The sequence below is a fragment of the Salvelinus fontinalis genome, chromosome 28 (assembly GCF_029448725.1).
Source record: "Salvelinus fontinalis isolate EN_2023a chromosome 28, ASM2944872v1, whole genome shotgun sequence".
Lineage (NCBI taxonomy): Eukaryota > Metazoa > Chordata > Actinopteri > Salmoniformes > Salmonidae > Salvelinus > Salvelinus fontinalis.
Genome location: NC_074692.1, coordinates 23348789 through 23420423, shown reverse-complemented (window position 1 = coordinate 23420423; position 71635 = coordinate 23348789). Strand labels below are relative to the sequence as shown.

The 71635-nt window shown below is 43.6% G+C and overlaps 3 protein-coding genes across 6 annotated transcripts; all 3 read right to left on the bottom strand.

Moving 5' to 3' along the window:
* Positions 1-11593: 11593 nt before the first annotated feature.
* On the bottom strand, positions 11594-37800 carry LOC129826444 (leucyl-cystinyl aminopeptidase-like). Its single transcript, XM_055887180.1, has 22 exons — positions 37343-37800; positions 32902-32996; positions 32585-32778; positions 32316-32427; positions 30050-30289; positions 29572-29762; positions 29106-29244; positions 28806-28940; positions 28542-28662; positions 28085-28236; positions 27794-27907; positions 27568-27705; positions 27309-27440; positions 26531-26691; positions 24042-24130; positions 21592-21775; positions 21047-21203; positions 20750-20934; positions 20418-20579; positions 15882-16022; positions 15012-15093; positions 11594-14913 (listed from the first exon to the last, which is right to left on the bottom strand). The coding sequence occupies exons 1-22, from the start codon at positions 37362-37364 to the stop codon at positions 14782-14784; spliced, it is 3078 nt and encodes a 1025-aa protein (XP_055743155.1). The 5' UTR covers positions 37365-37800; the 3' UTR covers positions 11594-14781.
* Positions 37801-38543: 743 nt separating this feature from the next.
* Positions 38544-59943, bottom strand: LOC129826445 (endoplasmic reticulum aminopeptidase 2-like). Of its 3 annotated transcripts, XM_055887184.1 has the most exons (22): positions 59890-59937; positions 59724-59743; positions 55660-55711; positions 55154-55534; positions 54875-55044; positions 54495-54633; positions 49976-50110; positions 49469-49589; positions 43974-44128; positions 43618-43731; positions 43357-43488; positions 43114-43245; positions 42955-43023; positions 42659-42834; positions 42484-42563; positions 42079-42262; positions 41818-41974; positions 41471-41655; positions 41157-41318; positions 40926-41066; positions 40598-40679; positions 38544-40447 (listed from the first exon to the last, which is right to left on the bottom strand). In XM_055887184.1, exons 4-22 carry the CDS (start codon positions 55505-55507, stop codon positions 40301-40303), a joined length of 2835 nt encoding a protein of 944 aa, XP_055743159.1. In that variant the 5' UTR covers positions 55508-55534; positions 55660-55711; positions 59724-59743; positions 59890-59937; the 3' UTR covers positions 38544-40300. The 3 variants fall into 3 exon arrangements, with proteins under 3 accessions (XP_055743159.1, XP_055743158.1, XP_055743156.1); XM_055887183.1 differs by lacking the exon at positions 59724-59743 and having other exon boundaries at positions 59890-59931; XM_055887181.1 differs by lacking the exon at positions 59724-59743 and having other exon boundaries at positions 55154-55711; positions 59890-59943.
* A 1036-nt stretch (positions 59944-60979) lies between these two features.
* On the bottom strand, positions 60980-62823 carry LOC129825823 (putative nuclease HARBI1). 2 transcript variants are annotated; one of them, XM_055885961.1, is made up of 3 exons: positions 62241-62326; positions 61848-61959; positions 60980-61753 (listed from the first exon to the last, which is right to left on the bottom strand). In XM_055885961.1, exons 1-3 carry the CDS (start codon positions 62307-62309, stop codon positions 61383-61385), a joined length of 552 nt encoding a protein of 183 aa, XP_055741936.1. In that variant the 5' UTR covers positions 62310-62326; the 3' UTR covers positions 60980-61382. The 2 variants fall into 2 exon arrangements, with proteins under 2 accessions (XP_055741936.1, XP_055741935.1); XM_055885960.1 differs by lacking the exons at positions 60980-61753; positions 61848-61959 and adding an exon at positions 62023-62171 and having other exon boundaries at positions 62241-62823.
* Between the last annotated feature and the right edge of the window lie 8812 nt (positions 62824-71635).

Sequence of the window (71635 nt, the reverse complement as noted above, 5' to 3'; positions counted from 1 at the left end):
AGTTCCTAGGAAACTATGCAGCATTTTTTTTTTTTATGTGTTATTTCTTATATTGGTACCCCAGGTAATCTTAGGTTTCATTACATACAGTCGGGAGGAACTACTGAATATAAGAGCAACGTCAACTCACCATCATTACAACCAGGAATATGACTCTCCCGAAGCAGATCCTGTGTTTTGCCTTCCACCCAGTACAATGGATCTGATCCCAGCCGGTGACCCTAAACAACGATGCAGTAAAAGGGGCAAACGAAGCGGTCTTCTGGTCAGGCTTTGGAGACGGGCACATCGCGCTCCACTCCCTAGCATACTACTCGCCAATGTCCAGTCTCTTGACAACAAGGTTGATGAAATCCGAGCACGGGTAACATTCCAGAGAGACATCAGAGACTGTAACGTTCTTTGCTTCACGGAAACATGGCTCACTCGAGGGACGCTAACGGAGTCGGTGCAGCCAGCTGGTTTCTTCACGCATTGCGCCGACAGAAACAAACATCTTTCTGGTAAGAAGAGGGGCGGGGGTGTATGCCTTATGATTAACGAGACGTGGTGTGATCATAACAACATACAGGAACTCAAGTCATTCTGTTCACCTGATTTAGAATTCCTCACAATCAAATGTCGACCGCATTATCTACCAAGGGAATTCTCTTCGATTATAATCACAGCCGTATATATTCCCCCCCAAGCAGACACATCGATGGCCCTGAACGAACTTTATTTGAATCTATGTAAACTGGAAACCACACACCCTGAGACTGCAATCATCGTAGCTGGGGATTTTAACAAGGCTAATCTGAAAACAAAACTCCCTAAATTCTATCAGCATATCGATTGTGCTACCAGGGCTGGTAAAACCTTGGATCATTGTTATACTAACTTCCGCGACGCATATAAAGCCCTCCCCCACCCTCCTTTCGGAAAAGCTGACCACAACTCCATTTTGTTGCTTCCAGCCTACAAACAGAAACTAAAACAGCAAGCTCCCGCGCTCAGGTCTGTTCAACGCTGGTCCGACCAATCTGATTCCACGCTTCAAGACTGCCTCGATCACGTGGATTGGGATATGTTCCGCATTGCGTCCAACAACAACATTGACGAATACGCTGTTTCGGTGAGCGAGTTCATTAGAAAGTGCATTGACGATGTCGTACCCACAGCAACGATTAAAACATTCCCAAACCAGAAACCGTGGATTGATGGCAGCATTCGCGTGACTGAAAGCGCGAACCACTGCTTTTAACCAGGGCAAGGTGACCGGAAACATGACCGAATACAAACAGTGTAGCTATTCCCTCCGCAAGGCAATCAAAGAAGCTAAGTGCCAGTATAGAGACAAAGTAGAGTCGCAATTCAACAGCTCAGACACAAGAGGTATGTGGAGGGGTCTACAGTCAATCACGGATTACAAAAAGAAAACCAGCCCTGTCGCGGACCAAGATGTCTTGCTCCCAGACAGACTAAATAACTTTGTTGCTCGCTTTGAGGACAATACAGTGCCACTGACACAGCCCGCTACCAAAACCTGCGGGCTCTCCTTCACTGCAGCCGAGGTGAGTAAAACATTTAAACCTGTTAACCCTCGCAAGGCTGCAGGCCTGCGTCCTCAGAGCATGCACAGACCAGCTGGCTGGTGTGTTTAAGGACATATTCAATCAATCCTTATCCCAGTCTGCTGTTCCCACATGCTTCAAGAGGGCCACCATTGTTCCTGTTCCCAAGAAAGCTAAGGTAACTGAGCTAAACGACTACCGCCCCGTAGCACTCACTTCCGTCATCATGAAGTGCTTTGAGAGACTAGTCAAGGACCATATCACCTCCACCCTACCTGACACCCTAGACCCACTCCAATTTGCTTACCGCCCAAATAGGTCCACAGACGACGCAATCGCAATCACACTGCCCTAACCCATCTGGACAAGAGGAATACCTATGTGAGAATGCTGTTCATCGACTACAGCTCAGCATTTAACACCATAGTACCCTCCAAACTCGTCATCAAGCTCGAGACCCTGGGTCTCGACCCCGCCCTGTGCAACTGGGTCCTGGACTTCCTGACGGGCCGCCACCAGGTGGTGAGGGTAGGTAACAACATCTCCACCCCGCTGATCCTCAACACTGGGGCCCCACAAGGGTGCGTTCTGAGCCCTCACCTGTACTCCCTGTTCACCCACGACTGCGTGGCCATGCACGCCTCCAACTCAATCATCAAGTCTGCGGACGACACTACATTGGTAGGCTTGATTATCAACAACGACGAGACGGCCTACAGGGAGGAGGTGAGGGCCCTCGGAGTGTGGTGTCAGGAAAATAACCTCACACTCAACGTCAACAAAACAAAGGAGATGATTGTGGACTTCAGGAAACAGCAGAGGGAGCACCCCCCTATCCACATTGACGGGACAGTAGTGGAGTAGGTGGAAGGTTTTAAGTTCCTCGGTGTACACATCACGGACAAACTGAATTTGTCCAGCCACACAGACAGCATTGTGAAGAAGGCGCAGCAGCGCCTCTTCAACCTCAGGAGGCTGAAGAAATTTGGCTTGTCACCAAAAGCACTCACAAACTTCTACAGATGCACAATCGAGAGCATCCTGTCGGGCTGTATCACCGCCTGGTACGGCAACTGCTCCGCCTACAACCGTAAGGCTCTCCAGAGGGTAGTGAGGTCTGCACAACGCATCACCGGGGGCAAACTACCAGCCCTCCAGGACACCTACACCATCCGATGTCACAGGAAGGCCATAAAGATCATCAAGGACAACAACCACCCAAGCCACTGCCTGTTCACCCCGCTATCATCCAGAAGGCGAGGTCAGTACAGGTGCATCAAAGCAGGGACCGAGAGACTGTAAAACAGCTTCTATCTCAAGGCCATCAGACTGTTAAACAGCCACCACGAACATTTAGTGGCCGCTGCCAACATACTGACTCAACTCCAGGCACTTTAATAATGGGAATTGATGGAAATTATGTAAAAATGTATCACTAGCCACTTTAAACAATGCCACTTAATATGTTTACATACCCTACATTACTCATCTCATATGTATATGTATATACTGTACTCTATAACATCTACTGCATCTTGCCATCTTTATGTAATACATGTATCACTAGCCACTTTATGTTTATATACCCTACATTACTCATCTCATATGTATATACTGTACTCAATACCATCTACTGCATCTTGCCTATGCCGTTCTGTACCATCACTCATTCATATATCTTTATGTACATATTCTTTATCCCTTTACACTTGTGTGTATAAGGTAGTAGTTGTGGAATTGTTAGGTTAGATTACTTGTTGGTTATTACTGCAATGTCGGAACTAGAAGCACAAGCATTTCGCTACACTCGCATTAACATCTGCTAACCATGTGTATGTGACAAATAAAATTAGATTTGATTTGATTTATGTTACTGCTAAAGATGTAAAAGTTGGGATTAAACCATATGAAAACTAAAAAACTAAATAGAAGAAACACTTTTTTTTAAACATCCACTGTCGCCGTCGGAGCATGTGCCAGTGTATGCGCTTTCCCCAATGATTGCCCCGATGCGCTGGTCCATTTGGGAGAGCTCCGGCGTGCCAGGCCCCCCTCCTGTTGCCTTAATGCTGAGGTTATGTATGGCTATTCTTTTTTTCCCTTGCAGTTTAAGGTCAGACCATTTCTTTTTCACATCATGCACAGTTGTGTCTTGCTGCCCCGCCTCGTTCACTGCAGCGGCAACACTCCCAAGCTACCTGTTTGGCTTTATTTGTCAACCCACTGTTTAGTCCACCGAATACGTGTTGCCTGTCTTCAATCTCCTCTACCATTGCCGTGATCTCGTCTTCCAATAAGTTTGCTTTTCTCTTTTGGTCCATGGATTTTCCATCACTCATCCATATATTTATATGTACATATTCTTATTCATTCCTTTACACTTGTATGTAAAAGGTAGTTGTGAAATTGTTAGATATTACTGCATGGTCGGAACTAGAAGCACAAGCATTTTGCTACACTCGCATTAACATCCGCTAACCATGTGTATGTGACCAATAAAATTTGATTTGTGCTAGCACTCTAGAAGGGGGAAATCTCTGATTGTAAGGCACGTTTAGGTGCCGTCAATTTGAAGTTAACTTGACATATATAGATTACAGGTGCGTAAATTAGAAATGGGCTTTTTAGAACCTGCGTAAGCTAGGTTTTTTATGCTCTGTATCTTATGAATCAAACGTTAGCACACGTCGGAAATGATCTTACAACCAAGTTCAAGTATAAATATACATTTTTTTTTAAATAAATGAGGCCCCCAGCAGTGCTCCCTGGTGGGTTACCACATTCTTGATCTGGGGAATCTCTGCTGGGTCCATGTTTAGGCAGAAGTTTGCTGTGACATGGTAAGGTTGGACCCAGGTGCAGAGAAGAGACCAGATGAGGAATCTGTGGTTAAGGATAAACATAACTCTTCTTTGAGATACGGTAGCCACAGGATCGCAGTACACTTAAAACCACAACAACAAACACTAAGTCTTGAAACCTCACTCAGGAAACAACCACACAGTAAACAATTCAAGCTTCTGCAAAGACAACAGAAAACACACCTCTTTTAACAGGGAAATCGTAATGAGTAAATTGGACACACCTGAGGGTCGTCAATGTCTCTCAGACAGTCTCTGGAATCCTCTAGTGACAGGTGGAGCCATGACAGTGTGTCCAAACTTTTGACTGGTACTGTATATTTCTCATGAGTTTGAAGTATACTGAAATGGTATTTAAATTATAATTCCTGCATTTTCTTTACAAATAAAGTGTATTTAGAATGTGTTTCAAGTATACTTTTACAGATAGACTTCTTCTCATTAACCACATTTGATATTGTAATTAGCCATGTAAAGGTTACCTTGATTGACCAAGGCATCTTCTCAGTCAATGTTAACATGCTATTTACCCAGCAGTTGTAGGGGCAATTTAAAAGTAACATTTTTGATAACTGTGCACGAGTGGCATTTCACACTTTTGTTGTTCACAATAAATACAGTGATAAATTAACATGTCAATAAAATGTGTAATGTGTAAATAAAAGCACAACATAATTCAGTTTGAATAAGCTAAATATAAGGAACAATATCATATTATAAATCAAAACTTCCGCTGCAGAAAAGGATGCATCTTCAAGCTATCAAGATGTTGAGGATCATGGATAGACAGCCATTTTCAAGTCTTGCCAAAGATATTCAAGCAGATAAGTCAAAACTGTAACTTGGCCACTCAGGAACATTCACTGTCTTCTTGGTAAGCAACCAGTGTAGATTTGGCCTTGTGTTGTAGGTTATTGTCCTGCTGGAAGGTAAATTCTTCTCCCAGTGTCTGGTGTAAAGCAGACGGAAGCAGGTTTTTCTCTATGATTTTGCCTGTGCTTACAGTAGCTCCATCGCATTTCTTTATACGGTTTGGCCTACAAACTATTACGACCCCTCTATGGAAAGATGAGACTCTCATGAACACGATGGTGTTCTCTGTTTTGCTCTACGACTGAAGTTGGTACAGCCGATCTGCCAACTTGTGTCTGCGCCGTTCGAACTGTTTGGGCTACATACTAATATGACGCTTACGAAACACATACATGTTTTGCTCACAGGCCTCACAAGACTTGTCTGAAGGTCCCACCAGCTGAAAAAATGTATGGAAGTATATATGGAGACTGTTTAGTGCCAAAAATAAGGGGTTAAATACATGTTTCCTGACCTTTCTTATACACTACATATACAAAAGTATGTGAACACCCGTTCAAATTAGTGGATTCGGCTATTTCAGCTACACCTGTTGCTGACAGGTGTATAAAATTGAACACACAGCCATACAATCTCCATAGACAAACATTGGCAGTAGAAAGGCCTTACTGAAGGTGCCACCTTTCCAACAAGTCAGTTCATCAAATTTCTGCCCTGCTAGAGCTCCCCCGGTCAAGTGTAAGTGCTGTTATTATGAAGTGGAAATGTGTAGGAGCAACAACGGCTCAGCCGCAAAGTGGTAGGCCACACAAGCTCCCAGAATGGAACCACTGAGTACTGAAGCATGTAAAAATCATCTGTTCTCGGTTGCAACAGTCACTACCGAGTTCCAAACTGCCTCTGGAAGCAACGTCAGGACAAGAACTGTTCGTCAGGAGCTTTGTGAAATGGTTTCCATGGCCAAGCAGCCTAAGATCACTACTTACAATGCCAAGCGTTGGCTGGAGTGCTGTAAAGCTTGCCACCATTGAACACTGGAGCAGAGGAAGCGCATTCTCTGTAGTGATGAATCAGGCTTCACCGTCTGGCAGTCCGACGGACGAATGTGGGTTTGGCGGATGCCAGGACAATGCATAGTGCCAACTGTAAAGTTTGGTGGAGGAGGAATAATGGTCTGGGGCTGTTTCTCATGGTTCGGGCTAGACCCGTAGTTCCAGCGAAGAGAAATCTTAGTGCTACAGCATACAATGACATTCTAGACGAGTCTGTACTTCCAACTTTGTGGCAACAGTTTGGGGAAGGCCCTTTCCTGCACAAAGCGAGGTCCATACAGAAATAGTTTGTCGAGATCGGTGTGGAGGAACTTGACTGGCCTGCACAGAGCCCTGACCTCAACCCCATCAAACACTTTGGGATTAATTGGAACACCGACTGCAAGCTAGGCCTAATCGCCCAACATCAGTGACCGACCTCACTAATGCTCGTGGCTGAATGGAAGCAAGTACCCGCAGAAATGTTCCAACATCTAGAGGAAAGCCTTCCCTGAAGAGTGGAGGCTGTTATAGCAGCAAAGGGGGGACCAATTCCATATTAATGCCCATGATTTTGGAATGAGATGTTTGACGAGCAGGTGTCAACATACTTTCGTCATGTAGTGTATAGTTCATATATAGGACAGACACTGCCTTCAGAATTTTGGGGTGACTATCTGTTGTTCCATGTAATGTAGTGAATCTGTTATTTGATGCGTTTGTATGGGCTAACAGCAGTAAGGCCCAAAATATATTTAAGCCCATAACCATGTGTGTGAAGTGTATACTTTTGTTTCAAAGTAGATTTGTTTAAGACTATCAAAAAACAAAGTGTGACCCTGATTTAGCCCACTGCAGTAAAATGTTAATACATCATCCACAGCATAATTATGAACTTCTACTTGGTCACAATCCCGGATCCGGGAGCACCCTCATCAGTAAAAAAGCTGACTAGCATAGCCTAGCATAGCGCCACAAGTAAATACTAGCATCTAAATATCATTAAATCACAAGTCCAAGACACCAGATGAAAGATACACATCTTGTGAATCCAGCCATCATTTCTGATTTTTTAAATGTTTTACAGGGAAGACACAATATGTATTTCTATTAGCTAACCACGATAGCAAAAGACACAACTTTTTTTTCTCCACCATTTTTTTCCTGCATAGGTAGTTATCACAAATTCGACCAAATAAAGATATAAATAGTCACTAACCAAGAAACAACTTCATCAGATGACAGTCTGATAACATATTTATTGTATAACATATGTTTTGTTAGAAAATGTGCATATTTCAGGTATAAATCATAGTTTTACATTGCAGCCACCATCACAACTCTCACCAAAGCAACTAGAATAACTACAGAGACCAACGTGAATTACCGAAATACTCATCATAAAACATTTATGAAAAATACACAGCGTACAGCAAATGAAAGACAAAGATCTTGTGAATCCAGACAATATTTCAGATTTTTTAAGTGTTTTACAGTGAAAACACAATATAGCATTATATTAGCTTACTACAATAGCCAACCACACAACAGCATTGATTCAAAGCAACAGTAGCGATAGCGACAAAACCAGCAAAAGACTTTAATTATTTCACTAACCTTCATAAACTTCATCAGATGACAGTCCTATAACATCATATTACACAATACATATATGGTTTATTCGAAAATGTGCATATTTAGAGCTGAAATCCGTGGTTATACATTGTGAAAATGTAGCAACTATTTTCCAGAATCTCCGGATATATTTCTGACACTCACCTATTCTGACCAAATAACTAATCATAAACGTTGCTAAAAAATACTTGTTGTACAGCAAATGATAGATACACTAGTTCTTAATGCAATCGCCGTGTTAGAATTCTAAAAATAACTTTAGTACGACATGCAGCGCCCAAAATCTGGGCGGAAACTAATAGAAAACATTTTTGACAGAAATATGAAATAACATCATAAATGGGTCCTACTTTTGTTGAGCTTCCATCAGAATCTTGCACAAGGGGTCCTTTGTCCAGAACAATCGTTTGTTTGGTTTTAGAATGTCCCTTTTCCCTCTCGAATTAGCAACCAAAACTTGCCAAGTGGCGCGAAGCTGTCCATCGTCACCAAACCAAATTTTTTAAGTGTTTTACAGCGAAAACACAATATAGCATTATATTAGCTTATTACAATAGCCAACCACACAACAGCATTGATTCAAGCCAACAATAGCGATAACGAATAAACCAGCAAAAGATATTAATTTTTTCATTAACCTTCTCAAACTTCTTCAGATGACAGTCCTATAACATCATATTACACAATACATATAGTTTGTTCGAAAATGTGCATATTTAGCGGCACAAATTGTGGTTATACAATGAGAATAGTAGCCAAGCTGCCAACAAAATGTCGGGAGAAATCTTGGGAGAGGCACCTAATCAGTAACTAATCATAAACTTGACTAAAAAATACAGGTTGGACAGCAAATGAAAGATACATTAGTTCTTAATAAAACCGCTGTGTTAGATTTTTAAAATTAACGTTACTACGACATACAGCGTGCGTTAAAGCGAGACCGCACCGAAATTAATGGCGGAATAATAGTTTCACATTTTTCAACAGAACAATGAATTAACATCATAAATAGTTCTTATTTTTTTAAATGACCTCCAGCAAGCCTCCGGTCATTTTGCAGGGCTCTGGCAGTGCTCCTCCTTGCACAAAGGCGGAGGTAGCGGTCCTGCTGCTGGGTTGTTGCCCTCCTACGGCCTCTTACGGTTGTTGCTCTTTGAAAATGCCACCATCATATCTCCACCACACTAGTCCTCATACACCATTGTCCCTGTTCCTAAGAACTCAAAGGTAACCTGCCTAAACGACATAGTCATGGTACACACAAACACCATCAACCTAGACACCCTGGACCCCAACAGATTTGCATACCGCCCCAACAGATCCACAGATGCTGAAATCTCTATTGCACTCCATACTGCTCTCTCCCACCTGGACAAGAGGAATACCCACAGTATGTGAGAATGCTGTTCATTGACTACAGCTCAGTGTTCAACACCATAGTGCTCTCCAAGCTCATCACCAAAAGCCCGGGACCCTGGGACTGAAAACCTCCCTCTGCAACTGGATCCTGGACTGTCTGACGGGCCGCCTCCAAGTTATGAGGGTAGATAACACATCTGCCACACTGACCTTCAACACAGTGGGCCCTCAGGGTGTGTGCTTAGTCCCCTCCTATACCTGTTCACCAGCAACTTGGTGGTCACACACAACACCAACACCATCATCAAGTTTGCTGACGACACGATGGCGATAGGCCTGCTCATTGACGACGATGAGACAGCTTACAGGGAGGTCGTCAGAGACCAGCAAAACAAAGGAGCTGATCGTGGACTACAGGAAAAGGAGGGGCAGGCACATCCCCATCCACATGGATAGGGCTGTAGTGGAGAGTCAAGAGCTTCAAGTTCCTCGTTGCCCACATCACCAAGGACTTAACATGGTCCTCTTACACTAGCACAGTTGTGAAGAAAGCGCTACAGCGCCTCTTTCCCCTCAGGAGGTTGAAAAGATATGGCATGGTAGGGGTGTGGATCAGAAAACCAGTCAGTATCTGGTGTGACCACCATTTACATAATGCAGCGCGACACATTTCCTTTGCATAGAGTTGATCAGGCCGTGCATTATCATGCTGAAACATGAGGTGATGGCGGCGGATGAATGGCACTACAATGGGCCTCAGGATCACGTCACGGTATCTCTGTGCATTCAAATTGCCATAGATAAAATACAAATTGTGTTCGTTGTCCGTAGCTTATGCCTACCCATATTATAACCCCACCGCCGCCACAGGGCACTCTGTTCACAACGTTGACATCAGCAGCCACTCGCCCACACGTGGTCTGCAGTTGTGAGATCAGTTGGACGTACTACAAAATTCTCTGGCAACAGCTCTGGTGGACATTCCTGCAGTCAGAATGCCAATTGCACGCTCCCTCAAAACTTGAGACATCTGTGGCATTGTGTTGTGTGACAAATTTTTTAGAGTGGCCTTTTATTGCCCCCCAGCACAAGGCGCACCTGTGTAATGATCATGCTTTTTAATCAGCTGTTTGATATGCCATACCCGTCAGGTGGATGGATTATCTTGGTAAAGAAATGCTCACTATAAGGGATGTAAACAAATTTGTGCACAACAGTTGAGAGAAATAAGCTTTTTGTGCATACTGATAATATCTGGGATCTTTTATTTCAGTTCATGAAACATGGGACTAACACTTTACATGTTGCGTTTATATTTTTGTTCAGTGTATTTCCGTGCGAGAGAACCTTACAGTCCCACAGTGTACGACAGGAGTTGATTGGTGCACAAACATGAAAGAAATAGTATAAGGTTGTGTTTTCAAACAATATATCTATCTATGTTGTATTAAAATGTGCCCTCATTCATAGATATATGAGGAACAAGGCTGCGGACAGCAAGGCCTCACAGGGAGAGGGAAAGAGCATCCCCTGGTGGTCTAGTTGTGCAATTAACAATACACAATCCAATTACAGAACACCAGCGCCAAAGTTTTTTTTATAACTAAGCTAGACCACAGCCTGTCATTACCAATGGGACAAATGAGTCATAGTGGGCAGAACAAGCAAGATGGTTATAGCCAAGCATGAGCTAGCGAGATCATTTTGGCACGTTCTAGCATATACTTGCATATTTCCGTTAGGGAACGCCTACTCTGTGATGTGCGAGTGTGCAATAACTAAATTAGTATTTGCACTCCTAAACAACAATTTTTTTTATCAACTTTGGCAAAGGGTAAAGTCTACAAAAATGTATCCACTCTGTTCTGCAAAGATTTTAGTTTTGGGAGCAGAAAACCGTATTGAGATCAAATGTTTCATTGAAGACAACATTTCCAGAATGTCAGCCAAAATCCATCTCGTTCCATCATCTCCCACTGCCGGCCAATGGGCTTCCTCTCACTACCATATTTGGTAGTGAGTGGAAACCCCAAACGGATGCTTCAGTTATACGTCCAGTGAAATATCTGTCTCATTGTTATATCTGTGCTAGCTCTGTATATTCTACATTACCTTTATATCAATCAAATGTATTTATAAAGCCCTTCTTATATCAGCTGATGTCACAAAGTGCTGTACAGAAACCCAGCCTAAAACCCCAAACAGCAAGCAATGCAGGTGTAGAAGCACGGTGGCTAGGAAAAACTCCCTAGAAAGGCAGTACATTTGGATAAGCCTCAAGCGAACACTTTTACTGCTGAACACGGACCACGCTTAGCACACAAATACAGAACAGCCAAAGTCCAGAAAAATTTTTATTCGTCTTTTTTTCATGACATGAAGAGCCTGACAATATTCAGCATCATTTAACCCCAGTGCAAAACAGTTTAAAATGATGAGCAACAATCAAGGTGGGCTTGGCATAGGAATACAATGACAATTCTGCACCCAAGATAGATTTCATAATAGACATATCATAACGGCCAATACGACCTGTCTGTTCCAATGTTTTCAACATGACATCACAACATTCAGAGTGAGAAATAAACCCTCCTTCAGATTGAGACAGTACCAAACAGGAGACATAGCTACAGACATCTGAGGCTTTAGATTAGAAGAGAAGCTACAGTAGAAGCGCAGATATTCATTTGTCATGTTGTTATGTAATAGAAGAGCTCCTTCAGGACATTCAGTAGTTGCCAACATCTAAGCCAATGCTGCTGCAGCAGAGAGGTAGTTAGCCCGCGACCAGTGGAGGCTGCTGAGGAGAGGAAGGCTCAAAATAATGGTTGGTACGGAATGGCATCAAAACACATGGAAGCTGTGTTCGATACATTTGATACCATTATTCTGCTCCAGCCATTACCAGATCCCCGTCCTCCCCATTTAACTGTGCCCTAGACACTGATCCATGGTCAGTTTTACATTTGGTTAAGGTCTGAATTGTTGTGTAACTGATCCTAGATCTGTTCCTACAGGGAACTTCTACCCAGAGTCAGACGGGAGGCTGATACAATCATCTTCTACCCAGAGTCAGACGGGAGGCTGATACAATCATCATCTACCCAGAGTCAGACGGGAGGCTGATACAATCATCTTCCACACAGAGACGAAAACAACAGGGCTACCATAGACAACGGAGTACCATAGACCTCGCACATAGTGAGACAACGTAACCTAGCCCACTAAGCCAGGCCAACCAACGACAGAAGACTGTTGGACTACAGACACATCTAAAATTGCACTACCCAGGTCTACAGACGCAACACTGTTAGGTCACTCACTAAACTCCTTAAATGGAAAAGACACAAACAATCAGGCAACCGTGTACTTTAAAAACATACATTAGTATTTAAAGAAGTTGTTGATTTCATTATCACCACCACTTAGATTGAAAATAACCATGGTGCAGCCACCCCTAATATGGATCTACAATTACCTGTGTGTCATACAAGATCCTGAGCCCCTGAAGTGACCCCACATTCATCAGTATACTTTGTTCTTTAGTAAAAACAAAACCATTAAAAGCCTTTGACCAGGACTCTTACGTCTATGAGGCATCACACTGTACACACCGTATATATAACCAAAACCAAACAGCAAAAACAAAAGAAATAACCTGCACGCACAGAAAACATGAGCAAAAAGCAACGTAAGGATAGTAGTAGCATTTACACAATAATTACATCTTCACAAGCATTGTGAGAGAGTGAAATATTCTGTACAGATAGCCTCGTACGCAAAGGAAAAGTGGTCTTAACTATACACCTTCAATCTGAATAAAGTTAGACAGCAGACCAGGTACATTCATGTTCATCTAACAATGGTTTCAGTATGACATTAACTGTCAAAATGTAACAATGAAAGTTACGTCAACAGAAGTGCTGGGGGGTTTAGTTCACCCAACAACGTTTACACCGGGGGTGCTCAAACTCTTGGGCTTGGTGTACCAAAATATAATCTGAGTGATGAGCTGCGGCCCAAACAAAGGAATCATTTATTTAGAAATATAAAAAGGGAAACAGCTTTTTAGGGTCTTGAAACATGAATCAAATCATAGCCGTATAACTTGACACCTAACAACACATTCTGATTGCCAATATGTTAAAGCAGATTTTCAGCAATTCAACATGACTAATTTCATGTGATTGTACACATTTTGCCACATTTAATGCTAATTCCCTGCAGTTCTATACATTTTGCTATGGCTTATGCCATGTTCCTATGATATCTGTGAGAGTGAATAACAAAATGAAATTAGGGGCACCCTAGGGGTCAGGGCCCCTGGACACGTGCCTTGGATGCCCAGTCAGTAATTCGGCCATGATTACTACAAGGTTTAGATAGCTGGCTAGACTAACTTACTTAGCAATGGATGTTAGCTGACATGGGCTAGTTGATTAACTGACATAACAAGAGGAAAACTGCTGAGGCACTACCAAATGTTGAAATGACACGTTATGTTTTCTACTAGGCTGGTAGTAACAGTAAGTTGTGAACCTGACTGACTTCCTAAAAAAAGGAAGTCAGTCGTGGGCCCCCTAGTGGTCCTTGCTGGCCAAACCAAACGTTGTCCCCTGGTTTATACCAACAGACCAAAACACTTCTTGAGGTCTAATTAACAGACCGACAGTGGTGGAAATGTGGTAGAGTTTAACTTTGGGAGCATCTAAACCCGGGGTCTCAAACAGATTTTGCCCTGAGGGCCGCATTCGGTCTTTAAAAACAAATATATTTTAAAAGTGCCAAAATCTGCAAAAGAAATTGTCCTCTATCCATCATTTTGAGAATTTGATGCTCCCCGACTGTCTAGTTTTCATTTCAGTTATTATTAGTGAGCTGGACAGTCAATAAACGGTATAAATATAGCGCCATTTACATTTTTACACAGTTTAAATTTGGTTTTAGTCATTTTTAGTCCCACATTTTTGGGGGGACACCACTGATCTAAACAGTAAGGTATTTTCCTTCAACATATACACGTTCTGGCTGTAGCCTGCTGAGCGTGCCTACTGTACATGGTCACCTAGCCCCTTTGTATTGTGTGTCAGCTCTGTAGCCTTACTCTGGCCTTCAACAGACATTCTCCCATCTCCCCATCCTCCTCCAGACAGTAGGACAGTCATTTGTGAAGCACGTTGAGTTTGAAAGAAAGACACTCTGCTGTGTGTCCAGGCATGCTGTTGTGATGAAAGCGGTGTGAAGGTTTGGTCGACAGCATAGAGAGAGAGGAGTTAGAGTCCGATTGATACGGGGTCAGATACACAATCTCTAGAGCAACCCTGAGCTGGCTACTACAACTCATAGGAAACCCTGTTCCCTATATAGTGAACTACTCTTGATCATAGTGAAAAAAATAAAGTAGCCACTATATGGGGAATATGATGTCATTTGAGACACAAGCCCTACTATAGTGCAAACACTGCTGTTGCCATGGCAACTTGGCCCTCGGAGCAGGTTGCCGGGAGCGACAGTTGCCAAGCAGCCATGTTAGAGCCAGATTCTGAGTGTTGGGAGGTTCCTGTCCATCCAGAGCTGGTTCAGTCTGATGGTCTCTAAAGCCTCCTTGACGCTACGCATCTGAGACCCCCGCTCCTTCAGACTGGAGAAGAAACCCTGGACCTACACACACAGTTGACATGAGAGAAGACCAACACATACTAGGCATCTGATACACAGACACGATATAGAGTCGGCATGGTTCTGAGGTGTAAGCTCACCTCCTCCAGGTGTGTCTGAGTGGAGAACTGGGAGGTGGTGGACTTGATGATGCTTTGGATGGGATAGGACCCCACTGGGAACCTACACACACACAATGAAAATCAGGCAATTTTTTCACAACAGCCAATAGAAACAGGCCACTTCTCCACAAGAGCCAATCGAAACAGGCCAGGCTCCACAAGAGCCAATCAAAACAGGCTAGGCTCCACAACAGCCAATCAAAACAGGCCCACTGATATCGACTGGGAAACTATTGTTTTTGGGCTCATTGTTCTGTAGGTTGATGCTGTAAGTGTGTAAATGTGCACTGACTATACCAAACATTAGGAACACCGTCCTAATATTGAGTTGGACCCCCTTTTGCCCTCAGAACAGCCTCCATTCGTCAGGGCATGGACTCTACAAGGTGGCGAAAGCGTACCACAGGGAAGCTGGCCCATGTTGACTTCAATGCTTCCCACAGTTGTGTGTACTCGGTTAGATGTCCCTTGGGTGGTGGACCATTCTTGATACACACAGGAAACTGTTGAGCGTGAAAAAGCCAGCAGCGTTGCAGTTCTTGACACAAACCGGTGCACCTGGCACCTACTACCATACCCCGTTCAAAGACACTTAAATATTTTGTCTTGCCCATTCACCCTCTTAAATGGCACACATGCACAATCCATGTCTCGATTGTCGCAAGGCTTAAAAATCCTTCTTTAACCCGTCTCCTCCCCTTCATCTACACGTATTAAAGTGGATTTAACAAGTGACATTAAAAAGGGATCATAGCTTTCACCTGGTCAGTCTGTCATGGAACGAGCAGGTGTTCTTAATGTTTTGTACACTCAGTGTATAATTGATCTAATTCATAAGGTGGCACTCACTTCTCTATGATCCTGTCCCAGTTCTCTTTGACAAAGTCCCAGACGAACAAGTGGCCAACGAAGCCATCGCTCATGGTGCTGATGACCAATGGCAGCTCCTGGGTCTGGATAATCCCTCCCTCGAGCCCCACGCTCAGAATCCTGAAGGAGGAGGTGTTTAGAGTGATGCAGAGACACACACCATAGGCTGCTACAAACATATCAGGGCACAGCTTGGGCACACTTTACATTTTAGCCATTTAGCAGACACTCATCCAGACCGACATAGTTAGTCCATTCATCCTAAAATAGGTAGGTGGGACAACCACATATCTCAGTCATAGTAAGTGCACTTTTCCCCCAATAAAGTAGCTATCAGCAAAGTCAGATCTAGTAAGGGGGCAAAAAGTGAAGTGCGAATGTTAGTTCACGAAAGCCTCGGGCATGAGGAGGGGGTGCGAGGAGGGGGTGCGAGAAGAGGGGGAGGGTATTTAAAATACTCCTTGAAGAGGTAGGGTTTCAGATGTTTTCAGGAAGATGGGAAGGGACTCTTCGGTCCTAGCTTCAGGGGGAAGATCAGCTTGAGTACAGCTGTATGTCTCTCTGCACAAACTCTGGGTAGAGGTTAGTTGGCCAGTTAATCTGTCTGTAAATTGATTAAGTACCGTGGGTGTTAACTCGAAATGACAAGGTTCCAGTTTAACAAAGTTTACTATACTATATGAACACACTACAAGGTAGCCATTACACTCAAGGCTAGGTCCAACAACGACAAGACTTCCTGCGCATGCGCACTCTTGACTGAGTGATAGCCCCGTAATAACAGAAATATAGGGATACTTAAAACATGAACTTAACAATCTCCCCCTTTTCTTTAAAGACAAATAAAACATCAACAACATAATTAAATGTCCAAGTATTATTCAAGATCCCCATTACAAATGGGTTGTGTGACAGTTCTTATTTGTATTACTCAAGCTGCCACTTTCCATTACTGAGAGCCTGTAGGAACGAGAGCCTGTAGGAGCACAAGACCGGATGCTCCTTTTTTAGTCAGACAGTCAGCAAGCTGTTCCTTTGTGGTCGACCACAGAATCCGCTGGATTCTCTGTGCTTGAATAAGTTCCTTGATGCTGCTAATCTCAAAGTCTTCTCTCTGTGACAGACTTGGTTGACTTCACAGCATCAACTAATGAGTAGTTGTCAGTGACACAAACTACAGGTAGGAAGTGCCGTTTTGTCCCACCAGTGTTAACCTAGCGAAGCATCACGGAAGACAACTAGTTTCAAAGAGTCATCTTTTCCAACATGCTGAAACTTTAAAGTCACTTGTTGTGATTTCAGTTTACGAACAACTTTGTTTGCCTCATGAATGGTTTGTACAGTGGCGTGTTTTGTGTTAGATGCCAAGTTGCAACCATCAAACCAGGTCTACTCTGTCTCGCAGCCCATAAAATTTGTCCCATCTTTGACCTCAATTGACCAGCTTCAATTCCACAGAGGGGAATTCCTTTGTACGGCTCTTGAAGAATCCATGTGGATAGGTTGAAGATTCTTGATATAGCTCTCCTGTTGCATCAGTATTTTCCCATCAACTGTAATAAACTCTATGCCAACATAACAAAAATGATCATGCTCCTCACGGCCAACCTAGAAAACAGCTTTGAGGTGTGGAATCACAGTTGAAGCAAAGGTCTGTGAGCCACCCCAGATAAAGTCATCAACATGACAGGCAAGTACTCCAGTCACATTGCAGTCTTGATCAAGCCAATAGAAGACTGCAGGATCCACTTGTGACATTTTTCCACCTGTATTCAGCATTGTTGCCTTGACTTTGTTGTACCAGTAGAGTGATCCATCTGCCAGTCCATACACACACTTTTTTATTTTCCACAGTGTTCCTTCACTTTTAGCTTCGGGCGGAGGTCGGATGTGAATGTCCCTTGACAGCTCTGTTCCCTGCAAAAATCCAGATTTGATGTCTATGGAATTAAGTTTCCATTTTTTTCTGGCAGATCACTGACATCAGCAATCTGAGTGACTCTGAGGCGCATGTCGGTGAGTCTTTTGGGAGTTCTTTAGCAGCCAGCTCCTCAAAACCTCTAGCCACTAGACATGCTTTGGGCACTATTCCAGTTAAGGATTCTTTAAGGGTACACACCCACCTTGTTGAGACGCACTTTTGGCCAATGTCTTTGACTTCCTCAAACACTCCATTTTTCCTCCAATTACTGAGCTCATCTAGCTTAGCTGAGTCAAATGACACGTCCTTTGTTTCAAGTACATCATCATTTTGAATGTCATTCTGTTTTTCTCGATTTTCCATTGGTTCAATTCTGATATTATCTACAAGTGGCAGGTCAGCTGACCCTGTTGTACCAGAAAGTGTAGCTGGTTCAGAGTACTGCAAGTTGTACCAGTTCTTGTGTTTTGCTTTTCCTGCTCGTCCAATGACGGTTGCTGTATGTGGAATACCACTTTCTCTGTCCGTGTATTTAACAGTTTGTCCAGTTTTCAGATTGGAACAACCATGTTCTCTTAACACATGTGGCTGTTGAATGTTTTCCTCATTTGAACGCTCAACAGTATTACCTGTGGCATGGTTGAAGGTCTCTGCTCCATTTCCTGTGTTAGTTTCGGTGTCCATATCATCGGATGCGACATCTGGTAGGTTTGTGTCTGTTACTGTGTCCTTTTTGTCATTTTCATTAGGAGACTGATTCTCAGCAACAGCCCCTCTATCTTGTTGATCATTTACTTTCCGCAATCTTGAGTGATGCACCCTGACAATCATGCCTCCGTGCCTCACAAATATCACCACACCATCTTGACCAATGACTACTCCCGGTCCTTTCCACTCTTGACAGTCAACTCGTTTGTAGTACACTTTGTTTCCAGTTTCGTACTTCTCATCATCATTATTCCCTGAACTGCTGAGTAACTTCTGAAGTCTGTTAACTGTATCATGTCCAAACTGTTTGTAAAGCTTTTGCAATACTTTGTGTTTTTCTTTAGTGCTCATGTTCTCTGTGACTGTCAGAATCTCCATGTGCTCTGTGTCAGTCAGAATCTCATTTTTGCATGGACTCTGTGAGATGTCTTTGTCTAAAATGTTTACACAATAGTGGCCTGAGGTAGTAAGTTCAAGAGTCACTGGTTGTTTAAACATCACTGCCTTGTCATTTTTTATGTCTAGTACAGCCTCTGCCTTCTTGAGGGAAGCTTTGCTTAATAGTAAGGGGATATCTGTAGGGACCACCTCTGTTTCAATGTGACACTTAGTCTGACCAATTTTTGCTGGTATCTTAACTCTCTTGGTAGAATGGACAATTCTCCCGTCTCCAAATTTGAAAGCTCTGTTGCTTGGTGTGTCAATCATATTTTGTACTTCTTTCATATTTAGTTCACTGACATAGCTATCAAGCCATTTTGCACCACACACTGTCCATGTACATGCAGTATCAATCACAGCAGATCCTAAGGATTCAACTATAAAAAATCTCAGTATCAGAAGCAGATTCATTTGAAAACAGTGTAATGTTACACTGCTCTATCTCTGTGTTTACATTTTCATCTGTTAATTTAACTTGTTCAATTTTATGAGGATAGTCTTTAACCCAATGGTAAGTGCTTTGACAAATTGCACATTTCGATCTCCTTCTATATTTGTCCAGTGGATTTGTGCCGGGAAATGGCGCCCTCTTCTGGTTGTCTTGAGAATGTGACTTGTTGGCGCCTTTTCTGTGCTGCTCAGTGTAATATGCTGCGTCACTCACTTGCATTCCATCTGTTATTGGCGCGACAGACGTCTTCTCACCAAATATTATTTTTAGTGCCGACTTCATAGATGCAAAAGTCAGCACAGTACAAGCAGTCAAAGCCAACTGTTTCTCCCTACCATCTAGACAAGCAGTGTCTAGCAACTTGAACCCTAACACTGCATCGGGGAGAACCATGTAGTACTTGCGCATTCTATTGTACCTCTGTTCGAAATCAATGATGTAGTCTGTCATTGCAACTGAAATATCTCTCGTAACACTGTCAAAGTTTGAATATGCCTCGTAGGCACGGTCTTTCTCGTCTTTAAGAAATACAGAATCCAGTGCTGTGATCAAAGTTCCCATACCGTCATCCTTGTTCAAATCCTCAACGGATATTTCCAGTGCTGTATCTCTCGCTCTTCCCTCGAGCGATAATACCACCGCAAGTGCTTGCTTTTTCGCGTCCAGATTAGTAACGCGTGTCCAGATTCCCAGTTCATTTTTCCAACTTTCGTACGACCTCTTCTCGTCGAAGCGAGGTGGCACATTGTAGTTAGAAGCCATCCTCTGCTACCAATGTTAACTCGAAATGACACAACGACAAGGTTCCAGTTTAACAAAGTTTACTATATGAACACACTACAAGTAGCCATTACACTCAAGGCTAGGTCCAACAACGACAAGACTTCCTGCGCATGCGCACTCTTGACTGAGTGATAAGCCCCGTAATAACAGAAATATAGGGATACTTAAAACTTGAACTTAACAGTGGGCCCACACTCACTCTCTCCCTTACCATACGATGCTTTGTGGGTCCTGTGTGGAGGCCAGGGCCTGCAGTATCTTGCGTTTCTCAGAGTCATACGTGGTGGAACTGTAGGCCTCCATGAGAGTATGCCATCTGAGTTCAGACTGGGCCGCTACAGAGAACACCACTCGCTGCAGATCACCTGGGATCCTGGAAGAGACAACAGAGCACCACAAGATCACTATAGAATAGATATCTAGCTTTACTACTGATGAAGACCATGGCGGTCAAAAAAATCAAAAAATCAATATATTTTTTAAACCAGCAAAAGTATATATTCTTATATTTAAACTCGAAAGTCAGTTGGTGTGTGTACCTACTGTTTGGTTTGGTTGGAGTTGGTCCACTGGTCGTAGAGGGCCATGGCCTGGTCAGTACAGTTCTGCCGTCCCAGACTACAGGCCATCTCTAGCAGGGCTGACCTCAGCTCCTGTCTGGACACACTCTCCTCCTCTCCCCAGTCCTGACTGTCCATCAGCTGGCCAAAATGACCCCAAATGTACACCTTAAACACACATTACAAAGTGAAAGCACAGTCAGTGTGTCCCAAATGGTGGGACTAGGCTCCAAAACAAGGTACCTGACAATCTAGTGTGTGTGTGCCTGCGTGCATTTACCTTCATGCGGGCCACCAGTCTTTGCTCCTGTCTCTTGTCCAGTAGTCTGTAGACAGAGCTGAGCTGTGACAGGGCCTCTGTCAGAGGAGCAGTCTCAGTCTCATTGGTGGCATATTCCAACAGATTTAAAACATGACGGAAGGACACACGACCCAGCCTGATGAGGGGGAGAGAAAAATAGACAATAGATCTGAATGAATTCTGTCTATTTGTGGCTGTTGTCTGTGGAGCTAAAAATGCAGACATTCACACAATCGTACAAGTCCAGGCAGAGCATTAAGGCAGGCCTCCAATTATGATCTCTTTTTTTTTTAAGTGGTCATTGCTGTCATCCTACCTGGTAAAATGAGGTTAAAAATAGATGAATCTATGTAAAATCTATTTATAACCTTATTTACCAGGTAGGTTGACTGAGAACATTATTTTTTACAGCATCGACCACAAAAAAAAAAAATGAATGGAGTCTTCCTGAGAGACAGACATCCATCTCCCAGCCACTATTATCATTGAGCGTACCATGCCACAGTACAAACACACACACTGACCTGGACAGGGCAAAGATGTTGTGTATGAGTGAAGCGCGGTCGTGGGGTGTGAGTATGTTGATATCAGTCTTAAGAGCATCTATGAGAGTGGCCCAGCCCTCGTCTCCATAGTGAACTATATAGAAGCCTGTGTTCATGTAGTTCAACTTCAGCCACTTCACACTGTCCGACACATTCAGAGTCGCTAATTGGAAACACATAACAATGCACTTAGACACATGGTCATGCTTTTACCTAGAACCTCAGCGCATACAACCAGCAGGCTACTATATACAGTGCCTTCGGAAAGTATTCAGACCCCTTGACTTTTTACACATTTTGTTACGTTACAGCCTTATTCTAAAATGGATTATTAAATTTTTTATGAAATCCTCAGCAATCTACACACAATACCCCATAATGACAAAGCGAAAACAGGATTTCAGACATTATAGCAAATGTATTAAAAATAAAAAACAGAAATACCTTATTTACATAAGTATTCAGACCAATTGCTATGAGACTCGAAATTGAGCTCAGGTGCATCCTGTTTTCATTGATCATCCTTGAGATGTTTCTACAACTTGATTAGAGTCCACCTGTGGTAAATTCAATTGATTGGACATTATTTGGAAAGGCACACACCTGCCTATATAAGGTCCCACAGTAGACAGTGCATGTCAGAGCAAAAACCAAGCCATGAGGTCGAAGGAATTGTCCGTAGAGCTCCGAGACAGGATTGTGTCGAGCCACAGACCTGGGGAAGGTTACCAAAAAATCTCTGCAGCATTGAAGGTTCCGAAGAACACAGTGGCCTCCATCATTCTTAAATTGAAGATGTTTGGAACCACCAAGACTCTTCCTAGAGCTGGCCATCTGGCCAAACTGAGCAATCGGGGGAGAAGGGCCTTGGTCAAGGAGGTGACCAATTGTGACAATTGTGTTTTTGCTTTGTCATTATGATGTATTGTGTTATAGATTAACGAGGGGAAATGAGGCTGTAACGTAACAAAATGTGGGAAAAGTCAAGGAATCTGAATACTTTCCGAATGCACTGTATATATCCATATTAGAGGTCGACCGATTAATCGGAATGGCCGATTAATTAGGGCCGATTTCAAGTTTTCATAACAATCGGAAATCTGTATTTAAAAAAAAACATTTTTTACACCTTTATTTAATCTTTATTTAACTAGGCAAGTCAGTTAAGAACACATTCTTATTTTCATTGACGGCCTAGGAATGTTCTGCCTCAGGGGCAGAACGACAGATTTTTAACCTTGTCAGCTCGGGGGATCCAATCTTGCAACCTTCCAGTTAACTAGTCCAATGCTCTAACACCTGATTACATTGCACTCCACGAGGAGCCTGCCTGTTACGCAAATGCAGTAAGCTAAGGTAAGTTGCTAGCTAGCATTAAACTTATCTTATAAAAAACAATCAATCAATGACTGTCATTGCTCCATTGTGTACTTAACCATAAACATCAATGCCTTTCTTAAAATCAATACACAAGTATATATTTTTAAACCTGCATATTTAGCTAAAATAAATCCAGGTTAGCAGGCAATATTAACCATGTGAAATGGTGTCATTTCTCTTGCGTTCATTGCATGCAGAGTCAAGGTATACGCAACAGTTTGGGCCGCCTGGCTCTTTGCGAACTAATTTGCCAGAATTTTACGTAATTATGACATAACATTGAAGGTTGTGCAAAGTAACAGGAATATTTAGACTCATGGATGCCACCTGTTAGATAAAATACGGAACGGAATAAACGTTTTGTTTTCGAGGTGATAGTTTCCGGATTAGTCAAAGGTATATGGTTTAGAGAGAAATAGTCGACGCGTTATAATTCCTGTAATAACTTGCGGCTGAACTTGAAAGGGTTTCCTTCGTTATTTTACCGTTCATGTCTTCCATAGAGAATGTCTTGATCTACTTCAAATAAGGTCTGTGTTTCGCGGAGGAGCAGACTGACAGGGGACCATGCAGAAAAACTCTGCTTTCTGCACTACAACCTAAGACCCATGAAAGCTGGTGGTTCGTTTTAACATATGTTCTCATGTTATTTGAGACTAAATTGATTTTATTTATGTATTATATTAAGTTAAAATAAGTGTTCATTGTTCAGTCAGTATTGTTGCAATTGTCATTATTACAAAAATGTGTGTGTGTGTATGATATATATATATATAAATACATTTTTTAAAATTTTTTATTTTTTTTATTTTTTTAAAATCAGCTGATTAATCGATATCGGCCTTTTTTGTCCTCCAATAATCGGTATCGGCGTTGAAAAATCATAATCGGTCGACCTCTAATCCATATGTATCACAATCAATTAAAATCATAAAGGCTTGCTTGTCCTGAATTAGACAATTCATGAAGTTAGTCAAGCTCACTGACAACTACAGAGCGGAATGTACAGAGTTTTACCGGTCTTATTCTTTTCCTGTCTTATTATTTACCTGTCTTATTTCTTAGCGTGAAGATCTGTCTGCAGGAAGGGGCAGAGCTACAGCTGTCATTCACATACGTCACAGGGATATGCCACAGGCTGAGGAGAACACAAAGAAAGGTTGGTGTGAATGTGTGTGTGTGTGAGAGTGAATGTGCGTGAGAGTGCGTGTGCGTGTGTGTGTGTGAGAGTGTGTGTGTGCGTGAGTGTGTGTGAGAGTGTGTGTGAGAGTGTGTGTGAGAGTGTGTGTGAGAGTGTGTGTGAGAGAGTGTGTGTGAGAGAGTGTGTGTGAGAGAGTGTGTGTGAGAGAGTGTGTGTGAGAGAGTGTGTGTGAGAGAGTGTGTGTGAGAGAGTGTGTGTGAGAGAGTGTGTGTGAGAGAGTGTGTGTGAGAGAGTGTGCGTGAGAGAGTGTGTGTGAGAGAGTGTGCGTGAGAGAGTGTGTGTGAGAGAGTGTGTGTGAGAGTGTGTGCGTGAGAGAGTGTGTGTGAGAGTGTGTGCGTGAGAGAGTGTGAGAGTGTGTGCGTGAGAGAGTGTGAGAGTGTGTGCGTGAGAGAGTGTGAGAGTGTGTGCGTGAGTGTGAGAGTGTGTGCGTGAGTGTGAGAGTGTGTGCGTGAGTGTGAGAGTGTGTGCGTGAGTGTGAGAGTGTGTGCGTGAGTGTGAGAGTGTGTGCGTGAGTGTGAGAGTGTGTGCGTGAGAGAGTGTGTGCGTGAGAGAGCGTGTGCGTGAGAGAGCGTGTGCGTGAGAGAGCGTGTGCGTGAGAGAGCGTGTGCGTGAGAGAGCGTGTGCGTGAGAGAGCGTGTGCGTGAGAGAGTGTGTGCGTGAAAGAGCGTATGCGTGAGAGTGCGCGCGTGCGAGAGTGTGCGTATGTGTGAAAGTGTGCGCGTCTGCGTGTGCGTGAGAGTGCGTGAGTGTGTGAGTGTGTAAGTGAGAGTGAGTGTGTGTGTGTGAGAGTGAGTGTGTAAGTGAGAGTGAGTGTGTGTGTGAGAGAGAGCGTGTGCGTGAGAGTGCGAGAGTGTGTGTGTGAGAGTGAGTGTGTAAGTGAGAGTGAGTGTGAGAGTGATTGTGTGTGTGAGAGTGAGAGTGTGTGTGCGTGTGTGTGAGAGTGAGAGTGTGTGTGCGTGTGTGTGAGAGTGTGAGAGGGTGTGAGAGTGTGTGCGTGAGAGAGAATTGTGCGTGAGAGAGAATGTGCGTGAGAGCTTGTGCATGAGAGAGCGTGAGAGTGTGTGTGCGTGATAGAGCGTGGGTGCGAGTGTGGCGCGTGAGAGAGTGCATGCGTGAGAGAGGGTGTGCGTGAGCGTGTGTGCGTGAGCGTGTGTGTGAGAGTGTGTATGTGTGAGAGTGAGTGTGTGTGAGAGTGTGTGTATGTGTGTGAGAGTGTGTGTATGTGTGTGAGAGTGAGTGTGTGTGTGAGAGTGAGTGTGTGTGTGAGAGTGTGTACGCGAGAGTGAGTGTGTGAGAGTGAGAGTAAGTGAGTGAGTGTGAGAGTGTGTGTGAGATTGAATTTGCGTGAGAGAGGGTGTGCGTGAGAGCGTGTATGTGTGAGAGTGTGTGTGTGAGTGTGTGTATGTGTGTGAGAGTGAGTGAGTGTGTGTGAGAGTGAGTGTGTGAGAGTGTGTGTGAGATTGAATTTGCGTGAGAGAGCGTGTGCGTGAGAGCGTGTATGTGTGAGAGTGTGTGTGAGTGTGTATATGTGTGTGAGAGTGAGTGTGTGTGTGAGTGAGTGTGAGAGTGTGTGCGCGAGAGTGAGTGTGTGAGAGTAAGTGAGTGTGTGTGTGTGTGTGAGGGTGTGTGTGTGTGAGGGTGTGTGTGTGTGAGAGCGAGTGTGTATGTGTGAGAGCAAGTGTGTATGTGTGAGAGTGCGTGAGAGAGTGTGCGTGAGAGAGCGTGTGCGTGAGAGAGAGTGTGCGTGAGAGAGCGTGTGCGTGAGAGTGCGTGTGCGTGTGTGTGCATGTGCGTGTGTGTGCATGTGAGTGAGTGCATGAGTGAGAGTGAGTGTGTGTATGAGAGTGAGTGTGTGTGTGTGTGTGTGTGTGTGTGTGTGTGTGTGTGTGTGTGTGTGTGTGTGTGTGAGAGAAGGTGTATGTGTGAGAGCATCTGTGTGAGAGTGAGAGTGTGTGTGAGAGAGTGAGTGTGTTAGTGAGAGTGAGTGTGTGTGTGTGTGTGTGAGAGTGATTGCGTGAGAGCGTGTGCGTGAGAGTGAGTGTGCGTGAGAGTGTGTGTGAGAGTGTGTGTGAGAGCGAGTGTGTGAGAGTGAGTGCGTGAGAGTGAGTGTGTGCGTGAGAGAGCGTGTGCGTGACAGAGGGTGCGCGTGTGCGTGTGTGTATGTGAGAGTGTGTATGCGTGAGAGTGTGTGTATGTGTGAGAGTGTGTGTATGTGAGAGTGTGTGTATGTGAGAGTGTGTGTATGTGAGAGAGAGTGTGTGTGTGTGTGAGAATGCGTGTGCGTGAGAGTGAGTGTATGTGTGAGAGTGTGTGCGAGCGAGTGAGTGCATGTCTCACTTAGAGGTGTGTGTGGCATTGTCTGCGGAGAACAGGAAGTGTTCCTGTGTGAGCGTCACATGACCACCCTTGCGGCTGACGGTGACTAATGGGAAGCCTTTTTGCAGCGTCCATGTTCTCATCATGTCTGACACACTCTCCTGCTGGGGAAGCACCTGGGCCTGGAGCATCCAGAACCAACAATCATCAATAATAAATATAAAGAATCTACTAATTTGACTATTCATCACCATGGGAGAGAGATGGAGTATCAGCATCAGTAGTACTAATACAACAGACACGACACCCCCACGTAATACAACAGACACGACACCCCCACGTAATACAACAGACACGACACCCCCACGTAATACAACAGACACGACACCCCCACGTAATACAACAGACAAGACACCCCCACGTAATACAACAGACAAGACACCCCCACGTAATACAACAGACAAGACACCCCCACGTAATACAACAGACAAGACACCCCCACGTAATACAACAGACAAGACACCCCCACGTAATACAACAGACAAGACACCCCCACGTAATACAACAGACAAGACACACCCACGTAATACAACAGACAAGACACACCCACTTAATACAACAGACAAGACACACCCACTTAATACAACAGACAAGACACACCCACTTAATACACAGACAGGGTGACCGTTGTGAAAAGAGGAAGGACATGGCGCCAGATTTTACAGCCGCAAAATAAGGAACCTGTGAAAATAACTAATGAGGAAACGGAGATAGAGTGTCTCAGACAGACGACACCTACCTGGGTGAGACTGTTCCAGAGGTCTTCAGTAACAGTGTTAGATCCTCTGTAGTTATCCAGGTATTCCATGAGTCCTTTCCTGAACTGACCGTCTGGCAGAGTGGCTTTCAACATCAGCAGGAGGGAAGCACCCTAGAGACACACACGGACAGACAGACACAGACAGACACATTACTGCTGTGACTACAGCACCAATATCCTTCACTCTACTAATCAATGAACTTTTAAGCACATTTGTCAGTAAAGCTCAAGACTGTACCTTCTCATAGGTGACAGAGTCAAACATCTCAGACACCTGCTCAGGTGTGGTCACCTGGGATGACACTGACACTGGGTGGGAGGAGTTTAAAGAATCTTTGGCCATGGCCTTAAAGCGCACCCCCAGGAACACATTACCCTGGAGACAGAGAAGACAGATCATCAATCCACAGTTATCTAAACCTACACTGACACAGCACCTGCATGTGTGACGTGGTGCTGCTTACTAGGTCCAGCTGTGGGAACTCTGTCATTAGAGACGTGTACTGCCAGTAGGTGGCGAAGCCTTCGTTCAGCCACAGGTCATTCCACCAACGCATCGTCACCAGGTTCCCAAACCACTGACACACATCACAACGGAATTAGAACAGTTTTATGACCGCTTTATAACACTATCATAATGAGCATTACAGCACTCTTATAGCAACTGCATAAAACACCATTAAGACTGCTGAGATACACATATGTTCCATCACCTTGTAGTAGCCTACACACACACACAACAGACAAACACACACCTGGTGAGCGAGCTCGTGGGCTACGACGTTAGCGATGAGTTGTTTGTCGAGAGGAGAGGACTGGTTTTCCACCAGCAGGCTGGTCTCTCTAAAGGTGATCAGACCCCAGTTCTCCATCGCTCCCGCCAGAAAGTCTGGGATAGCCACCAGGTCTGGAGGAGGTGGAGAGAAGGAAGGAAGAGTAGAGAGAGAGGGACGGAAAGGTGGAGGGGTAAATACCAAGGCATATTTTGTGTCTCATTATCAAAAACATTACACTTTTCTCTCACACATTTTCAAATTAATCTTCTGGCCTTCATACTACAATGCATTCAGAAAGTATTCAGAACCCTTGACTTTTTCCACATTTTGTTACAGCCTTAATATAAAAATATTAAAAAATGAAATCCCTAATTGATGAGTTTATTGTGTGAGGGCTGAGTGTCTGTGTGTTGTGTCTTTCTGTGTCACCTATCACCTAGTTTCCTCAGAGGGTAGACGATTTCAAAGAAGGTGTTGTAGAAGTGCAGCAGCTTGGAGGCTGTGTCCAGAGCATAGTGTGTGTGTTCCTTCTTCTCTGGCACAGAGTACACTGACACCTAGAACACACACACCATAGAAATGGAATAAATACATTAGATCCCAAAATAGGGGGATAGGCAGAGTAGACAGTTGCATTCCAGTGTTTTGCAGGCCATAGAAATAGTGTGAATATATTGTGAGGCAGGGATTCTGTACGTACCAGTGTATTGGAAACGTTTCTAGTGATGCTGGTGAAGTTGGCTACGATGAAGGCCACCAGATAGGTGCTCATATTAATGCCAGTCTGCTCAAACTCATCCTCCAACAGGCCGCTGGGTAATGTAGTCGTCTTAGCCTGGGGAACACAACAACAGTTATATTAACAGATTATTTATTCACTGGCATTCTTCATGTCAAGTGTCTCCAGTAATCACTTGATATCACACATCACGTATTTGATTTTGTAATGTATTGCAGGCAAACTCTCAAGCGTGCGCACACACACACACACACACAGTACCTGGGGCATGTTGGACAGAGTGATGTATCCAGGCTCCCTTGTGATCCTGACCAGGAAAGTGGCTTTAAAGGCCGGCTCGTCAAAACAGGGGAAGGCCTTCCTGGCTGACTGGGGCTCAAACTGGGTGGCAGCTAGGACCCTGAGGAGAGGGTGGCCAGAGTCACACAGAGAGCGAGGACTAGGCTCAAACTGGGTGGCAGCTAGGACCCTGAGAGGGTAGCCAGAGTCACACAGAGAGCGAGGACTAGGCTCAAACAGGGTGGCAGCTAGGACCCTGAGGAGAGGGTAGCCAGAGTCACACAGAGAGCGAGGACTAGGCTCAAACTGGAGTTGTAGTTTACTACGTCAACAAACATTGTCAAGTTTACACGCTATTACAGAATGCATCTCACTGCATTCACCCTGAGTTAAGATGTTATTTTTAGAGCAAACTTTAGTACATCGTTTTTAAAATAATTTTGTTTACCTCTTGGCTCCAGTCTTGTCGTTGTAGGAGCTGTTGTAGAAGCCGTCATAGGTCTGTGAGAGGTTGGCTGCATAGTCCAACGTTAACACACACACCTGGCCTACCTTCAGATCCTCTGGGAAGCTGACAGCTATCTGCTGCCATGGTTTATACTCCAACACCTTCACCTCAACACTCTTATCCTCTCCAACCTGGAAGGGTTATAGTAAAAACAGCATTTAATAAGGTAAAACATAGTCTAATAAAACATTACTGAGCAAGGGAAAACAACTATCTAGGGAAAACATCATTATCGAGGTAAAACAATTTATCTTCACAGGGGAAGCAAATCTTACTCTCTCTACACTGCTAGTCAGACAGTTACACACTGTGCATTAATATAAGAATGATTACAGTTAAAAATCGAAACCTATAAAGATGTATTTCTCTTCATATTATTTTCAAGTAAATAGCAATGGCACGGCTGATCATAGGCTACCTGGAAGGTTGCCTTGGTGATAATGAGTTCAGAGCTGTGCAGAACTATGCGCTTGGTGTCATGTAGTATTGTCATGTTGATGACAGTGCGGCCAGTGAATGTCATGGAAGTCAGGTTAGGGGTCAAGGAGAGGTCATAGTTCACAGGCCGTACACTGGCTGGGAGTCGGAGCTCATTCCAGGGAAACAGCTCCCCATTGGTGCTGTTAGGAGTGGAGGAGTTAGCCTTACCACAGCCAGCCTGGGGAGAAAGAGGATCAACATAGTGAATACACACAGTTACTTCAGAAAGTATTCACACACCTTGATTTTTTTGTGTTACAGCTTGAATTTTAAATGGATTAAATTGAGAATGTGTGTCACTGCACTACACACAATACCCCAGAATGTCAAAGTGGAATTATGTTTTTCAACATTTTTACAAATGAATTCAAAATTAAAGCTGAAATGTTTTGAGTCAATAAGTATTCAACCTCTTCATTATGGGAAGCCTAAATAAGTTCAGGAGTAAAAATGTGCTTAACAAGTCACATAATAAGATGCATGGACTCACTCTGTGTGCAATAATAGTGTTTAGCATGATTTTTGAATGACTACCTCAACACTGTACCCCACACATTCAATTATCTGTAAGGTCCCTCAGTCGAACAGTGAATTTCAAAAACAGATTCAACTACAAAGACCTGGGAGGATTTCCAATGCCTCGCAAAGAAGGGCACCTTTTGGTAGATGGGTAAAATAAAAAGAAGCAGACATTGAATATTCCTTTGAGCATGGTGAATTTAATAATTACACTTTGGATAGTGTATCATTACACCCAGTCACTATACAGATACAGGTGTCCTTCCTAACTCAGTTGCCAGAGAGGAAGGAAACCTCTCAGGGATTCCACCATGAGACCAATGGTGACTTTATAAACAGGTACAGTGATTAATGGCTGTGATAGGAGAAAACTTAACATTGTTAAGTCTGGTTCATCCTTGGGAGCAATTTCCAGACGCCTGAAGGTTTCACATTCATCTGTACAAACAATAGTACGCAAGTATAAACACCATGGTGCCACCAGCCATCATACCGCTCAGGAAGGGGACGTGTTCTGTTTCCTAGAGATTAACGTACTTTGGTGCGAAAAGTGCAAATCAATCCCAGAACAGCAGCAAAGGACCTTGTGAAGATGCTGGAGGAAACAAGTACAAAAGCATCTATATCCACAGTAAAACGAGTCCTATATCGACATAACCTGAAAGGCCTCTCAGCAAGGAAGAAGCCACTGCTCCAAAACCGCCATAAAAAAGCCATACGGTTTTCAACTGCACATGGGGACAAAGATCGCTCTTTTTGGAGAAATGTCCTCTGGTCTGATGAAACAAAAATAGAACTGTTTGGCCATAATCGTTATGTTTGAAGGAAAAAGGGGGAGCCTTGCAAGCCGAAGAACACCATCCCAACCGTGAAGCACGGGGTGGCAGCATCATGTTGTGGGGGTGCTTTGCTGCAGGAGGGACTGGTGCACGTCACAAAATAGATGGCATCATGAGGCAGGAGAATTATGTGGATATATTGAAGCAACATCTCAAGACATCAGTCAGGAAGTTAAAGCTTGGCCGCAAATGGGTCTTCCAAATGGACATTGACCCCAAACATACTTCCAAAGTTGTGGCAAAATGGCTTAAGGACAACAAAGTCAAGGTATTGGAGTGGCCATCACAAAGCCCTGACCTCAATTCCATAGAAAATGTGTGGGCAGAACTGAAAAAGCGTGTGAGCAAGGAGGCCTACAAACATGACTGGTTACACCAGCTCTGTCAGGTGGAATGGGCCAAAATTCACCCAACTTATTGTGGGAAGCTTGTGGAAGGCTACCCGAAACTTTTGACCCAAGTTAAACAATTTAAAGGCAATGCTACCAAATACTAATTGAGTGTATGTAAACTTCTGACCCACTGGGAATGTGATGAAAGAAATAAAAGCTGAAATAAATCTACTATTATTCTGACATTTTACATTCTTAAAATAAAGTGATGATCCTAACTGACCCAAGACAGGGAATTTTTACTATGATTAAATGTCAGGAATTGTGAAAACGGAGTTTAAATGTATTTGGCTAAGGTGTTTGTAAACTTCCGACTTCAACTGTATACACACACACCATCTTGCCCTTTTGGCACTGGTACCACTTCCCGTACCTGTGGAGGCCAATGCAGGAGCCACACACTTTTCACATAGACAAACCCCCGACACTCCAACACACACACACACACCCCTACCTTAGTGAAGGTACAGCCAGGCAGGAAGTAGAGAACCATCGCCATGGATGCGACCAGTACCAAGATGAACACGCCCACCACCAGCATACGAGCCGAGGGGCAGGAACATGACCTGACCAAAAACCAAAAAACAGTATTTACGAATCTATAAATATAATATTTATCTTTAGTATTGTTTATGTTATTGTTTTTCAGTTACTGTAAAGTGTACTGGGATGTTTAAATTCACTTTAAATAAAGTTTGATTGGATTTGAAAAGTAAAAAGGACCTGGGTGGAGCGTGTCTGTTGTAAGGGGAAGAGCTAGGATTGTGGGTGGCGCTTCTGTTCATGAAGGACCTGCCCAGTAGGTGGGCTGACGACTCATTGTCCTCCTCCTCATCGTCCAGGTCGTTCTCTCCCAGACCTCGCACCAGCAGACGGGAGCTACGGGGCTCGTACACCACCTCATCTGGTTCCAACGCCTGGAGGAGGGAGGTGGAAGAGGGGGGACAATACGAAAATCTGGAAAAAGTCAAACAGTTAGAAGAGACGGGACAACTGATGGGTGGATGGGTTAATGTCAGTGCTGTATAGTATGTAATTACCGGGAAAGCTGTAGAGTCTTTAGCCAGGTCCACCACGTCAGGTTCCTCCTCAAACATACTATTCTCTATCATGTTCCTGGGCAGGGACGCTCGCTCTGGTTACACACACAAACAAACAAAAAGGTTAATATACACACAGGCGTTCAATAAAATGTGTGTGTGTGTGTGTGTGTGACTCCATTTCTATTGATTATCCCCTGTGTCTCTACAGACAAACGCTCAACTCTCTCTAATTCAATAATAACAACAGTTGTCAAACTGTATAAAATGTCCCATTCTCTCCTGTAATAAGACCAAGTATTCTGAAGTCCCAGCGTGTGTAAATATGTGCACCTGGCCTGAGTCTACAATATCTTTGCAAGAACAAAAAGCTTAAAATAAGTACAGTTCTAAAAGCAAAATAACTACTTCAATGAAAAACCCAAATAAATCAAACAAAATATCCTTCAGTGTCTCAACTCTTCAAACAGCAGCTATGGACAAGTATGTCGCACAAAGTATGCCATTTTAAATAAAATAACATGAAATAAATCATTTGTAAGTGTACTGAAAACTACTAAACAAAAGAACAACTATCAATTACACCATGGGTTCTCAAACAGGGGTCCATGGACTAATTGCAAGGGGTCCGTGAAATAAAAAAGTGTAATGAATGTAGTCAGTACCACAAGGTTTCCAGTAAGTTTACATATAATATAGAGGGGGTGGAGGTCCCTGAGGACCGCTCAAAACCTTGCCTGCCTTGCCTCAAAATATGCAGGGGTTCCAGTACCCCAAAAAGGTTGAGAACCACTGCTATACACACTACTGAACAAAAGAACCGAGCATATGTTTGCGGGTTTCCTCAACAACACATCAGTTGGCACTTTCGCAATGCCCTCGCCTGTTGTCTCCGACACCCTGTATAGCCCAATAAACTCCTTGTGAGGGACAAGGTCATGGTCAACATAACGCAGACAGACATTCTCCTGTTCAGCACCAGAGACATCTTGAGTACCATCAACAATTAATGAAAATTGTACAATCGGAAGAGACCTAATCTCAGCTGCAATGCCTCGAATGACTATTGGCCATGATGTTCAGAATTTCATTCTGTGCTTTTGGGCCTGTGTACATTGTGGTACACTCTGTTAACCACTTCAGTAAAATGGGATCATCCTCTTCTGCCCTAAGTTTCAAAATCTGGTATAAATTCCCACTGTCATCCGTGTGGCCTCTAAAGGCTTGTCCCTGTCTTACTACATGCCGCACCGAACTAACAATTTTCATCAAGCAATGCCTTGCGTCATCCAGCTGTTTAACCCACGCGCTGGACATAACTGGACACTGATTGGATTTAGCTGGTGTGCTGTTACAATTACAAAGTGGCGGTGGGTTTGGCAATTTTGATGTGCTGTGAATTTTTCAATGCCTTTTCTCCAGTTCCTAAATCCTGCACTAATGAAGGCAGCATCAGCTCTTTGGCCAAAAGATGGCTGGCTTGAAAACCCTTGGCTACAGTGAAAACACAACACTCCTTTTATTGATGGATTATAATGTAGCCAGGGGAAATCGCGAAACCATCTCTCTTGAAACGTCAACACTCTGTTGGCAAGAGTTTGCGGTTCTATAAATTGTGGGTGTGGCTGATATGGTTTTGTGCCATCACTGTGGTAACTGGACAATGCTGTGCCACTGTCCCCTATACTGGTGCTGCTGGCAACAAGGGTGACGCTTGGTCCTGCCGTGGCTGTGACACTGTCCTCTGAAGTCTCTCTCCCTGGCTCTTTCCCTTTCACCACCCTAACTGACTCAGTCTGTCTCCTAGAAAATAAATAAGGTGTTTGCCGTACTCCTAACTACCGGTACCCAAAACTACACAATTAATCACAACAGCAATACCATTGCCGTAAACAAATCTTAGTTTAGTCACCAGTTTAAGTTGAGAGTGGGGGTATCCATGGCATTTTCCAATTATGTCCCTATTTTACAAGTCAAAAAAATTGAGAACCTTTCATAATGTTGCCAAACAAAGACTCAACAAACTTACCTGAGACTCCCTGTCTGCCAATCTGTCCCTGCATATCTGTCCCCAACTCTGCTGTCTGTGTGCCATCTGTTGCCTGCTCTGCCTAATGACATCATTGTGAAACATTTCCATTAGCATTTCACTTCTTTCTTATGAACATTTTATCAACTAGTCTTTGAGATATTAGGATACTAGAGTTCTTACTATGCGTTTTGGTGTACTGACAAATACTCTGATGTCCGTCTTCTTACTTTTTTCTGCCATTTTTCTACCTGGCTGGCTGGCTGGCCTAGCTGCACACACACACATTTACACAACACATGCTGCAACCTTTTGTAATTTAAATAGTTTGTTTCATATTGGCTGGCTTCCAACAATAGCTGAATTTGTAAAGCTAGCGAGCACCAATTCCGTTTCTGTGTGTTTGCTATAATCTTTGCTACCTGGTTAAATAAAGGTAAAATAAAATAAAAAAAGTTCACTAGCGACAATTTATCTTTTGCAACGAGACCATTATATATATTTAAGACAATGGTAGAAGAGAGTGTAGTTCTGTTCTGTTCAGTTTGGACTTCAGTTTATTGCTAACCTTATCACAGGGACGTCGAAGCACTACAGCTGCATGCTGATCTTGGAATAAACTGACGATAGCAAAGATTCCATCTTTGACGACGCCACATAAATGGAATAGGTACTAGCTAGCTTGATAGTTAATGTTTGCTTTAGTTTGCGCGCTAGCTCTGCAAATTCCCCTAGTGTGTGAACCCTGCCAACATAAAAATAAATAACATTGCTATGGACCTGCTATGGATTGACTGGATTAACCTCACGTCAGTTACGTACATGTCCCTTTCGGACAGTAGATACGAACTCTCTATTACCTTGCCAGCTAAAGAACTGGCAGTGGATCAAACCATTGTGCGGCAAAGGGCGGGGGGGGGGTCGCAATCTTTTGAAATTTAAATGTGCTATTAAGTGTCTATAATCAGCACAAGTGCTTTCATTGCGTATTATTAATATTATTGAAATTACATAGTTATGTTTACAGTGATATATTGGGGGGGACAAATCATATTTTTCCCAAGATGGGGGGGTCGTGTGTCCCCCGTCCCCCCTGGGATTTCCGCCTATGCAAGGGCAGAGAGGAGCCAGAGCTGGGTGATCCACAGTGGATATTAAAGCTGGCTTTTTGAACTGACTTCACCTGAACAATGAATCCCCAACTCCAAGGGAAAGCTAAAACTCCAGGCAAAATGCTGCGTGTGGTCACAGCATTTCAAAATTAAATCACCACACCTGACAAGACTATTTCTTAATTTCCCATTACTCAGAGCAGTCACCACATCCAACCCAGACATACTGCAACATTTTAGCTATGATGCATTTGTGCGTGAGTTGGAGTTTGAGTCAAGATTCAAGGATAACGTCATTGAGAACCCCTTTCGTGTGCCTGTGTCATCTCTGGCCCCAGTCATCACAGTCCTCTGTCCTGGCCGTGCTGGACTAGAGTGAGATAGTTGAGCTGCAGGCAAATGACACATTGCAAGGTGAACTAAGATCAGATGTTTCTGGGGCCTTGTGCCAGACTCATAGTATCCACTTCTGAAGCAGTGTGTGCAAAGGGTGACAATTTTTGTCAGCACTTATTCATGTGAAGCAACATTTTCAACAATGAACATTGTGAAATAAAAAGACTGGCCAATGCACACCTGGTTTGCCTCACAAGGATAGGAACAACAGACTATACATTTAGAATTAATTCAGTCAAGGAGCAGAAGGGACATTTTCCCTCATCCAACTTATGGGTCTTATACATGTGATGTAGCCTATTTGGTGTGTGTATGTATATATTTACATGTGCTCTATTGCTCTGAATTTGCTCTCATTTGATAATTGATAATATTGGAATTAAAAGTACAACAAATTAAATGTGTGCAGCCCTCTGAATGATTCTCAACCCCAAGTAGCCCCCTTACAAAATAAATAGTGAGTAACACTGCTTTAATGGGTTAAACATATAGACCCTCGGCTGAAAAGAGTCAAAAGTTAACCCTGACCTCAGCCCGACTGGGGAATGTGTCCCCAAGTGAATGTCACACTGAGAACTAAAGCTACAGATCACAGTCTACTCAGGCAAACTCTGTCAGAGATACACTGGCTATTTTAATTTAGCTGTACTCCAAGGCCAGGCGTAGTTAGCCATGTTTCTATCAGCTAACGTACCCATCATTACAAGTGTATGAAAGCTGATTAGTTCGTACCAAAACTGCTGCCTGGCTATCAAGAGCCTGACACTTGTTGACTTGGAACGTTATGTGGGTAACCGTCCGCAAGCTAAAATGCTAGTTAGCTAACTAACTAACGTTACTACAGAAATTGTGGCTGGCTGGAAAGTATGGGGAGCAGCTAGGTAGTGTCATCATTATTCCTTACCACTGTCAAATGGGTCCTCCATGACAAGATATCTGAAAGAGCCGAGCTGTCCTCAATTCACTGATAATAACAGCACGCCGCAGGAGGTCACGACAGCTAAACAAACTCCACTACCACAGACAAGCTGATGCAACTCGCCTAGTGCTAGCTGAGCTATCAGCCCCGATCAGTCCACTGTGTAGCTGCAGTCTGTGGGCTAACTTGGCTGCTAGCTACTTATCACACACTAGCTAGCTGCCACAAACACGGTTGGTGAAGTTATTAGCGTGTGCGATCAAATTAATTAAATATGATCAATCATCCAAACGATTCGACATGCATTTAAATGACTGCTTCCTTCCTTCGTCTCCACCGGGCAATGACTGTAGGGAAGAGTTGATGCAAAGAGTCAATATTTGCAGTGTTGACCCTTCTTTTTCAAGACCTCTGCAATCCGCCCTGGCATGAAATCAATTCACTTCTGGGCCACATCCTGACTGATGGCAGCACATTCTTGCATAATCAATGCTTGGAGTTTGTCAGAATTTGTGGGTTTTTGTTTGTCCACCTGCCTCTTGAGGATTGATCACAAGTTCTCAATGCGATTAAGGTCTGGGGAGTTTCCTGGCCATGGACCCAAAATATTGATGTTTTGTTCCTTTTTTCCAGATGCCCCAAACAATCGGAAAGGGGATTCATCAGAGAAAATGACTTTATCCCAGTCCTCAGTAGTCCAATCCCTGTACCTTTTGCAGACTATCAGTCTGTCCCTGATGTTTTTCCTGGAGAGAAGTGGCTTCTTTGCTGCCCTTCTTGACACCAGGCCATCCTCCAAAAGTCTTCGCCTTACTGTGCGTGCAGATGCACTGACACCTGCCTGCTGCCATTCCTGAGCAAGCTCTGTACTGGTGGTGGCCCGATCCCGCAGCTGAATCAACTTTAGGAGACGGTCCTGGCGCTTGCTGGTGTCACGTTCCTGACCTTATTTCCTTTGTTTAGTCTTTGTTTAGTTGGTCAGGACGTGAGCTGGGTGGGCATTCTATGTTTTGTGTTTCTATGTTGGGTTTGTTGTTTGGCTTAATATGGTTCTCAATCAGAGGCAGGTGTTTGTCATTGTCTCTGATTGGGAACCATATTAAGGTAACCTGTTTTCACTGTTTGTTGTTGAGTGATTCTGTAACAGCTGTCTTCGGGTGAAAGAGAGGAGGACCAAAATGCAGCGTGATGAAAATCCATATTTTAATTAGGATATTTAAACGACGAACAAAAACAACAAACTGACAAAAGGAACCGAAAACGCTACAGTCCTGAACATAGGAACACAGAACAGATGAACACACGAACAGGAACAATCACCCACAAACAAACAGTGAAAACAGGCTACCTTAATATGGAAATAAGGTCAGGAACGTGACAGCTGGACTTTCTTGTGCGCCCTGAAGCCTTCTTCACAACAATTGAACCGCTCTCCTTGAAGTTCTTGATGATCCGATAAATGGTTGATTTAGGTGCAATCTTACTGGCAGCAATATCCTTGCCTGTGAAGCCCTTTTTGTGCAAAGCAATGATGACGGCACCTGTTTCCTTGCAGGTAACCATGGTTGACAGAGGAAGAACAATGCTTCCAAGCACCACCCTTCTTTTGAAGCTTCCAGTCTGTTATTTGAACTCAATCAGCATGACAGAGTGATCTCTAGCCTTGTCCTCATCAACACTCACACCTGTGTTAACGAGAGAATCACTGACATGTCAGCTGGTCCTTTTGTGGCAGGGCTGAAATGCAGTGTAAATGTTTTTTGGGGAATCAGTTCATTTGCATGGCAAAGAGGGACTTTGCAATTAATCTGATCATTTTTCATAACATTCTGGAGTATATGCAAATTACCATCATACAAACTGAGGCAGCAGACTGTGAAAATTAATATTTGTGTCATTCTCAACTTTTGGCCACGACTGTACATATCTACCTCAATTACCTTGTACCCCTGCACATACACGCAGTACTGGTACCCTGTGTATATAGCCATGTTATCATTACTCATTGTGTATTTATTGTAACTATTATTACTTTTCTAATATTTCTCTTTTCTCTCTCTGCATTGTTGGGAAGGGCCCGTAAGTAAGCATTTAGTCTACACCTGTTGTTTCCAAAGCATGTGACGAATAGCATTTTATTTGATATGATTCAACCAACTATCTTTCACTATAGGTGAAAGATATGTCTGTCTTTTGGAAACCAACTAAACCAACTCTCAACATAGATACAGATCTTAGTTTGACCCTGCTTCTGACAGCAGGACAATAATCATGCAGCAACAGGAAATGTAAATTAATATGTTGATTATAATTAATGTACATTTTTGTAGGGGTTGGTAAATGTTTTGATAGGGGAAATCAAGTCTGACATTTTAAAGTGGAAATTGCTAACTTTAGAAGCCTTTTTAAACCTTGAATACACTATAATTTGCATTTCCTGCTGCACATTAAAATGTTCTGCTGATAACAGTGATCAAATGTGTACATTGCAATATGTTTACACACATCTGTTTCACACTAAATTATCACAGTCTGCTCCCACTAGTGGCTGTGAGGTTGTAGTGTGTGAGGCCATGCAGAGGCCAAGCTTCATTCTGTCCTGTGATGTTTTATTTTCAGACCACTCCTACATTCACAGCTAAAAAGGGTTTTCTGTTTGTATTTAATTTGCTCTTACTCTGTGTAATTCAACATGATCCTGGCCTACTTACTGCTCTTCAAATAATACTTTCACAACATTTTATTATCAAACATCTTAACCAAATTCAACAAAAACATTTCCAAATCCCTGATGTAAACTGAAAGACATGACCAAAGTATATACACTCAATTATCTCACAAATATTCATAATTACAAATCAAAGCTCTAATTAAGCTTTATAAAACACCAAGCTCATTTTCTATTGCTCTCTCTCTCCCCCCACCCCTCCCCCATTTCTCTCTTCAGTCTATCTGTTGGTTCAGCCAGCTCCTCAGAGTTCCCAGGTTTCTTTGCATCCAGAGGATGTTCTTCTGGATGTTGTCCATGGCAACCTGAGTGACTCTCAGCTGAGACGCCTGCTCATGAATCGACTCAAAGAATACACGCACCTAGGGTACACACACACTCTTGGTAAGCATGGCCGTGGGCTTTGGGACACACACACCCTCGCTCATACATTGCTACTGATACAATACATTTCCAGGGTCAGGGTCTAGTTGTTGAGAATGATATTGCCACTAACAGATCAATAATCTCACCTCAGTGAGTTCCTCTGTTGAGAAGAACTGGCCTGTGGTGCCGATGATGATGTTTCTAATAGAGAACGATCCCAACTGGAACCTGCAGGGTAGAAACAAGAGGTAACATCACAGGTTGGCTAAAGCACCCAGGCTATGGGACTGCTGGTCAACTAATACCTACTTTTTCACCAGTACATCTTTCTCCCTTTCCCTCTCTCATTCTCTACCACAGGGATAGACTCTACCTATCTCTCCTCCTGAGTGTTAGTTTCTCTCTCCCTCTGCCTGTCTCTTCCAGCCCCCTCCCTTTCCCTCTCTCCCCTTCCCCTCCGTCTCTACCACCTACTTGTCCACCAGGGTGCTCCAGTATTTCTGGACGTAGCTCCAGGCCAGATGATGTCCCCTGGGGTTCCTGGCTACCATGACGATAAGGGAGTCCAGGTCCTGGGTACGGATCACCTCCCCCTCTAGACCCAGCTCCAACAACCTGGGGTACACACACACACACACACAAACGGAATGTAAGGTCTGAGACCATATTGAATTGAATTGACAGAGTATAGAAGACTATACGTACCTGTGTAGTTTGTTTGTGTCTCTGCTGCTGGCCAGGGCAGAGAGGATCTTGTGTTTGTGTGTCTCTGAGAGGGAAAGAGTGTATATGTGGAGGAGAGACGCCCAGCCACTGTCCTCCTGGGCCCCTACTGAATACACTGTCTCTGTCACATCTGCAGGCAGGCTGGTGGAGAGAGAGACACAGACAGGACATGGTTTACTTCTGCAGGCAGGAAAAGTTTGATTTGGTCAGGGATTGAACAAAGTACTGTATGTTGCTGTCCATGGGATGTAACTACTCTCTCAAATAGCTGACAGACAGTAAGAAAGACAGACCTGAGTGTGCTGTTGGAGTCCAGCCAGTGTGTGAAGCTGCGCTGGGCCTGCTCCAGACAGAGGGGGTCTCCTAGATGGCAGGCCAGAGAGAGGAGCTCCGACCTCAGCCGCCTCTCAGACACAGAGCCCTTGTCGCTCCACGTCTGACGGTCAATCACACCACGGAAATACCACAGGATGTACGTCTGCAGAAAACACACACAGAGAACATCAGACCGCACACAGAGAGGACATCAGACCACACACACAGAGAGGACATCAGACCACACACTACTCAAACTTCATGTAATTGAAACAGAATGTTTGAGATTTATTTAATGTTTTATGTGTTTCTGTATGTGCCCTACACTGAGGTTTTGTGTGACGTCAGGCATGTCCATCCTCTCCACCATCCTGTAGAAGGCTTCCAGGTAGGCCAACCCTTGGAGGAGGGGCACAGTGTGACTCTCTGATCGCAGGTAACCAATAAGGTCCAAGGCTTTATCGAGTGACAGCCGACCTGCTCTATAGAAATATTATAGAGAGATGTCAGAAACAAAAGAGTGTTTGTGTTGTCTATTCACATAATCGCATGGACACACACACACACACACACACAGGTCTCTTACGTGGTGAGTTGGAAGGCGTTGTGTATGAGGTGTGTTCTGTCCATGAAGCTGAGAGCTGTGTGGTTGTCCTTCAGTAGTTGTATCAAGTCATCCCAGCCTGAACCATCGTAGTGGACCAGGTAATAACCAGCCATGTCCACATTCACCTTCACCCAGCCCACCTCCTCCCCCACCTCCACACTGTCTGAGGAGAGGAGAGACACAGCGATCAATCATTTAGTGAAACCACCAGTCAATCAGTCAATCAACTCCACAGCAAGCTCCACACTGAGGAGAGAAAGCAATTATCTTCCCTGTGAGTGTGGTCAGTAGGTGTCCTACCTGTGAGTGTGGTCAGTAGGTGTCCTACCTGTGAGTGTGGTCAGTAGGTGTCCTACCTGTGAGTGTGGTCATGAGGCGTCTTACCTGTGAGTGTGGTCATGAGGTGTCTGTGAATGCTAGTTGAGGTGTCAGTCCTGTATGTCAGAGGGATGTGCCACAGGTACCTAACACACAGAGATCAGAGAGGGGAGGGATGAGGTGAAGGAATATGACCTCACAACACCTGACCATCAGAGTGAGTGTGTGTGTGTATGTTTACCCCTGCTGCAGGCTGGGCCATGCTGGATCAGACGGATGTGTGGTCCTCAGGAACCTCTCCTGTTTCAGCACCAGACGAGACCCCTGTCTAGCAACCGTTACCAAGGGCACACCTGTCTGCAGCGTCCAGGTGTTCATCATGGTCGTCAGGTCCAGGTGCTCCCTGGCGTACAGGTACTGACACACACACATCAAAACCACACCCACAGGTAAACATCACACAGTTCAATCAGAGTACCTGTTTGTAATGGTCAGACTGTTGGTCTTGTACTGTTATGTAAAGAGAGGTGTGTTTACTGTGTTCTTAGCTGCCTGGCTGTTGCTGTAGCAGTGTCCTCCAGAGGTGAACTCCGCTTCTGAACATGTCTGAGAACAACAACACAGCAGTTCACATTTACACACTAAAGCAACCTGCAGGGATCAAAAAATGATGTATCATTTGATCGATCTACGAACGTTGGCCAGGCTGTCCCACAGGTCCTGGTTGCGAGCGTTGCTGTAGCTGTACCTGCGAAGGTAACGCATGATTCCAATCTGGAACACTTGGTCAGTCAGGTAGTGTCTTAGCATGTGCAAGACACATGCCCCCTGGTGGAACAAACAACAAAGTACATCAACACTGGGGGCCTGATCCAATACTTTAGACATGAAAGCTATGAAATAGAAAACGTGTGCTTGTGTGTATGCGTGTTTTTCTACCTTATTGTAGGATACTGTGTCGAACATCTCTTTAATCTGTGTAGGGCTTTCAGCTACACTGGAGATGGGGCGGGAGGAGTTTAGAGAGTCTCGACCAATCGCAACGAAGCAGGTGTCCAGAAGATAGTCCTCCTAAGAGATTAAAAAAGGCACAGTTACAACAAGAATTTCCCTCAGGGACATGTCGAGATCATTTGAAAAACATTCATATTGTGAACTCGGGCTAAGGATGTGTACAACAAGTGAGTAACAGGATCATACCACTCTGAGTTTGGGGTATGTGGTGTCCACTGAGATGTACTCCATGTACGTGGCGAAGCCCTCGTTCAGCCAGATGTCATTCCACCACTCCATGGTCACCAGGTTCCCAAACCACTGACAGACAGACAGACAGACAGACAGGCAGGCAGGAGAGGACAGACAATGAGAGATGTCAAGAGAAGATAGGAGTTCCATTTGTCTTCCAGTGCAGATAAACTTCCTGAAGAATCCAGAGGTTCATGGCATCACTGTTAATCCCTCTTCATGTCATTGTAGTCATATCATATAAAATCTAAATCATTGCCATGACTGGCTACTTCCTGTTCTACACTGTGAACTTAACCTGTCTGAATTACCTGGTGGGCGAGCTCATGGGCGATCACCTTGGTAACCCAGAGCCTATCAGAGGCTGAGGAGGTGGTGGGGTCGTAGAGCAGGCTCGTCTCTCTGAAGGTGATCAGACCCCAGTTCTCCATTGCTCCGGACTGAAAGTCTGGGATAGCCACCAGGTCTGGAGGGGGAGGCAGGCAGTACTTTAGAATGATTGTCTTGTTTAAGCAACTGGGTTGTTCTTGAATTACGGTGGCCTTTGGGCAAGGCATTTTGGAAAAATGTTACTTCATTTTTCTAGATTTGTATTTAAATGTATTTGGGTACATCTTCCCATTCTAAAATAACCAATATGGTAGCTTAATGGCTTTAAATAATGTGTACCATTTTGATAACATTGTGACACCAGTAGGAGTTGTAAGATCAATGATGGTAACACCAATGAGACATTTTAGATACATTTGGATTTTCTGAAATGCAGGCCTTAAATGCTCAAATCTAAGGTCATCAAACCTTTAAAAGACATTTACTAAAGTGATGTGATTAATCATTTTGCTCACAATGTTATGTCCACTTAATTTCAATTGACTAACACCAAGTGACACTTCAGATTTACACACAGCAGCTTATCAGAGGGATGGAAGCCTCAAATTGATGACATACTAAAAGGGTGTGATTAGCTAATACATTTTTTAAATATCCCTCCCACAATAACAGTTTGCCACTGGAGAGAATGCTCAAAGCCCATGTATATTTGCACTCATCCACACACTCATGAAACACATCACAATTACTACCATACTCTTATTAGATTGCCAAATAATGCATTCCTGTATTATAGTGATGCTGAAATATTTATTATATTCTACTGAGCCAATTACTTTATGTTCATATTCTTATATTTTATTATTTCTTATTGTTGTTGCATTGTAGACAAGGAACCTGCAAGTAAGCATGTTGTTGGACGGTGTATACCATGTGTTCGCCTTACATACGATTAATACAACTTGAATTGTGGAACTTGATATTTTTGTAAGCAGTTACACCAATGACATAAAACTGAGAAACACACATTATACTAGTAAAAATCATATCTGTCTTTGTTTTTATTGATCTATATAATACATTAAATAATGTTATTCACTGTCTAGCATTCAAAATAATAGATAGATGTAGGATCTTAATTTGATCACCATGTTGCAGGAGAACTTGTTGTATTTGCGGTTTAAAAATGCTTCTGAAGTTTGTAATTTCCACTTAAAACTTCTGACTTGATTTTCCCTTACGAAAAATGTATCACCCCCTACCAAATTGTACATGAATTATAATCCACATAATAATTCCCATTTCCTGTTGCTGTACAATTATTTTCCTGTTGCAGCAAACTGGTTCAAATGAACATACTTGCCATGAAAAAATGTTGTGCTTATGGAACATTTCTAGGATCTTTTATTTCAGCTCATGAAACGAGGGACCAAAACTTTACATTTTGCGTTTATATTTTTGTGGGTAGTTGATATATTTAGTTACCTTGTTTAGGTAGTGGGTAGTTGGGTAGTTGATATTGATATATTTATGTAACAGTATAACTTTAAACCGTCCCCTCGCCCCGACACGGGCGCGAACCAGGGACCCTCTGCACACATCAACAACTGACACCCACGAAGCGTCGTTACCCATCGCTCCACAAAAGCCGCGGCCCTTGCAGAGCAACACTACATCTAGGTTTCAGAGCAAGTGACGTAACTGATTGAAACGCTACTAGCGCGTACCCGCTAACTAGCTAGCCATTTCACATCCGTTACACTCACCCCCCTTTCAACCTCCTCCTTTTCCGCAGCAACAGCATCAATGTAACAGTATAACTTTAAACCGTCCCCTCGCCCCGGGCGCGAACCAGGGACCCTCTGCACACATCAACAACTGACACCCACGAAGCGTCGTTACCCATCGCTCCACAAAAGCCGCGGCACTTGCAAAGCAAGGGGCAACACTACATCTAGGTTTCAGAGCAAGTGACGTAACTGATTGAAACGCTACTAGCGCGTACCCGCTAACTAGCTAGCCATTTCACATCCGTTACATTTAGTTACCTTGTTTAGGTAGTGGGTAGTTGATATTGATATATTTAGTTACCTTGTTTAGGTAGTGGGTAGTTGATATTGATTTGTTTAGGTAGTGGGTAGTTGATATTGATTTGTTTAGGTAGTGGGTAGTGGGTAGTTGATATTGATTTGTTTAGGTAGTGGGTAGTTGATATTGATTTGTTTAGGTGGTGGGTAGTTGATATTGAAGTATTTAGTTACCTTGTTTAGGTAGTGGGTAGTTGATATTGATATATTTAGTTACCTTGTTTAGGTAGTGGGTAGTTGATATTGATATATTTAGTTCCGTTGTTTAGGCAGTGGGTAGTTGATATTGATTTGTTTAGGTAGTGGGTAGTTGATATTGATATATTTAGTTCCGTTGTTTAGGTAGTGGGTAGTTGATATTGATATATTTAGTTACCTTGTTTAGGTAGTGGGTAGTTGATATTGATTTGTTTAGGTAGTGGGTAGTTGATATTGATTTGTTTAGGTAGTGGGTAGTGGGTAGTTGATATTGATTTGTTTAGGTAGTGGGTAGTTGATATTGATATATTTAGTTACGTTGTTTAGGTAGTGGGTAGTTGATATTGATATATTTAGTTACCTTGTTTAGGTAGTGGGTAGTTGATATTGATATATTTAGTTACCTTGTTTAGGTAGTGGGTAGTTGATATTGATATATTTAGTTACCTTGTTTAGGTAGTGGGTAGTTGATATTGATTTGTTTAGGTGGTGGGTAGTTGGGTAGATGATATTGATATATTTAGTTACCTTGTTTAGGAAGTAGGTAGTTGATATTGATATATTTAGTTACCTTGTTTAGGTAGTGGGTAGTTGATATTGATATATTTAGTTACCTTGTTTAGGTAGTGGGTAGTTGATATTGATTTGTTTAGGTAGTGGGTAGTGGATATTGATTTGTTTAGGTAGTGGGTAGTTGATATTGATATATTTAGTTACCTTGTTTAGGTAGTGGGTAGTTGATATTGATATATTTAGTTACCTTGTTTAGGTAGTGGGTAGTTGATATTGATATATTTAGTTACCTTGTTTAGGTAGTGGGTAGTTGATATTGATATATTTAGTTACCTTGTTTAGGTAGTGGGTAGTTGATATTGATTTGTTTAGGTAGTGGGTAGTGGGTAGTTGATATTGATTTGTTTAGGTAGTGGGTAGTGGATATTGATTTGTTTAGGTAGTGGGTAGTTGATATTGATATATTTAGTTACCTTGTTTAGGTAGTGGGTAGTTGATATTGATATATTTAGTTACCTTGTTTAGGTAGTGGGTAGTTGATATTGATATATTTAGTTACCTTGTTTAGGTAGTGGGTAGTTGATATTGATATATTTAGTTACCTTGTTTAGGTAGTGGGTAGTTGATATTGATTTGTTTAGGTAGTGGGTAGTTGATATTGATTTGTTTAGGTAGTGGGTAGTTGATATTGATTTGTTTAGGTGGTGGGTAGTTGATATTGATATATTTAGTTACCTTGTTTAGGTGGTGGGTAGTTGGGTAGATGATATTGATATATTTAGTTACCTTGTTTAGGAAGTAGGTAGTTGATATTGATATATTTAGTTACCTTGTTTAGGTAGTGGGTAGTTGATATTGATTTGTTTAGGTAGTGGGTAGTTGATATTGATTTGTTTAGGTAGTGGGTCGTTGATATTGATTTGTTTAGGTAGTGGGTAGTTGATATTGATTTGTTTAGGTAGTGGGTAGTTGATATTGATATATTTAGTTCCGTTGTTTAGGCAGTGGGTAGTTGATATTGAAGTATTTAGTTACCTTGTTTAGGTAGTGGGTAGTTGATATTGATTTGTTTAGGTAGTTGGGTAGATGATATTGATATATTTAGTTAACTTGTTTAGGTAGTGGGTAGTTGATATTGATTTGTTTAGGTAGTGGGTAGTTGATATTGATTTGTTTAGGTAGTGGGTAGTTGATATTGATATATTTAGTTACCTTGTTTAGGTAGTGGGTAGTTGGGTAGATGATATTGATATATTTAGTTACCTTGTTTAGGAAGTAGGTAGTTGATAATGATATATTTAGTTAACTTGTTTAGGTAGTGGGTAGTTGATATTGATTTGTTTAGGTAGTGGGTAGTTGATATTGATTTGTTTAGGCAGTGGGTAGTTGATATTGAAGTATTTAGTTACCTTGTTTAGGTAGTGGGTAGTTGGGTAGATGATATTGATATTGATATATTTAGTTACCTTGTTTAGGTGGTGGGTAGTTGATATTGATATATTTAGTTACCTTGTTTAGGTAGTGGGTAGTTGGGTAGATGATATTGATATATTTAGTTACGTTGTTTAGGCAGTGGGTAGTTGATATTGATATATTTAGTTACCTTGTTTAGGTAGTGGGTAGTTGATATTGATTTGTTTAGGTAGTGGGTAGTTGATATTGATATATTTAGTTACCTTGTTTAGGTGGTGGGTAGTTGATATTGATATATTTAGTTACCTTGTTTAGGTGGTGGGTAGTTGGGTAGTTGATATTGATATATTTAGTTACCTTGTTTAGGTGGTGGGTAGTTGATATTGATATATTTAGTTACCTTGTTTAGGTAGTGGGTAGTTGGGTAGATGATATTGATATATTTAGTTACGTTGTTTAGGCAGTGGGTAGTTGATATTGATATATTTAGTTACCTTGTTTAGGTAGTGGGTAGTTGATATTGATTTGTTTAGGTAGTGGGTAGTTGATATTGATATATTTAGTTACCTTGTTTAGGTGGTGGGTAGTTGATATTGATATATTTAGTTACCTTGTTTAGGTGGTGGGTAGTTGGGTAGTTGATATTGATATATTTAGTTACCTTGTTTAGGTAGTGGGTAGTTGATATTGATATATTTAGTTACGTTGTTTAGGTAGTGGGTAGTTGATATTGATTTGTTTAGGTAGTGGGTAGTTGATATTGATATATTTAGTTACCTTGTTTAGGTAGTGGGTAGATGATATTGATATATTTAGTTACCTTGTTTAGGTAGTGGGTAGTTGATATTGATTTGTTTAGGTAGTGGGTAGTTGATATTGATATATTTAGTTACCTTGTTTAGGTAGTGGGTAGTTGATATTGATATATTTAGTTACCTTGTTTAGGTAGTGGGTAGTTGGGTAGTTGATATTGATTTGTTTAGGTAGTGGGTAGTTGGGTAGTTGATATTGATTTGTTTAGGTAGTGGGTAGTTGGGTAGTTGATATTGATTTGTTTAGGTAGTGGGTAGTTGATATTGAAGTATTTAGTTACCTTGTTTAGGTAGTGGGTAGATGATATTGATATATTTCAGTACCTTGTTTAGGTAGTGGGTAGATGATATTGATATATTTCAGTACCTTGTTTAGGTAGTGGGTAGATGATATTGATATATTTCAGTACCTTGTTTAGGTAGTGGGTAGATGATATTGATATATTTCAGTACCTTGTTTAGGTAGTGGGTAGCTGATGTTGAAGTATTTCTCGTAGAACTCCAGTAGTTTGACTGCAGCCTTCAGAGCGTAATGGGTCTGCTGCCATTTCTCAGGAGCAGCATAGACAGAAACCTGAAACATTATTAAAGTTATGTTCTGTATTCTCACACATACACACATTGCACGTACATACATGTACACACACCCACATACACACTCCTGCCCCAGTCATACCTACCTTGACCCCTGCCCCCAGTCATACCTGCCTTGACCCCTGCCCCCAGTCATACCTACCTTGACCCCTGCCCCCAGTCATACCTACCTTGACCCCTGCCCCCAGTCATACATACCTTGACCCCTGCCCCCAGTCATACCTACCTTGACCCCTGCCCCCAGTCATACCTACCTTGACCCCTGCCCCCAGTCACACCTACCTTGACCCCTGCCTCCAGTTATACCTACCTTGACCCCTGCCCCCAGTCATACCTACCTTGACCCCTGCCCCCAGTCATACCTACCTTGACCCCTGAAGCAGCTGTTGCGCTGACAGATCTGAAGTCACACACGATGAAGGCCACCAGATAGGAGCTCATCCTCACACTCACAGCAAAACGATCCTCCATTAGTCCATCATCCAGGACCACTGTCTGCTCCTAGAGGGAAAACACACACACATTGTAATGTTCAGTTCCTTCAGAAAGTATTCATACCCCTTAACTTATTCCACATTTTGTTGTGATACAGCCTGAATTCAAAATTGATTCATTAAAATTGTTATCACCCGTCTACACACAATACCCCATAAAGTGTTAACATGCTTTTAGAAATGTTTGCTAATTTATTTCAAATGAAATACAGAAATATCTAATTTACATAAGTATTCACACCGCTGACTCAATACATGTTAGAATCACCTTTGGTAGTGATTACAGCTGGTGAGTCTTTCTGGGTAGGTCTCTAAGACCTTTGATCACCTGGATTGTACAATATTTGCCCATTATTCTTTTTAAAATTCTTCAAGCTCTGTCAAATTGGTTGTTGATCATTGATAGACAACCATTTAAGTCTTGCCATTGATTTTCAAGCTGATTTATGTCAAAACTGTAACCCGGCCTCCTAGCAACATTATCTGTCTTCTTGTAAGCAACTCCAGTGTAGATCTGGCCTTGTGTTTTGGTGGAAAGCAGACTGAACCAGGTTTTCCTCTAGGATTTTGCCTGTGCTTAGCACCATTCTGTTTATTTTTTATCCTGAAAAACTCTGCAGTCCTTAAAACTTCTCTGGGATATGTGAGACGCCAACAGCAAGTGAAATTGCAGGGCGCCAAATTCAAAACAACAGAAATCTCATAATTAAAATTCCTCAAACATGCAAGTATTATACACCATTTTAAAGATAAACTTCTCGTTAATCCAGCCACAGTGTCTGATTTCAAAAAGGCTTTACGGCGAAAGCACACCTTGCGATTATGTTAGGTTAGCACCTAGCCACAGAAAAACATACAGCCATTTTCCAAAGAAGGAGAGGTGTCACAAAAGTCAGAAATAGCGTTAGAAATATTAACTTACCTTTGATGATCTTCATCGGAATGCACTTCCAGGAATCCCAGTTCCACAATAAATGTTTGTTTTGTTCGATAAAGTCCATAATTTATGTCCAAGTACCTCCTTTTTGTTCGCGCGTTTAGCCCAGTAATCCAAAAGCTCAATGCGCGATCACGTAGTTCAGAAGAAAAGTTAAAAAAGTTATATTAAAGTTCGTAGAAACATGTCAAACGATGAAAATAATCAATCTTTAGGATGTTTTTAGCATAAATCTTCAATAATGTTTCAACCGGAGAATTCCTTCAATTAGAATTGAAAAGGAACGCAGCTAACTCTCACGGCCGCGCGCCTGACTAAGCTCATGGCATTCTGCCAGACCCCTGATTGAAACAGCTCTTATTCGATCCCCCTTCACAGTAGAAGCCTGAAACAAGGTTCTAAAGACTGTTGACATCTAGTGGAAGCCTTATGAAGTGCAATATGACCCCATAGACACTGTATATTGGATAGGCAATGACTTGAAAAACTACAAACCTCAGATTTCCCACTTCCTGGTTGGATTTTCTTCTCAGGTTTTTGCGTGCCATATGAGTTATGTTATACTCACAGACATCATTCAAACAGTTTTAGAAACTTCAGAGTGTTTTCTATCCAAATCTACCAATTATATGCATATTCTAGCTTCTGGGCCTAAGTAGCAGGCAGTTTACTCTGGGCACCTTATTCATCCAAGCTACTCAATACTGCCCCCCAATCCCAAAAAAGTTAATGATTACAAGCATACTCATAACATGATGCAGCCACCATTATGCTTGAAAATATAAAGAGTGGTACTCAGTAATGTGTAGTATTGGATTTGCCCCAAACATAATGCTTTGTATTTAGGACATAAAGTTCATTGCTTTGTGCCACATTTTTTGCAGTATTACTTTAGTGCCTTGTTGCAAACAGGATGCATGTTTTGGAATACATTTATTTTGTGCATACTTCCTTCTTTTCACTCTGTCAATTAGGTTAGTATTGTGGATTAACTACAATGTTGTTGATCCATCCTCAGTGTTTCTTCTATCACAGCCATTAAACTCTGTAACTGTTTTAAAGTCACCAATAGCCTCATGGTGAAATCCCTGAGCAGTTTCCTTCCTCTCCAGCAACTCAGTTAGGAAGAACACCTGTATCTGTGTAGTGACTGGGTGCATTGATACACCATCCAAAGTGTAATGAATAACTTCACCATGATCAAAGGGATATTCAATGTCTGCTTTTTTTTACCCATATATCAATAGGTGCCCTTCTTCGTGAGGCATTGGAAAACCTTCTTGGTCTTTGTGGTTTAATCTATGTTTGAAATACACTGCTCGACTGAGGGACCTTACAGATAATTATAGATTTGGTAGTCATTAAAAAATCCTATTAAACAGTATTATTGAACACAGAGTCCATGTAAATTATTATGTGACTTGTTAAGCACATTTTTACACCTGAACTTATTTAGGCTTGCCATAAAAAAAGGGTTGAATACCTATTGACTCAAACATTTCAGCTTTTCATTTGTAGTACATTGTAAAAATGTCGAAATACATAATTCCACTTTGACATTTTGGGGTATTGTGTGTAGGCCAATGAAAAAAAATCTCAATTTAATCTATTTTAAATCCAGGCTGTAACACAAAATGTGTCAAAAGTCAAGTGGTGTGAATATTTTCTGAAGGCACTGTACACTAACACACTATGATCTGCCTGCCACCATGTTGTCTACCATGTTTCAAGGACAGCTTTTTCCATCTACGTAACATTGCAAAAATCAGAAACTTTCTGTCCAAAAACAATGCAGAAAAATTAATCCATTACTTCTAGGTTAGACTACTGCAATGCTCTACTTTCCGGCTACCCGGATAAAGCACTAAATAAACTTCAGTTAGTGCTAAATACGGCTGCTAGAATCCTGACTAGAACCAAAAGATTTTATCATATTACTCCAGTGCTAGCCTCCCTACACTGGCTTCCTGTTAAGGCAAGGGCTGATTTCAAGGTTTTACTGCTAACCTACAAAGAATTACATGGGCTTGCCCCTATCTATCTTTCCGATTTGGTTCTGCGTACATACCTACACGTACGCTACGGTCACAAGACGCAGGCCTCCTAATTGGCCCTAGAATTTCTAAGCAAACAGCTGGAGGCAGGGCTTTCTCCTATAGAGCTCCATTTTTATGGAATGGTCTGCCTACCCATGTGAGAGACGCAGACTCGGTCCCAACTTTTAAATCTTTACTGAAGACTCATCTCTTCAGTGGGTCATTGATTGAGTGTAGTCTTGCCCAGGAGTGTGAAGGTGAACAGAAAGGCTCTGGAGCAACGAACCCCCTTGCTGTCGCTGCCTAGCCGGTTCCCCTCTCTCCACTGGGATTCTCTGCCTCTAACCCTATTACAGGGGCTGAGTCACTGGCTTACTGGTGCTCTTTCATGCCGTCCCTAGGAAGGGTGCGTCACTTGAGTGGGTTGAGTCACTGACGTGATCTTCCTGTCTGGGTTGGCGCCCCCCCTGGGTTGTGCCGTGGCGGAGATCTTTGTGGGCTATACTCGGCCTTGTCTCAGGATGGTAAGTTGGTGGTTGAAGATATCCCTCTAGTGGTGTGGGGGCTGTGCTTTGGCAAAGTGGGTGGGGTTATATCCTTCCTGTTTGGCCCTGTCCTGGGGTATCATCGGATGGGGCCAGAGTGTCTCCTGACCCCTCCTGTCTCAGCCTCCAGTATTTATGCTGCAGTAGTTTATGTGTCGGAGGGCTAGGGTCAGTTTGTTATATCTGGAGTACTTCTCCTGTCTTATCCGGTGTCCTGTGTGAATTTAAGTATGCTCTCTCTAATTCTCTCTTTCTTTCTCTCTCTCGGAGGACCTGAGCCTTAGGACCATGCCTCAGGACTACCTGGCATGATGACTCCTTGCTGTCCCCAGTCCACATGGCCGTGCTGTTGCTCCAGTTTCAACTGTTCTGCCTGCGGCTATGGAACCCTGACCTGTTCACCGGACGTGCTACCTGTCCCAGACCTGCTGTTTTCAACTCTCTAGAGACAGCAGGAGCGGTAGAGATACTCTTAATGACCGGCTATGAAAAGCCAACTGACATTTACTCCTGAGGTGCTGACTTGCTGCACCCTCGACAACTACTGTGATTATTATTATTTGACCATGCTGGTCATTTATGAACATTTGAACATCTTGGCCATGTTCTGTTATGATATCCACCCGACATAGCCAGAAGAGGACTGGCCACCCCTCATAGCCTGGTTCCTCTCTAGGTTTCTTCCTAGGTTTTGGCCTTTCTAGGGAGTTTTTCCTCGCCACCGTGCTTCTACACCTGCATTGCTTGCTGTTTGGGGTTTTAGGCTGGGTTTCTGTACAGCACTTTGAGATATCAGCTGATGTAAGAAGGGCTATATAAATAAATGTGATTTGATTTACATCTCCACCATGGTGTGTGTGTGTGTTTACTCACTACAGGCATGTTGGACAGGGCGGTGTGTGCTGGGCTCCTCCTGATACTGATAGAGTAGTTAGCCTTGAAGCTAGGCTCATCAAAACAGGGAAACGCCATCCGAGCACTGGTGGGCTCAAAATGAGTGGAGGCCAGGGTCCTGGAGAGATAGAAGTAGGGGGAGATAGGAGGGATGGTGGAATGGCGGGAGAGAAAGAAAAAATACAAGGAGTTTCATTTGATGTCTCTCCTCATACCAGTAGTTTCTGTGTTTATATGAGGAGTGTCAGCCTTTCTCCCCCACATGGAGATGGAGAGTGAGGTAGCCTACACAGAGCCCGTGTACATTTAGTATACCTCACACACACATATATACACACACAAGTACACACATTCCGTACCGTGTCTCTCCGGTGCTGGTTCTGTAGGTGCTCCTGTAGAAGCCATAGAAGCCCTCTCCTAGCTCCGCCCCAAACTCCAGAAACAGGAAGTACTTCTGCCCACCAGTGAGCACTCTGGGAGAGAATATGGCAACCTGCTCATGGGTAGGGTTGTGGAGAACAGGGAGAACCTGAGGACACACACGAACACACACACGGTAGTCATTAGACAGAGTTGTCAGAAGTGGGAACATTGTTAGAAACTGGGCATGATAGTTTAGTGCTGAGGGAGTAGTTTACCTGGTCTGACAGTTGAGCCAGGTTCTGGTCCAGCACAGTTGCCGTAGTGATACGAAGCCCCTTGCTGTGCAGCACCACCCAGTTGGTATTGTTCTGAACCTGGAGCTCTATCCTGACGGTACCGATGTAGCTGAGTATGGTGAGGTTAGGGTGGAGCAGGAGGTGGTAGTGGAGCGGAACAATGTACTCCGGAAGACGGAGGTGGCTCCAAGGGAATGAGAGGCTTCCCGTATTCAAGGGAGGCTGCTCCTCAGTGGGGTTAGGGGGCTCAGAGGTCTGGGTTGGGCTAGAGGAGGTCTGGGTCACACCAGCCAGAGACAGGAGGGCCAGAACCAAGAACCTGACCCAGAACATTATGGTGGAAAAGTTGTTGGCTGACTACTGTAAAGATAAGGATATTAAAGATCACTCGAAGGCAGCAAATGGTGTACTGGCATTCCGTTTCTTTTCAGAATGTAGATATCTGTCAATCATTAGACTTCAGAAGGAGTGTAGTCTAAGCTTACAGCAACAGGCCAGTAGAATTGACTTGAAATGTTCAGCAGCTCTTTCTCGAACCTGAAGACAAAAGAAGAAGCTATGTTATTGTTATTAAAAACAGCAACAGTGAATCTCATCTAGGATCTCACACAGTGAGGTGTTAATATGTTGTAAAATTTAAAGCACAAAATACCATAAAGATGAATGTATCAAAATAAACTACAAAATAAAAGTATTTTTAATGTATTTTATTCAAATACATTTGCAAGTAGCCGGCCCAAACAGCAACAACATTTGTAACGTTCGTCATATTCCTCCTCCTCGGAAGAGGAGGAGCATGGATCGGACCAACACGCAGCGAGGTATGTAGACATAATGAATTTAATAAATGAAACACGAAACACGAAGAACACTTGAGTTGATTACAAAATAACAAACGACGTAGACTGACCTGAACATAAGAACTTACATATAGACACGAAGAACAACAGGAAAGACTAGCCAAACGAATGAACAAACGAAACAGTCCCGTGTGGTGCAACGTACACAGACACAGGAACAATCACCCACAAACAAACAGTGAGAACAGCCTACCTTAATATGGTTCTCAATCAGAGGAAACGTCAAACACCTGCCTCTAATTGAGAACCATATCAGGCAACACATTTAACCCAATATAGAAACACATAACATAGAATGCCCACCCCAACTCACGCCCTGACCAACTAAACACATACAAAAACAAGGAAAACAGGTCAGGAACGTGACAGAACCCCCCCCCCCCTCAAGGTGCGAACTCCGGGCGCACCACCTAAAGTCTAGGGAAGGGTCTGGGTGGGCATCTGTCCACGGTGGCGGCTCCGGCTCTGGACGTGGTCCCCACCCCACCATAGTCAAACCCCGCTTCTGTATCTTCCTCCAAATGGCCACCCTCCAAATTAACCCCACTTGATTAAGGGGCAGCACCGGACTAAGGGGCAGCACCGGACTGAGGGGCAACACCGGAATGAGGGGCAACACCGGACTGAGGGGCTGCTCCGGACTGAGGGGCTGCTCCGGACTGAGGGGCTGCTCCGGACTGAGGGGCTGCTCATGGCTGGCTGACGGCTCTGGCTGCTCATGGCTGGCTGACGGCTCTGGCTGCTCATGGCTGGCTGACGGCTCTGGCTGCTCATGGCTGGCTGACGGCTCTGGCTGCTCATGGCTGGCTGACGGCTCTGGCTGCTCATGGCTGGCTGACGGCTCTGGCTGCTCATGGCTGGCTGACGGCTCTGGCTGCTCATGGCTGGCTGACGGCTCTGGCTGCTGGCGGACGGCTCTGGCGGCTCATGGCTGGCGGACGGCTCTGGCGGCTCATGGCTGGCGGACGGCTCTGGCGGCTCATGGCTGGCGGACGGCTCTGGCGGCTCATGGCTGGCGGACGGCTCTGGCGGCTCATGGCTGGCGGACGGCTCTGGCGGCTCATGGCTGGCGGACGGCTCTGGCGGCTCATGGCTGGCGGACGGCTCTGGCGGCTCATGGCTGGCGGACGGCTCTGGCGGCTCATGGCTGGCGGACGGCTCTGGTGGCTCATGGCTGGCGGACGGCTCTGGCGGCTCCTGTCTGGCGGGCGGCTCTGAAGGCTCAGGACAGACGGGCGGCTTTGAAGGCTCAGTACAGACGGGCGGCTTTGCAGGCTCAGTACAGACGGGAGGCTTTGAAGGCTCAGGACAGACGGGCAGTTCAGGCGGCGCTTGGCAGACGGACAGCTCAGACGGCGTTGGGCAGACGGGCAGTTCAGGCGCCGTTGGGCAGACGGGCAGTTCAGGCGCCGTTGGGCAGACGGGCAGTTCAGGCGCCGCTGGGCAGACGGGCAGTTCAGGCGCCGCTGGGCAGACGGGCGCCGCTGGGCAGACGGCAGACTCTGGCCGGCTGAGGCGCACTGTAGGGCTGGTGCCGGAACTGGAGGTACCGGGCTAAGGACACGCACCTTCAGGCTAGTGCGGGGAGCAGCAACAGGACGCATAGGACTCTGGAGACGCACAGGAGGCTTAGTGCTTGGTGTAGGCACTGGTGGTAATGGGCAGGAGACACGCACCATAGGGCTAGTGCGTGGAGGAGGAACAGGGCTCTGGAGACGCACAGGAGGCTTAGTGCGTGGTGCCGGAACTGGTGGTACCGGGCTGAAGACACGCCCCATAGGGCTAGTGCGTGGAGGAGGAACAGGGCTCTGGAGAAGCACAGGAAGCCTGGTGCAAGCACTGGTGGTACTGGGCTGGGGCGGGGAGGTGGCGCCGGATATACCGGACCATGCAGGCGTACTGGCTCCCTTGAGCACTGAGCCTGCCCAACCTTACCTGGTTGTATGCTCCCCGTAGCCCGACCAGTGCGAGGAGGTGGAATAACCCGCACTGGGCTATGTAGGCGAACCGGGGACACCATGCGTAAGGCTGGTGCCATGTATGCCGGCCCGAGGAGACGCACTGGTGGCCAGATGCGTTGGGCCGGCTTCATGACATCCGGCTCAATACTCAATCTAGCCCTGCCAGTGCGGGGAGGTGGAATAACCCGCACCGGGCTATGCACACGTATAGGAGACACTGTGCGCTCTACCGCATAACACGGTGTCTGCCCATACTCTCGCTCTCCACGGTAAGATCAGGGAGTTGGCGCAGGTCTCCTACCTGACTTCGCCACACTACCCTTTAGCCCCCCCCCCCCAAGAAATGTTTGGCCTTGACTAACAGGCTTCCTACCGTGTCGTCGTGCTGCCTCCATTCGCCAGTATCCCTCCTCACACTGCGCCAGAGAATCCCAGGCGGGCTCCGGCACTCTCCTTGGGTCGATCGCCCACCTGTCGATCTCCTCCCACGTAGTGTAGCCCAGATCCTTCTCCTGCTTCCGAGCTAGCTCCTCAAAACGCCGCCTCTCTGCTTTCGCTGCCTCCAGCTCAGCTTTGGGGCGGCGATATTCTCCTGGCTGTGCCCATGGACCTTTACCGTCCAATATTTCCTCCCATGTCCATGAATCCTGTGATCGCTGTTGCTTTCTCCCACGCCACTTGGTCCTTTGTTGGTGGGTGATTCTGTAACGTTCGTCATATTCCTCCTCCTCGGACGAGGAGGAGCATGGATCGGACCAACACGCAGCGAGGTATGTAGACATAATGAATTTAATAAATGAAAGACGAAACACGAAGAACACTTGAATTGATTACAAAATAACAAACGACGTAGACTGACCTGAACATAAGAACTTACATATAGACACGAAGAACGCACGAACAGGAAAGACTAGCCAAACGAATGAACAAACGAAACAGTCCCGTGTGGTGCAACGGACACAGACACAGGAACAATCACCCACAAACAAACAGTGAGAACAGCCTACCTTAATATGGTTCTCAATCAGAGGAAACGTCAAACACCTGCCTCTAATTGAGAACCATATCAGGCAACACATTTAACCCAACATAGAAACACAACATAGAATGCCCACCCCAACTCACGCCCTGACCAACTAAACACATACAAAAACAAGGAAAACAGGTCAGGAACGTGACAACATTCTCAGTAAAGTTTACAGAAACGTTTTCTTGCTATGACTGTGATATGTTGTTGTTACTCTACCTTAGTTAAATACACTGACTGTAAATAGTAAGTCACTCTGGATAAGAGTGTCTGCTAAACGGCCAAAATGTAAATGTATATGTGAAAATGAACATACCAAAATGAACTGCAAAATACACTAGGTATTAATTATTGGCTTTGTTCAGAGCGGAGCTCAGTAGAATAATACTCAGCATGCTTTGCAATTGTTCATTTTTAAATATATGTAAGTTTATAGTTAGTTCATTTATCGGACGCTCTCATCACACCATAGTGCCATCAGACTTCTGATACCAATGTAGGGTGAAAGGGGGCCACCAAATGGTGAACAAAAATTGCATTTTGAAAATACAAAATACAGCTCTCGAAAGTATCTTGTAACAAAATACATTGGAGTGTAGTTCAGCCCAGTGTAATACAAATGACAACATTCTTAAAAGTAATTGAAATAGATATTTCAAATACATGTGACAGAAATACTGCCCATCTTTGCGCACACTCACCCCACACACAGAATCATGCCCTGCAAAACAAGTTTGTTTTAACATTAGTAAGTTCAGCACTAACACGATAGAGCAGTAATCATGTTGCCCTAGCACCCCAGCTAGCTGTTTCCTGAGTTGGGGGAGGTCTAGAATGGAGGTTAATTCCATGTTTGTATTCGTTTACCTCATGTAGCTTCATCATCCTTCCCTTGCTCTTTGTCTCTGCTTTCATTTTCTCTTTCATGCTCCCGCCCCCACATTCTATCGCGAGTGCAGAAGCTGTGTGTGTGTGTGTGAGAGAGTGTGGTTTTACTATCCTTGTGGGGACCAGAAGTCCTCACAAGGATAGTAAAACAAGGAACATTTGGACAAGTGGGGACATTTTGCCGGTCCCCACAAAGAAAAAGGCTATTTTAGGTTTAGGGTTACAATTAGGGTTAGGGATTATGTTTATGAGTTAGGTTTAGGTTGGGGAAATATGATTTTGAATGGGAATCAATTCTTTGATCCCAGCAAGGATAGTAAAACAAACTTGTGTGTGTATTTCTTCTTATTTTCCAGGGGCCTGTTGCACAAAACTAGGATAAGGGATTAAGCCAGGATATCTTGGTGATCCTGGCTCAATTGATCCGTAATCCAGTTGCACTAAAGATGGATAGGGGGCAGGAGGATATGTTATGGTATAAATTACCATGGAGATTTATTCTGTGGAGCTAGCCTGCTCCAGACCAGGCTAAATTCCAGGATCTATTTAATCTCATCCCTAATATCAGTCAGCAGTCACCACAAATGGAAACCAATAGTTATTTCACTGCACTATACATTGTTATCACATATAACTAGACCCACTGTCATTATTTAAACGTTTGTGATCATTAATTTCAATGATTTAGGATAAAAAATAATTTTTAGATGATGTTGCTATCATTAGATAATTTAGTTTCCCATAGACTATAAGGCTATATATAAAATGATAGAATATTAGGGCCACAGAGGGGAAAAAAACACAAGTAATAATATTGTAACCAGTTGTTTTAAAGGAGGACAGTTGTTAAAATGACAGATGTGGGGCATTTCGTGAAATTGTACTTCAGTATGGTTTCATAAACAAAGACATGCTGATGTGCCAGAATATTAAGTATCACATTGTCATAAGTATCAAAACAATATGTAGCTTTTCTGCAGAAAGAACCAGCCTCATAAATTTATGACTTTATCCTTTTTCTTCAGTGTGGCCCTAGTACTCTGTCATATAAACAAATACACATTCCATATGAATATAAAAACACAATGTGTAACATTATGTTCCTTTATTGAATAAGGACAAAACAAAGCAGGTAAACCATCAGCTCCTTTCGAAACTGAAGTCACAGTGACTCTACAAGATGGAAAGCACAGAATCCAAGCATATTATACAAAATGATACATACACATTCAAAGGTCTGTATATAACACACCCTGCATGTCTGCACACTAAAATAAATGCAGGACAAATCCATACACATCAACTGAACAGACAAATTAATGGATGCAGTAGCCTCCCTGCAGCCTTGTATTACACACAGTATACCGCACAAACATCATAAGAGGCCAAATTCGTAAAAAAAACGAACCCCAAAAAAAACAAATTCCTCTGCCACCGCAGGACATATTTAACCAAAATTGAAAGCACACATACTAACTAAAATAATTCAACACATATTGGTCCCTCAGCAGCCGACCACTGTCGTCATCAGGGAAGATTGCCGGATTGTCCCAGTCCATGGCTGGTGGCACTCTGGGGGCCCTCTCCTTCCTCAGGCAGGCCACATTGTGGAGGACAGCACAAGCCACAGTAATATCACATGCCCTAACAGGGCTGACCCTTAATTTGTGAAGGCAGTGAAAGCGTGCCTTCAGGAGGCCAAAGGTCATTTCAACTCTGGCCCTGGTCCTGGCATGGGCATGGTTGTAGGCCTGCTGTGCTTCCTGGGGGTCTGTGAAAGGTGTCAGGAGAAAAGGCTGGCAGCCATACCCCCTGTCTCCCAGCAACACACCAGAGAATTCACCTGTCAACACAAAATCTCATCATTACTACCTCATAAACACAGTGATATTCTTGACACAGCCATGATGGTTATAAATAGGGGTTGTGTGGCTTACCTTGTGATAGGCACTGATAGATTTCAGAGGCCCGAAAGATTCTGGAGTCATGGACTGAGCCAGGCCATTTTGCCACAACATTGCTGATCACACAGTCAGCATTGCAGACCATCTGAAATGATAAGATGAGGAATATTACACCAATCAATGCACATCACTGGCAATGCAGAGTGTTCGTCAATGGACAATATCAAAAAGTTATGTTCACCTGAACATTAATGCTGTGAAAGGATTTCCTATTCACAAAATCGGCCTCATGGGCACCTGAGGGGGCTTTTATCCTTATGTGTGTGCAGTCCACTGCACCAATGACATTGGGGAAACCTGTCACACAAAGTAATGAGTATCCTACTATGTGTTAACAGTTGTCCTGTAATTTGTAGATCCTCTTACCTGCAATCCTATAGAACTCCTCTTTGATGTCACAGAGTCTTCTGTGGCCAGGGAAGGAGATGAAGACATCTGCTAATGCTTTGATAGCCAGACACACACTCCTTATTGTGCTGCAAATTGTGGCCTTGTTCAGCTGTTCTGCATCCCCCACTGAGTACAGGAAGGCTCCACTAGCAAAAAAGCGCAAGGCCACACAAACCATTTGCTCCACACTCAGTGCATGGCTCCGTGCAGTGCGGTGCTTAATCCTGGGACCCAGTAGTCTGCATAGATACCTGATGCCATCTGCAGAAAACCTGTATCTTTCATATAGATGGTCATCAGGGAAGGCCAGTGGGTCCAACCGGTCCCTGAAGACCCTTTCTCGCCTGAAGGCTCTCCTCAGCACAAGTGCTTCTTCATCCACCACATCTCGCACGAATGGGCATGCCATTGTCAGAGCAGAAAGGAACACACAATTTTGGGCCTTCATATAGGCTAGTGGCCACACCTGGTGCTGGGGGGGTGGGCAAAAGAGGGCGATGCCTTATAACGATGACTTGGTTGTACTGATTGCTGGGAAAATAAAAAAAACCTTAGAAAGATGCCACCGTCCTGTGTGCTCACAATAAGAGCTCATATGTCATGGCTCACTTGACTTTACGAGAATATACCTAATTTTTATTTTGAGCAGTGTCATCTTCTTGGAGCTGGGGGAGGAAAGAAAAATAATGATTAATACATTTGTGTTACAGTTAGCATACAGTGTACATTGAAGGCATATCTCACCTCCCTCTCAAGTTTTTTTATTTCAAGGTCCAGTTTCCTAATTGTCCTCTTTTTTATTTCGGACTCCAGTGCAAGATTTTCCATCTTTTTCTTCTTGTACTGAATGTCTATGTCTGCCAGTTCTATTTGGCGCCGGAGGTGGTTGCCATACAACTTTCTGATAGCTTGTGAGCTCTGTGAACACAATACAATTAGCGCAGCTGGAATTTGGCAGGATGTGGTGTCCTTTTATTAATACGCACTATGTTGCCAGGCTGGTTTTCCCACTGTATAGCATCTGGGTCCTGTAAAAGAAATTAGATTTTTTGATTTTGATGAACACTCCTCACCATTGTAGAGTAAATAGTACTTTCACAGTCTTAACATGATACCTCATGCCTTCTGGAATCCAGAGAGATGGTCTCCTCCTCATCATCATCGTCTCCATCATGTGCTGTTGCTGCTGCACTGGGGCCTTCACCCTATCACATTTAATCGGATTCATATTGAAGCTAGTAGACAAGACATGCCAGGCCTACAGTATGCCTTTGATGGAGTACTCACTGGATCAGCATCGTCTGGTGCTTGTGCTGGTGGCTCTAACAGGAACACAGTGCTGCCAGACACTGCAAGGCAATAGGTAAACCAAAGTCAGACAGTCCAAATTGATTCAATATGAATGTGGTTGTATCCCATGTAGAGATGGAAGGACATACCTTGAATGAAGCGGGTGGCATCTTGGGAGGAACCTATGCTCGTCTCTTTCCCCCCAGGGATCCCCTCTAAGACGGGCCTGCCTTTATTTAGCTCCAAGGCCATGTCCTCTGCTGGGGTAAGGTCAGCCTTTGGTGACCCACCACCCGTGCCTTGTCTGTGGGTATTCTTTTTCACTGCTAAAACAGTACAGACAATGTGTGAGCAGGCACCTTCTGGGTACAATATATGCTTGTGCTTTGTTAAATATTAGTCAGGGACCATACCATTCTGCAGAATGTTCTTGTATTTGATTTTGACCTGCTGCCATGTCCGTTTTGGCCCGTTCATGTTTAATCTACACACACACACACACACACACACACACACACACATTTAATGGAGTCACACTGCAAAAAATTACTTGGTATTTTTGTCTTGTTTTCAGTAAAAATATCAAAACATTTATCATAGCTTTATACAGTGTGATGGAGTTACTTTACACAATTTCACTCATATCTGCAGTGCATTTCAATTAAAAATTTAACCGTTTCATAATTACAGTACAACTGCATTTTTGGAGATGTGAATTAAATATTTGAATTGTAATTGTGATGTTTCAGCGGAGCGGTGACTGTGTAATTGTGCACTACTTACGCATTCAGGCGGTCTGCAATACTTTGCCACGCTTTTTATCTTTGCTTTATCACTGTGGCGGTGTTGCCTTTCTTCTTAATTATATCTTTTACCTCCTCGTATGCCTCCATGAGGATTTGTGCTTCCGACTGGGAAAAGTACGCGGCTCTAGTTGCCATGGTAAATCAGTTAATCTGTGATCTGTGGCGGGGTCTATTTGAGTGAGCCGTGAGCGCGCACCTATCCAGGATTGGTTTCACCTGGCTTAATGAATCCGTGTCTGCTCATCCTGGCTTGGTCTTTGTGCAACCAATTAAGCCTGGACGCACATGTTTTGGCTTCATTGAGCTCAGCTGAGTCATTTATCCCGGATGTCTTAATTCTACTTTTGTGCAACAGGCCCCAGGCTGATGTTAGGACTGTATATATACACACACACACACACACACACACACAATACCGTTCAAAAGTTTTGGGTCACTTAGAAATGCACTTTTTTCCCATTAAAATAACATCAAATTGATCAGAAATACAGTGTAGACATTGTTAATGTTGTAAATGACTATTGTAGCTGGAAACGGCAGATTTTTTATGGAATATCTACATAGGCGTACAGAGGCCCGTTATCAGCAACCATCACTCCTGTGTTGCCATGGCAAGTTGTGAAGATGTGCGCTGAGATCCGGGAAGCAAGTTCAGGGAATGAATGTTTTAATAAATAAACACAACATAAAACAAGAAACACAAACAACGCACAGACTTAACACTGGAAAAGAAACAATAACACCTGGGGAAGGAACCAAAGGGAGTGGCATATATAGGGAAGGTATTCGGGAGGTGATGGAATCCAGGTGAGTCTGATGACGCGCAGGTGAACGTAACGATGGTGACAGGTGTGCGCCATAACAAGCAGCCTGATGACCTAGAGGCCAGAGAGGGAGTACACGTAACACACGTTGTGTTAGCTAATCCAAGTTTATAATTTTAAAATTATAAACTTGGATTAGCTAACACAGCGTGCCATTGGACCACAGTAGTGATATTTGCTGATAATGGGCCTCTGTACGGCTAGGGTATGTAGATATTCCATTAAAAATCTGTAGTTTCCAGCAACAATAGTCATTTACAACATTAACAATGTCTACACTGTATTTCTGATCAATTTGATATTATTTGATGTCCCCGTGCCTTTACATGAAGACCAAACAAACACCTATACAACAGACAGGGTTGAAACCCAAACAAAAGAGTGAGGAGTACCTCGAATAAATAACACTAGCGCACAATGATTATCACACGGGACGAGACCCGTAATCATCTGCACAATACACAATGGCACGAAAAGCCAAAACACACAGCACAGGTACTCACACGCACCAACACACATTGTAACAATAATCGGCAGCCCAATCAAAGGGCACATATATACAATTACTAATCAATGGGAATAGGGGCCAGGTGTGCGTAATGAAAGTTCTGGAGGGATCCGTGACAATGCTGGTTAAGTGTGCCTTGAATTCTAAATAAATCACTGACAGTGTCACCACCAAAGCACCCCCACACCACACCTCCTCCTCCATACCTACTCTGCATCTCACAAAGACACGGCGGTTGGAACCAAAAATCTCAAATTTGGACTCATCAGACCAAAGGACAGATTTCCACTGGTCTAATGTCCATTGCTCATGTTTCTTGGCCCAAGCAAGTCTCTTCTTATTATTTGTGTCCTTTAGTAGTGGGTTCTTTACAGCAATTCGACCATGAAGGCCTGATTCACGCAGTCTCCTCTGAACAGTTGATGTTGAGATGTGTTTGTGTCACGATCGTCTTCGGGAGAAAGAGAGGAGGACCAAGGCGCAGCGTGATACGAATACATTCTTCTATTTATTTAACATGAAACGAAGAACAATTAAACAAACTAATCGAAACAACAAAACGAACGTGAAGCTATATACACTGCTCAAAAAAATAAAGGGAACACTTAAACAACACAATGTAACTCCAAGTCAATCACACTTCTGTGAAATCAAACTGTCCACTTAGGAAGCAACACTGATTGACAATACATTTCACATGCTGTTGTGCAAATGGAATAGACAAAAGGTGGAAATTATAGGCAATTAGCAAGCCACCCCCAAAAAAGGAGTGATTCTGCAGGTGGTGACCACAGACCACTTCTCAGTTCCTATGCTTCCTGGCTGATGTTTTGGTCACTTTTGAATGCTGGCGGTGCTCTCACTCTAGTGGTAGCATGAGACGGAGTCTACAACCCACACAAGTGGCTCAGGTAGTGCAGTTCATCCAGGATGGCACATCAATGCGAGCTGTGGCAAAAAGGTTTGCTGTGTCTGTCAGCGTAGTGTCCAGAGCATGGAGGCGCTACCAGGAGACAGGCCAGTACATCAGGAGACGTGGAGGAGGCCGTAGGAGGGCAACAACCCAGCAGCAGGACCGCTACCTCCGCCTTTGTGCAAGGAGGTGCACTGCCAGAGCCCTGCAAAATGACCTCCAGCTATAAACAGCTGCCTCTAATTGAGAACCATTCTAGGCAACCATAGACATACAAACACCTAGACTAGTAAACACCCCATAAACATACAAAACCCCTAGACAAGACAAAACACATACATCCCCCATGTCACACCCTGACCTAACCAAAATAATAAAGAAAACAAAGATAACTAAGGTCAGGGCGTGACAGTTTGTTACTTGAACTCTGTGAAACATTTATTTGGGTTGCAATCTGAGGGGCAGTTAACTCTAATGAATTTATCCTCTACAGCAGAGGTAACTCTGGGTCTTCCTTTCCTGTAGCGGTCCTCATGAGAGCCAGTTTCCTCATAGAGTTTGATGGTTTTTGCGACTGCACTTGAAGTAACTTTCAACGTTTTTGACATTTTCCGGAATGACTGACCTTCATGTCTTAAAGTAATGATGGACTGTCGTTTCTCTTTGCTTATTCGAGCTGTTCTTGCAATAATATGGACTTGGTCTTTTACCAAATAGGGCTATCTTCTGTATACCACCCCTACTTTGTCACAACACAACTGATTGGCTCAAACACATTAAGAAGGAAATAAATTCCACAAATTAACAACAAATGCATTCCAGGTGACTACCTCATGAAGCTGGTTGAGAGAATGCCAAGAGTGTGCAAAGTTGTCATCAAGGCAAAGGGTGGCTACTTTGAAGAATCTCAAATATAAAATATAATTTGATTTGTTCAGCACTTTTTTGGTTACTACATGATTCCATATGTGTTATTTCACAGTTTTGATGTCTTCACTATTATTCTACAATGTAGACAATAGTACAAATAAAGAAAAAACCCTTGAATGAGTAGGTGTGTCCAAACTTTTGACTGGTACTGTGTGTATATATATATATATATATATATATATATATATATATATATATATATATATATATATATATATATATATATATATATATATATATATATACATACTGTACCTGTGCCCGCATTTAGCCTGTCAGCAGGGGAAACCAGGTGGTTAATCCACATGACCGCCACAAGAACACACTACATACTGGAGACTAACATACTATATTCAACACCTCCATCTCTCCTGCATACACACGCTGCAAGAAAACATACTTTCCATGTATCTCATCCACAGTTCTAAACTAGCCTCCTGACAATACCATGGGGTTCATGAAGTGATGCTCTTTTGTTCCAGAACGCCAGGCTTCTGTAGAGCATGAGATGTGTGTTTGTGTGTGTTTGTGTGCAGGTGTACTCTGGGGATGATTGATATGATCAGCCTCTTACCTCAGATCTAACAGCCCAGAGCTCCAGGTGTCCTCTGTGGTTACCTGTTTACTACTGCTCTACTACTGGTAGACTACTGGCCTACTCACACAGTTGAAGACACAACCAGCGAACTCCCTGTTGTACACTGCATTAAGATCCTATGGACCTCTGAACTATAGACACTTTATCAAGACACACTACTTGATAGAGTTAAAAAGACACTGTGAAAGAGCAGAGGTGAAAATTGTCTCTCTCGCTCTCCTTCTCTCGTTGTCTTTCTCTCAATCTCCCTCTCAATCTGTGGGGAGATTCCGTGGCGGGTGAGATCACATGACTATGGGCTGATAATCCCCCTCATGCACCGCTGTGAAATGTCTCCACCCTGTAGAACGCTACTGACAAACAAAAGAACACACACTCACTCACTCAAACACTCTCCCAACTCATGCACTCTCTCACACTCGTTCACACACATGCATAACGGCTCCATAGAGGAGGATGCTCATCAGTAACATAGACATACCACAGACATGAAAGAACGACATAGGATTCTCCTCTGCCTCACTATTCTCCACCTTTGGATTGGTGAGTAAATACTGACTAACTAAAAAACTGCCTGACTACCTAACTAACTAATAGACTTTAACCTTTTACTACAGTGGGCTAAATTTGGGTCACACAGAGTGATTCTTGGTAGTCTTGAACGAATCTACTTTGAAACAAACGTATACACCTCACACACATGGTTATGGGCTTTAAAAAAGAAGACACCTGTACCATGTCAAATATAATGTATTCCATTTTGAGATTGCATCCCAATATTACACTTTATATACATCACAGAAGACTGAAATATATCGAAACTGTTTGACATAGAAACACTGGATTTTCGGCATTTAAAGAGAATTATGAAATTATGAAAAATATGAATAATATTCCATCCATGAGGCCACTAGGTCATTTGCCAGCACACCTTTTGCTGCTCTCAAGAGTGATCTTTAGTATCCTCATGCATAATCAACTACTGTTTTTTGTTCTCAATACCTTAAATGATGTATACAGTGGGGAGAACAAGTATTTGATACACTGACGATTTTGCAGGTTTTCCTACTTACAAAACATGTAGAGGTCTGTAATTTTTTATCATAGGTACACTTCAACTGTGAGATACGGAATCTAAAACAAAAACCCAGAAAATCACACTGTATGATTTTTAAGTAATTCATTTGCATTTTATTGCATGACATAAGTATTTGATCACCTACCAACCAGTAAGAATTCCGGCTCTCACAGACCTGTTAGTTTTTCTTTAAGAAGCCCTCCTGTTCTCAACTCATTACCTGTATGAACTGCACCTGTTTGAACTCGTTACCTGTATAAAAGACACCTGTCCACACACTCAATCAAACAGACTCCAACCTCTCCACAATGGCCAAGACCAGAGAGCTGTGTAAGGACATCAGGGATAAAATTGTAGACCTGCACACGGCTGGGATGGGCTACAGGACAATAGGCAAGCAGCTTGGTGAGAAGGCAACAACTGTTGGCGCAATTATTAGAAAATGGAAGAAGTTCAAGATGACGGTCAATCACCCTCGGTCTGGGGCTCCATGCAAGATCTCACCTCGTGGGGCATCAATGATCATGAGGAAGGTGAGAGATCAGCCCAGAACTACACGGCAGGACCTGGTCAATGACCTGAAGAGAGCTAGGACCACAGTCTCAAAGAAAACATTAGTAACACACTACGCCGTCATGGATTAAAATCCTGCAGCGCACGCAAGGTCCCCCTGCTCAAGCCAGCGCTTGTCCAGGCCCGTCTGAAGTTTGCCAATGACCATCTGGATGATCCAAAGGAGGAATGGGAGAAGGTCATGTGGTCTGATGAGACAAAAATAGAGCTTTTTGGTCTAAACTCCACTCGCCGTGTTTGGAGGAAGGAGAAGGGTGAGTACAACCCCAAGAACACCATCCCAACCGTGAAGCATGGAGGTGGAAACATCATTCCTTGGGGATGCTTTTCTGCAAAGGGGACAGGACGACTGCACCGTATTGAGGGGAGGATGGATGGGGCCATGTATCGCGAGATCTTGGCCAACAACCTCCTTCCCTCAGTAAGAGCATTGAAGATGGGTCGTGGCTGGGTCTTCCAGCATGACAACGACCCGAAACACACAGCCAGGGCAACTAAGGAGTGGCTCCGTAAGAAGCATCTCAAGGTCCTGGAGTGGCCTAGCCAGTCTCCAGACCTGAACCCAATAGAAAATCTTTGGAGGGAGCTGAAAGGTCATATTGCCCAGCGACAGCCCCGAAACCTGAAGGATCTGGAGAAGGTCTGTATGGAGGAGGGGGCCAAAATCCCTGCTGCAGTGTGTGCAAACCTGGTCAAGAACTACAGGAAACGTATGATCTCTGTAATTGCAAACAAAGGCTTCTGTACCAAATATTAAGTTCTGCTTTTCTGATGTATCAAATACTTATGTCATGCAATAAAATGCAAATTAATTACTTAAAAATCATACAATGTGATTTTCTGGATTTTTGTTTTAGATTCCATCTTTCACAGTTGAAGTGTACCTATGATAAAAATTACAGACCTCTACATGCTTTGTAAGTAGGAAAACCTGCAAAATCGGCAGTGTATCAAATACTTGTTCTCCCCACTGTATATATTGAGTAGCAAAGTAAAGGAATGACTGGTAGAGCCTGAGACCATTAGAGACTGTTTTACAGCTCACTCTCACCCTCTTCATCCTTCTCTTTTTATCATGCCCATACCCACGGTGACTTACAGTAGTTTTGTCCTCTCCTTCTCCCCCTCCACCCTACCACAGTCCTAGTACATGGTGATGTGTTGGCCTCCCTGGCCCCACCAGTGCACCTGGCAGGTGAGAGGGTGGGCTGGACGCTGCTGGTGTGTGTCATCACTGACCTGGGGAGGGGTCACTTGGAAGTCAGTTGGAGGTCACCTGGAGATGGTAGGCACATCAGCACACACACTAGACTAGATGTTACATTTTAGAAATTCTTGCTGTTTTTGCCATTTCCAGTATGACAGTCTAGTGAATTGACACCTCTGTTCTCTCTGACATGATAATCTAGTGAGTCCTGCCAGTGCTCCCTACAGTGTGGCCGGGGAGGAACAGGACAGTGGCCGCAGCGCCGTGGCCATAGTAACCGTAGCGACCAGCGAATGGGCATCATACAGCTGCTTTGTCAGTCACCGCCGCCACGCCAGAGTCATTAGGACACACCATGCCACCTTCACAGGTAAGGCTTGTGTGTGTGTGTGTGTGTGTGTGTGTGTGTGTGTGTGTGTGTGTGTGTGTGTGTGTGTGTGTGTGCTTTCAAATAACCTGGTATACAATACTCTAGTTCTGTTGAAAGAGTGCGATGGTGAACAACTTTTTTTCTACAGATGAAGACGAAGAGAGTTGCTATGAACATCACAACAGTGTGTTTCAAGGTAAGTGTAAGCATTGTCAAGAACTAAACTGCCATTGAGGTAGTGGGTTTAGTTAGAACATTCATTTGAAACAAACAA

Excerpts from the sequence above, each read along its gene's own strand:
- LOC129826444 (XM_055887180.1), bottom strand. The coding sequence starts at position 37,364 with ATGGAGGACCCATTTGACAGTG. Across the intron at positions 30,290-32,315 it reads CTGGCTGTACCTTCACTAAG|GCTGGCTGTGGTAAGGCTAA; the intron begins GTAGGGGTGTGT and ends CTTTCTCCCCAG. Across the intron at positions 27,908-28,084 it reads CCCACGAGCTCGCTCACCAG|TGGTTTGGGAACCTGGTGAC; the intron begins GTGTGTGTTTGT and ends GATGTGTGTCAG.
- LOC129826445 (XM_055887181.1), bottom strand. The coding sequence starts at position 55,507 with ATGTTCTGGGTCAGGTTCTTGGTTCTGGCCCTCCTGTCTCTGGCTGGT. Across the intron at positions 43,489-43,617 it reads CATACCCCAAACTCAGAGTG|GAGGACTATCTTCTGGACAC; the intron begins GTATGATCCTGT and ends TTAATCTCTTAG. Across the intron at positions 42,263-42,483 it reads CCTCATGACCACACTCACAG|ACAGTGTGGAGGTGGGGGAG; the intron begins GTAAGACGCCTC and ends TCCTCTCCTCAG.
- LOC129825823 (XM_055885960.1), bottom strand. The coding sequence starts at position 62,712 with ATGAAGGCCCAAAATTGTGTGTTCCTTTCTGCTCTGACAATGGCATGC. Across the intron at positions 62,172-62,240 it reads GGAGTTCTATAGGATTGCAG|GTTTCCCCAATGTCATTGGT; the intron begins GTAAGAGGATCT and ends TTTGTGTGACAG.